We start from the raw sequence: 71,593 nt of genomic DNA, 5'->3' as shown, positions 1-71,593 counted from the left end.
GCAGCTGGCCATCCCTTTAATCTCAAGAGAACAGTCTGCTTCCTGAAGGCCTCATATCAGCTGGAGCCATAAACTTTCCAATTAATGCTAAAATGCAGTCACTGTGATTTGTTATATACACACAGTCTGCCTTATGGCTTTGCTCTTGCGTGTGTGTATATCTTTACAGAGTTAGAATTAGACAATAAATGAATGTTGCTTATTGAGGATAAAGTGGAATTTGTTTTAACAGTTTTATCATGGGAAATGTAGTCTTATGTTCATTGTTTTATAATGACAAGTACCATTTTGGCCCATTTAGTACCAAGAATTGAGAAATGTTTCAGTGTGGGATCTTTACTAAAACATACAGAAATGATTCATGATGAGACGTACCAAAATAGTGTATTATGTACATGCCCTGGGACATACCATCTTGCCTAGGCCGAAGGGAGAGATGACAGAGGCCCGTGACCTGGCCAAGAGCCCACATAGCTTCCTCTAAAGTGGAATCCTCCAGCACCATCCTCAGAGCCTTCTGGTTCTGCTCGTACTTCACCTGCAGATCAACAGTATTATGAGAAACGCCTTCACAGTAGGCAGAATGATTAAAATGAGGGCTCAGAAACACACTTAAACCCACCTCCACTATCTGTGCCCCAGGGCTGATGCCGACAGTATGGGCAGCGCTCCCTTCCGTCACCTGGTGCACAAACACTCCAGTCTTATTGCCTCCTACCACTGCCAGCTGGCTGAGCAGCGCCTCCCCCTGGAGGGAGATGCTGAGAACCCGGCCGTTAACGCGAATTGCTTTCGGACGAGAACGCATCAGGAAGGGAGGGGCTGAGGTCCTTGACAGGCTGGTGAGAGAGTAATGAGGAGAGGAGGAAAGGATAGAATGCTTCATTGAACATAAAGGATCATAGTTTCCTTTTCATACTATACAGTTTACACAGCTATACCCAGTGTGGTCTGTACGTAGTGGGACAATGATACATTTTTAGCAGTTACTTCACATTGGATTTGAAATAAAACAATGCCTATGAGTTAGGGTGCTGAAGCTCAGCTTTAGAGTGAGGATGTTTATATTTGCCATTAGATGTACAGTGTATGTAATGATGATTGATACTTTGATATGAAGCTAAATTGGTGGAGTACTCTTTTTAAATGTGAGAGTCAGAATTTCATCCTCAGTCATTGTTTCTTTTCAAATCCAGTGTGCTGGATTTAGACTCCAAACACAAAAAATGTCACTGCCTCACTTTCCTGTTGCACTATATGAGCTCTTACAGTACATCTCCTCATATCATAATTGATTATTAAATCTAAGGTAGTACATGAGCTAAAGGTGGGTATGTTATTAATCTCTAATATGGCATGTACGGCCTTCAATTCACAGTATATCTCACACATTCAGGTAGACTGCCGCGTGTTCTACTCAAAAATGCTTAGTAATATGAAACTCTATTTATAACAATGTTTGTCCAGTAGACGCCTCACCCATCAGAGCTGGAGCCATCAGAAGAGGAAAGCCCGGGTGTCAGCTGGTCTTCACTCCCCACTGAACAAAAGAGAGGCTGTTTAATGATTTGCCGTCCAGGTTAATGTGCCACTTTTCAGCCCTGGCAAAGGTTCAACATTGAACAATAGCTAATTTAGGTCCTGCCAAAAAACAGCAAACCACACAGAGAGTCACTTAAAAGTATCACTTGTTTTCTATACATACCACAGGGGAGAAACACAAAGTCGTCCAATAGATAATCAGAGTCCGCTGTGTCCAGGCTACAAGAGAAAAAAGTTCCTCTATCAGATTTCTCTCTGTCTGTCTCTTTCTTGCCCATGTAAACATGTACACAAACACACTGATAATGCTGAGTTAAGTTCTTTATACTGACTTCAATACAGAAGTAAATGCAAAGTGTGAGTCAACTATCTGCCATGCTGCAACCCAGAGACTGGTTTGGCAGGTAGGAATAATTATAGCCTTTTGATGATAAAGCTGATTCTTTTGTCAACACTTTGAACAAGGGAATACGAAAGTCTCTTGAGCAGTAATACGAGAATCGAGGAATGTGAGTCAAAAACATATAAAGTCCATTCACAGTGTGCTCTAACTGGGGTTTCTCTTGCTCCTCAACACCCTCTGCTTGCAGCTTCCTCTTGATCACACTTATTTGCTTATCATTTGATCCTAGGTAAGCCCCTCTTACGCCTGTGAATCAATAATCCACCTGAACAAATGCACAGTGACACTGTAGAATGTGGAAAAACACACACACACACACACACACACACACACACACACACACACACACACACACACACACACACACACACACACACACACACACCTGGTGTCTTCACATTGAGCTTCCATCCTTCTGCGGAGAGACTCTGGACTGGGGGGCTCTGCGTTCCGGGATCGGACGCTACTTGCCACAGCATCTTCATACTGTACACATACATACAGATACACACGGTATAGTTCATTATTTCAGTTCATTATTGTACAAAAAATACTGGTGGGTGTTATTTGAAGTGTTTCGATAGAGTGCCAAGACGATACCAGACAGATATATACCTACATACCTAAAGATACCATAATTTACTTTTTTTGAATACAAATACAAACCTCTTAGTATACTACCATTTCATGTTTTTTTAAAGGATAAGGCTGGCCTTATTCTATATGTTTCTTATTGTCAACAAATCTCACAAAGAGACCAAAGTCAACGTGTGTGTCCGTCTCTCAGTAGTTTCCGACTTCCCCATCCTGCCTGTGGTTCCTACTGCAAATGTAAATCTTTAAAAACATATAGTTTAATTAAAAAAAAAAAAGCCTAATTCATTTCCTAAAACAGCTGGGCACTATAGTTTTTATCAAACATTACTCAAACAGGAGTAAATAGTGCATTTGTTGAGGACTATTTTCAGGTGAGCTGGTGAGTGTTTAAAGTAGCAGTAACACAAGCAGCTATAAAAGAGCTTTATAAGAAATAAAACAAAAAAATAAAAGTTATGGTAGTTCAATTATATATAGATCAAGAAATATTTCATGCAAGAATAAGTGAACAAGACTAAGAATCACAACAAGAATTTGATGCCAACCTTGCATTGTTCAGTACCCAGCCCTCATAAAATGATGGTGACTGATCTCACACACACACCTCTGAATTGCAGGAACTCATTGACATGGGATTGACTGCATCCATGCGGCGAAGTCTACGTCTAGTCGGGATTTCTTCAAAGCTGGATCCGGGGCTCTCCCAGTCCGTCTCCCTCTCCTTTGACAAAAACACAGAGCCCTGCATTAACATTATGATTTCTGCGTGTGTTGTTTTGACGCGTGCTTGTGTGAGAAATTACATCACAACTCTGCCGTTGTTCTCTGGCGCTGCGTTTGGCCTGCAGGCTGAAGACTCGCACTTGGAGCTCCACCAGCTGACACCTCAGGGTGTCCTTCTCAGCCAGGATGCGGGCGATCATGGCCTGGGCCTCATCTCTGGACAGGTACGCCTAGAAGCACGGGAACCGTCCATATTTACTTAACACCATACTTGTTTCCCACAGACTGCGCACAAGCACGCCTTGTCTCTTGTCCTTGCTGGCAGACACAATCAGGAATCAGAGTTTATGACTCATGTAAAAATGACAACCAAAATGGCTCAGCTCGTCATGCGCCGCCTATAACTCAAAACGTGGACAGGCACATGTCTCAGCCGGGGATTGTTTGAAGGAAGAAGTATTACATGCCAACAAGCTATGTGGTTTGCAGGATGTGGTCTATGTGGCATCTGTGGCTGGCGGCTTTCTGTCTTTTGACGACACAGGAACAATACATGATAGAAACTTAGCAACATTGCTGAGTCATATGCCTCTCACCGTTTATAATGCATGATGGGAAATCTTGTACATAACAAATGTAATGATGCAATCACACTTTGAAGCTAAACTGCTGCGCATATCTTGTATGGAAATGTGGCAGTGGTGTGTTTGAAGCTACAATCTTGATCTTAATTCTTAATTCCATATATCTTGATTCGTTAATCCAACATGATGAATATAGTAGAACATCGGTTCCCCTTGTTTTAAAATTTAGGAAGTTCTGGAATTTTCTGCCAGACTTTTTAAAAAATCTTTTTTTAATGCCAACAACACAGTCGCGTTCACACAGATCCTGTGTGTCACACATCACACAGCAAGAGTGATCCACTAATTGCAACCTGGAGCTGTCAAGTGTTATCCCAGCCTTGTGTTGTTGGTTACTGCACAGCTCCAGTGGAGCAGCTGGCAGCTACACGACCTGCTTGTGGCCACCTGACAGTTGTTAGGGTGTGGGTGGATTGTTCATTTCATTCTTCTCGGAGGAAAAAAAAAAGCCTCAATCATGTTGAGATGAGTCATTACTGCACGGCATCGACAGGCGACATGTAGCAACGTTTATGCTTACATAAGCGCTGTGTACTTCACTTTAATACTGCTAAATGACAAAAAGAACAGTTTGGTTAAACAGAGAGTTTAACCAATATCCTGTATCAAAAAGACATAAATAACTATACACCCACACACACAACAGGGAATTACAGGCAAAAAGGTTGATGTTTGATACAGTCCACAACAGCACGGCTGACACCTGACTGCCCCACATTTCAACAGGAAAAGCAAACTACACGATGTGATGGAAGATCGGTTCCAAGCAAGCAATAAAAAATAGAATCTAAAACAGAGAATACTGCTTGGAAAACTGAATGACTGTTTACCGTAGACAGGAATGTCTGAGTGATTGCTATCAGTTCCTTACTTGGTCTCTCTCTGCCTGCAGCTCTCTCATCTGGTCCTGGATCACAGCGTTCTTCTGCTGGTGCATGTTACAGTCCAGGGTGAGCTTTTGCACCTGGAGGCTCAGGCCCTGATTCTGATCCAAAAGCTGAACGCAAATACACACGTTACACCAGTGTGGCCTCAAGTGTTTTAGGGATGCATTGCAGAAGCACAGGGTTTGATGAGCAAGTCAATGCGCTGCTAAGCCACACATGGACACTTGTCCTCTGAATTCTCTGAAATAGATAGTGGTTTCTTTGCTTTACTTCTCATGTAATATGGTGTTTTTCTATAATTCACACTTTAAAAGTACTAAACTGCTCAAAAATTAGCTTTAATTAGCATTGTTTCCTCTGGCCAAATGCTTTAGCACGTGGTACTCGGTAGCAGCGGGTTAATCGAAGCGGCAATCATAGATTCCATCATAGATGTTTTGCTGCATTTGCATGCCATTTCCTTATCCATGATAACTGGAAAACAATAAAATAAACACACACACACACACACACACCCCTTGTTTCTCCGTGAGCAGCTTTTCATTCTCCTCTCTGTAACCCCTGAGCTGCTCTGCAAGCTCCACCTGGCTGTCTATGGCCTCAGCCAGATCCTGGGCCAGGATGTCTTGACGAGCCTGGCAGAGACACAACAGTGACAGCAGATGAGATGCAAACATGAGGACACAAGTAGCGATGGACTCTTTCACTGCCGAAAGATCATCATGAAGATTACAGAATGATGAAGTGATTATTCTCACTGGGTCCAGCTTTTCTGCCTTCACCAGCTGGCAGCGCAGGCTCCTGACTTCCTCTTGACTCCTCCTGATTTCCTCAGCAGACGAAGCACACCTGAGCGAGCGCTGCTTCTGGAACTCATTCTCCGTTTGGGCCTTCTGCAGCTCAGTCTGCAGTTGATACACCTGCCACCACACAAGAACAACAATGCAACTATGATTATTTCCACTGTTGATTTTTTTTTAGCGATAAATCTATTAATAAATACAATGTTGTCTATAAAATGTCAAAAAAAAAAAAGCCAAGACGATGGCCTCAACTTGTATGTATTGTCTTGTATGTACAGTCCCACAATCAACCAAAGGTATTCGATTTATCGTATAAAACAGAAAAGCAGAAAATCGTCACATATTTAGAAGCTGGAACTAGCTCATCTCTATCTCATCTCTTTCATGGCACCCATCATTGTGCACTGAGCCACATGATTAAAGGGGTGCTGCAGTGATTTAATGTTGCTCTTCCAAAAAGTGGTGTGTGAGAAAGTAATGGCCAAAATTAGACTTTTTGTCCCTTCATTGGGGCGAGCTCCAAAAACACCTGATCCTACACACTTCCCATAATGCAGCTCAATAGCATCTTTTGTTAGTTGTTGTAAAAATCTTTCAAACTCCACACCCAGAGTTTGTACTGTAACACTAAGCTTTCTGCGAAACAAAGCTCCTCCAGAGGCACACCTCTGTTCACTTCTCTAAGCATACGTAGCATAATCTTCTAAGAAATCAAGCCACAATGCCCAGATTTCAGTTCTTTATTCTTTAACCCTAACCTTTTGAGGACTTTCCCCTGACATCACAGCTTCATGCTTCAGGGAGGAGAAACTCATTCTATGTATTTCTGAGGTGAGAAACAGATTTTAGGATCACTGACCTGCAGGTTGAGATCATGGAGGCGCATGTTCACTGCCGATTTTTCCTCGATGGCTGCAGTGTAGCGCACGTACAAGTCACACTTCTCATCCTTCAGCTTGGTGACTTCGTGTTGCAAAGAACACAGGTGTCTCCGTATGCGCTCATTTTCAGACTGAAGGCATCTGGACTTCTCCTCCTGCCCCACTATCTGCCCAATCTCCAACTCCAGGGAGGCACAGCGTGCAGTCATCCTGCCAGCCTCGCAACGCGCCTCCTGGAGCTCCTTCTGCATCCCCGTTACTGCTCTGACCAGATACTCTGTCAGCTCTGAGTATTTTATCAGTCCTGCAAGGAGGGCAAAGCAAGACAGACATACAGCAAGTGAAAGAAAAGGGACAAATATTCCTTTAAAATGCAGGAAGACTTAAAGCCACTGACCGCTGAATCGTGAAGGCTCAGTGCTGGGTTTGCGTCCTGTGACTTGGGTGTACAGAGTCGGGTAGTGGATCATCAGGCTCTCCAGCAAGGCCACAGCACCATTCCTTCCCTGGGTCCTCAGCAGATCCAGCATATAGCCTGGAAACAGTAGAGGACAATGTGATACTATCCATAACTCCAACCCTAACCTTTGAATGAACAGACTTCGTCTAAAGATATGAAGGTAATTGAATCATTGATCAAACCAGCAGGGGGAAAGAAGTGCATTTTCATTTCCCTTCAGAGAGAAAACTAGCTAACAATAGAAGAAGCAACAAGTCAAGTCGGACTCACTGGTTCTCATGCAGCGGTTGGTGAGGTTGTGACAGGAGAGGATCTCATCCTCGTCCATCTCCGTGAGCACCCTGGCCTGCCTCAGGTACGGGATCAAGATGTATGGCCGCACTCCCAAGGAGATCCGGTGGCGGTTGTCATTAATCAGCTCCCACAGTTCCTCCTCGCCCATCTCTTTCAGGTCTGGACCCTCGGGAACACACTCCCCCGTCATCCCGAGTGTGCGTTTGACAGAGAGATGGTTTCCTGCTGAGACGACGGGCACAGCCGGAGCACACGGAGCCAACACACACACCCTCAGCTACAAAGACACAGACTCAAACCTGGAAGCAGACCGGACAGCACTATAAAAGCTGTCCACACCCCTCTGGGTGTTTGTGTCAAAGCATGTGTGCGTGTGTTTATGTGTGGGCGTGTAGTAAAACCTGTAAGACAAGACGTCCGTGGTGCAGCGCAACACACGCTAGTGCAAACAGAGCTGAAACCCAGGCTCTGCACAATCACTCACACACACTCAAAAGCCATTAGTCAAGTAAGCCACACACACTGTATGTCTCTTCCATTCACACTCTCGGTTGCTTTGTAACGTTTGTTTGCCTCCAACAGCTAATTCAATATCTAATCACATCATAAATCTCTGCCCCATTTTATTTGAGTGAAGCCTAGATTTGTTTGTTGAATGGAGTCGAGCCACAGCCTATGGCGTGAATAAACACAGCCTCTCGCTGACACAGAAACATCAGACCACATGCGAGTTCGCCTTAATAAAATCCTAATCACAGTAAAGCAAACACACATATACCACAGTGCCGACAGGAAGAGCAAAGTCCTCTGTGAAAGAAGGAAATAAGATTGGGGGGCGTAGTTCTACTGGCATACTGTTAGCTGACTTACCACGTTTGTGTGTGAACTTACTGTTTACTGTACTGTAAAGGGTTTGTGCGTACAAATAGAAGCTATCAGGGCAAGCTACTGTAAATGATACACTGGAGGATGTAAAAAGTCTAGTGAACTCACCAGCTATGGGAAATATTTAAAGAAATTATCTGAAAGAATATCTTCTAACTGTAAAAGCTAGAGCTATGTCTGCACATCCAATAAATGATGTGGTTTAAGATCAAAGAAAGTTTTAAGGATTAAGATGTATCCAAAAATGATATGGCACAGCATCAATGCACAAATGACAGATTACAAAGTTCATAAAACTCACAAACAGCACGACTCTACTGCTCAGCACTGCAGTTCATGTTCCACCAAATCTTTTATCAACAACAGAGAGGATGAACAAAATCTGATCCTCTCGCCCCTGCATCTCGACTGCTGTAACCTGACCAGCCTCTGTCAACAGTGCAGGGCTTGCTTATCTCCCTCATATAATTTCATGCAGCGAGGACAACTGAACACTACTAGGGATTTCCCCACAGCACATGTGTGATGATATACAAGGAAAACAGAACAGTAATAAAAAAACAAATCAACTGGTGGAAACAGCAGAACTCCTATCCCGAAATAATGTACATGTTACATTCCCACATATTTAGCTGCAGAACAAGGGTGAAATTAGGAAGTACACAGAAAGGTTAACTCTCTGGGGGAATATGTTACACATACTCTTCTTGATACGAATCATGTTTCATAAACAAAAAAGCCTTGAACAGAATGATCCACTTTGACCTTGGGGGGGGGGGGGGAATGCCAGCTTAGGAATTTCACGCAGTTAAGTCTATAACTGCTCATGAGTCATAATTGTGCAGGTGACTGGGAAAGAACCTTCTAATGATGGTATTAATCCATTAATAAGTGATCCCCCCTCTATTATATGTATAATATGCCATTTCCACATTAACACATATTAAGATGATGAAAAATGGATACTTTCTCTACAGACGAGAACAACTTCAAGGAAGTGCCTGTTATCTATAATAATATATGAAACTATTCATAGGAGACCACTTAAGGTGCGGTGAACCTGGAAGTGCAAGACATTTTATTGCAGCTGCGTCACTGTGCTCCTTAGGTCAGGCTGAAGTCATCTCCCATATCCACTGAGTAAGTATGGGTTCGGTATGTCAGAATTTATATTTAGGTTAGACACTGACTTGATTTACAGTTTGAGTAAGAGGAGTCTGAGTTTTCTGTATGCTGCAGGGCCTGTGCACGCATGCTGCCAGTCCTACTGATGGCCTTTAGGGTGCTTCCGGATGCTGTGGAAAGTCCTAACAGACACAGTACAAGGTGGTGCTCATGGAGAGCGTGCGATTTGAGGAGCCGGTTCGACAGCATTGCACAGGCACAGCTTGGTGGCCACCCCTGCAGGAGAGTCACATTTGTAAGTGTTGAAATCACTTGACAACACTGCCGCGCGCAGCACATGTGCTGCCATCAAGGGTGGCCCGCCGCTGCTTCATCAACACAAATACCCCTGCTGAACACATTCTGAACTATAACCACAGGGGCCCTGCGGTGCAGCATGCGTGCTACAAATGACACAGAGGCCACTTCTGAGACAGTAAGAAATATTCAAGCTCTGAAAAGACATTTCTTAAGTATGTTTTACACAGTGTAAAACATACTTAAGAAATGTCTTTTCAGAGCCGGTTTTTGCTATGGGCAATGTGGGCGACCGCCCAGGGCGCAATCTATGTGAGGGCGCACGAGCGCCCTCAAAAAAACAAAACTAAACTCAAAACAAAACTCGCCAGTTTACTAGACTACTGCTCATTTCCATGTCAAGTTAGTGGAGTGGGCGCTGGGGCGCCCTCATTGTCACGTCAACTTGCTGCTGAGAGTCATACAGGTTGTGTGTGTCCGAAGAGGCAAGGGGGAGGGGGGCGGGGGATCAACTTGCGACTGCAGAGGTTGGCAAGGGGGAGGGGGGCGAGGGATAGACTGATGCCAGGCCACACAACACAAACTGCTTCCAAATAAATTGTATTTCATAATTAACATAGACCCATATGCCTACACGTAATTGATTGGGTTATGTGAAAAATGTAAAAAAAAAAAAAAAAGGGATGGTTCGCCCAGGGCGCAAATCTAGCCAGGACCGCCTCTGTTTAAACTATACTGTGCATGTTGTTGCCTCTCAGGCAAATCTTATTTCCAAAGATTTTATATCTTTCCTTGATGAACTGCACTGTGGGACATCACACAGCACATTAAAAAAATCAGGTGTTTTTAGTATGCATAAATAATCTTTTTAGTTTAGCCACATCTCCAATATGAACGCACTGCAAAACCTGCTTAGAATTAGTGTGTGGTACGGAATTGGGACACACCGAGGGTACTTTATTTGACCATAATGAAACGTATACTGTATGTAAAGGGGAATTCGTTTTATAAAACAGGAGTACATTTTCAGTAGTTGTGTTGACTGATTTGTGCACATAATTGAATCTTAAAGTTAAGAAGCCTGTAAAAGGTAGAACAGAACAAACTAAGAAATTCATGTGATGGATGTCACACCTTGTTTGGCTACTGCGCTCTGTATTAGATAAAGGTGCTGTTTCACACAAATAACCAGCACTGTTTGGATAATTACTCAGCCTACGTGCTTTGAGGATTTTAGCGAGAGTGAAACCTCAGAAACCAAAATTGTCACTGCTGTATTAACGGTTGGGGCAATGTCACTGGTAACCCTTTATGTATGTTACTAACATTTCGTCATTTAAATGGTACAGTACCAGAAACCAATTAGTTTCCATACTGGACTGAAAAAGCCAAACATTGTGAAGGATTTAGTTAACTGTATTAATGTTCCATAAGCCTTTATTTGATTACATAGTTTCACAATCAGCATTTCATTCACAGCATAAAAGAATGCAAACATTAAAATAAATGACCTCTTATTCTTACTTATCCAATCTTTCCCTTAGTTTTACTCCCTTTCTATCCTCTGTGCTCCTTCTCCTGTACTCACTGTCATATCCTCCCCCTCACTCTCAGGACATCTCCGGCTCCAGGGCCTGCGTGCGCGCCACCAGTGCTAGCGACAGCCTGCGGAGCGCCCCCTGGTGCTGGGGGAACTCCTCACACACGCGGTGCAAGATGGTGCTGGCAGCATGCACGCGCTCCATCTGGCTCTGCAGAGCGGCTCCGACGGATTCACTGGAGGACGAGGCTTGGTAACTGCCCCCGCACACCCCCTGCAGCTTCTTGGTCCGGCTCTGCAGAACCACTAAGTGAGCTAGGTTCTGGATGGAGGGAAGGATAAAGAGTGAGTCTGTGTTTTGTGCTTTGGCTTTTACTTCACAAAATTGACCACAGAAGGTAGAAAAACAATGAGCAATTATTTCTGTATTCCACACCTTCATCAACACTCACTGGCAGAGGACTGACAGTGCATATTTCTGTTCTGAATGGAGACTTGATTGACGCATACCAGCTATTATGTATTACTTAGGAAGCTTAAACGAGGAAAAGTGTGTACTTTTATTGGATTTGAAAACAGTGAAGAAAAAACAGCGTAGGTAAAAACCAGTATAGTATACAAATACACACTGGCAACGCAACATTTCAAAGCAGATTTACAGCATGTATTAATGTGTTGTAATGCAGTATGTGCACCTTACCCTGTCTTTGGTGTCCTGGAGATTTACGAAGTCAGGGTCAAGGATGTAGCTGGTGCCACAGAGTTCTATCAGCTGCTGCTTCTGCCGCCTGAGCCTGTCGCTCAGATTCATCTGGCTCTCCTGTAGCTCTCTGATCACCTGCTCACACTCTACCACATGCTGAACACATACACAATGCATGTAGGATAATTGCGCAAACATGCTTCAGGCACACGTGCAGATATGGAAAATCCACGTCACCTACCTTGTGTGCGTCCTGGATCTTGCGCTGCAGGCCCTGAGCGGCACGGTTCAGCTCGCCCTTTGTAGCCTGCTTGTTGGAGCTGTGGACCATGGCCTCCCTGCGTAGGACGATAGTCTCCCTCCTCACAACTGTCGCCTCGCTCTCCCGCAGCAGCCGCTCCTGCTGTTTCATCAGCTGGTTGAGTCGCACCTGTGTGAGCGCACGCACACTCACACGCGCACACACACACACACACACACACACACACACACACACACACACACACACACACACACACACACACACACACAGACACACACAGACACACACACACACATAATGAGTCCACTCATATTAAAACAAGCAAAAAAAGCATACAAATCATTACCAGGCTATGATGCCTTATTGATTTTAACTTTTAAAATGACTTTAGAGGCCCAGTAATTCATTTTTGCTCACCCAAACCACAAACTATGCTATTGGTTTGGATCTTTTTGTAGCTCCAAAAACTGTGTTTGAAAAATAATTGATATATCTGATATGTATGCTTTGATTCTACAGTCAGCCTTACATAATTTAAAATATGTGCTGTAGCTTAGAATAGAATAACTATTATATGGATAATGATAAGCCCAAGAACATTTGTTACGAGGGCCGTGGAGAATGATTCAGCTAAAAGGTGAATAATAATTACGGAAATTTTTGGAGGTGATAACATTGACCTTGATGTGATCTGTCTTTGCTGCAAATTTTCCTCATCACTCCCTGTCATGACCTCAACAACAGGAGACTTGTAATGTAGGTCATTAGTACGTGAGGTAATGATATCTGTAACTTAGCTACTTGACCTGTGTATGCTGTGCTCCTATTGATGGAGCAACTAACTAGCAAAGATAAATACTAAAATGTAAAAAAAATGTGGGAGTGCACAGACTGTACACAGTCTAGTGTTCAGACAGGTGTTCGGGGCACATTTCTGTATTCACAAAGCGCTCTTAAAATTTTACTGCCTCAATGTACATGCATCATGTATGCACACGCAAAGGCAAACAGCTGGATGGCAACTCAATATTGCTGTTTATTGCCTCCAAGTATAATCATGTTGTGTGCAATGTGTTTACCTCCATACGGTGTATCTCTGCCTTCATGGTCTGGATGTCTCCCTGACCCACGTCCTGGTCCACAGCTGAACGAGTCTGTTTTACTAGCTGGGTCTTCTTCTCCCACAGCATAATCTGCCGCCTGTTGGCCACACACACACAAAACGCATGTAAAAACCAGTACCCAGTATGTGAGGTATGAGCTGTTAATATAAAGGGAAAAAATGACAAAACCAGACCGATATAAGCTGAATGATTTCATTCCAATAGATATGTATTAAATATTGGAAAAAGATGTCTTGATATTTTGATATCTCAAATACCCTGGAGGTTACTGTTTTCTAAGCAGAGATCTCAAATCAGCTACTAACCACAATAAAATACCATCATCAATGTTTTGCATAAAGCCAGCAATGATTTATAATGTAGGAATATTTTTTTTGTTTGTTAAATAACACATACAATTCTTCAAGTTGATTGCCATACATGAACTCATACTGAAGAAGCAAAAAGTGAATATGGAACTGACTCAGCCTCCACCAGACTGTTGAGGAGTCTGTCTTTCTCCTCCTGGGTCTTCTCGTGTTTCATCTGCATCTCGATAGACTCCCGCTCTGCCTCCTAAATACATTATATTGCGTTGAATAATCATTTGCTACTAAAACTGCAGAAAAGAACAACATTTAAAAAAGGAACAGTGACGCCTTGCCTTCAGCCGGTGGAGGAAGTCCGTCTCCATCAGTGTGTTCTGTTGCTCGAGCACCAGGCTCAGCTGTCCGTTCTTGCTCAGCAGGGTGTTGAGCTTCAGCAGGTCTCCTTTCAGCATCTTCGCATTCTTCTCCAGCTCCATCTCCTCGCGATGCTCTACTTCAATCTGACCTGGTGAGGTTGGAACTGGTTTAATAGTTGCTGGTGTACGAGTGGGAAGGTTACAGCACGTTTGAATGGGTCCGCTATAATTATTTAGATAGTATTTATGTATTTATTTATTTATGATGTCAGACTGATGTTGTTAAACTCACAAATAGTTACATTCCCAGGCAAGCTGTTTACTAGTTCATGATCACTAGTAGCTTACTTATAGTGACTTGGACCTGTGTATATATTTGTGCATGTGTGTGCTTCTTTATGACTTGAATTACGTACTCTCCAGGCGTATTTTCTTCTGCCTCATGCCAGTGTACTCTGTCTGCAGTTTGAGCATGCCCTTGCTGTTGGCCTCTATCTCCCGGGTCAGTCCTACTAGAGTCCCCTGCCGCTTCATCCAGAGCTGCTGGTCACTCTTAATATTTGCTGCCAGCTCCTCGATCTGAGCCATTAATGCCTCTACCTTGATTTGCAGAGGACTCAGATCCTCATGCTGGGAAATGGAGGCACACAAATCATAAAGGCAGCGTGTGATTTTTGTATCTGATGAGTTTCTAATGTACTTATATTCCACATAAACAACAGACAACTAGCGATTAGTGCTTCCCCAGAATCTCTCACCCCAGTGCTGGCTGCGATTTGACAGATCCTTCTGTTATAGTTGGCGATGGTGGCCTGCTTCTGCCCGATGAGTATAACAAAGGAAGAAATCTTGGCCTGGTTGGCTGTCAGTAACTTGTTGTACTTTGTGATCTCCTCTTCCAGGGCCTCCTGGGTGAGGGCCAGGCTGTCCAGATGTTGGCCAACCTCGCTGCAGTCCAGGCCCACAGCCACTGCCTCGTTCTCCAGCTGCCACAATTGAGAGATCTAAAGGGGAGGAAGAGACGATGTGCAGGACGACAATGTGATATCTTTGTGTATCTTTATCCTCAGCATATTCTACATGTATTGTTTGTGCTGTTTTTGTAGTGTTCTATCTTCAGAACATTATACCTTTTGCATTTTTTACATCCTCTTCACCACTAAATTACGCTGCTTTACATACTGTAATGGTGCGTTAAAGGGGCACTCCTCAGGCCCAGTTTGAAACTGAAGGCCTAAAAACATACTGATCACTTATGTGTATATGGAAGGACTCTATGGAAAGGGTCTTAGGTGGACAGGTCTTTGCTGGCTGCCAGAGTGTTATGAACCTGCACCTTCCGATTGTACGATGGTCGACCTTCTTACTAGGCTTTCCCACAGCCTGAAACATTTGGAATGCTTTTCCTCCCTTTCTAAATCTTCACCTTCTCCTTCTTGAGGGCGGCTATCTTGCTGGTGAGCCGCTGGGAGTACTTGGCAGCCTTGTTGTGGGTGAGGCTCTGCTGCATGTGGGTCACGATCTTGTCCTCCAACTCCAGACGCACAGCACTCTCTTTCTCCAGCTGCCTCCTCTGATCGTTCACTTCAGCCTGGTGGGTGCTGGTCTCCTAGAACAGTGAGGGGAAATAATCGGAGAGTGGAGCAGTTACAGAGGGAAGGAGGGGGAGGAAGACATTGTGACAAGTTAGGTGTAGAGCTGTCAAAACAGAAGCCTTTGTTCTCTAGCTACCTTGGAGAGTCTGGCCAGGGTGCGCTCGGTCTCCCTCAGAGTGCGGAGGCAGGTGCTGTAGTGGGCCTGTAAAGCCTCTTGCTGGGCCTGCTTCTGACCGATCAGCTTTTTGGAGGTGGCACAGTCCATCTGGGACCAGTTCAGCTGCATAGTTAATGTCTCATTTTGCTCCTGCTCTTCAGTGGTGGATTTCTTGTAGCCTTCAATCTCTCTGTCCAGCAAGATCACCTGGTGCTCGACAGTGCTGAGGGAAACCAGGACAGCAGTAAAGAATGAAACATGCTTTCATTTTGATATTTGTTACCTTTCCATTTAAATCTTATTATTGTACAAATATTGTGAGGTATTTTCTACACATGAAATACGTGGACAATTGAATCGCATTTTGTCATAGAGACTGTAATTTTCGTTTTCATTTCCCTTTTTGCCTTTGCCTGAAAAGCAGAGGAATCAGTGTCACTGCAGAGAGACACATTCCCCAAGATGCCGCTTGTGTACATTTGGGAATGCATTAGCTAAATTTGCTTTGAGTGGATCAGTATCATATTAATATCCAGCCTTCTCTTGCCCTCATTCTCACCGCATGGCCTCCTGCATCGCGCTGAAGGCCTCATCTCGTCTCCCCATTCCCACCAGGCTGCTGCTCCACTGCTGCAGCAGCTGTTTACGTGCCAAGACCAGAGACTCCATTTCCATCTCAGCCTGCACACATGACACAAACATGAGAGGATGTGTGTCGGGACTGACGTTGTATAGAGACTTCACCAACCCTCATAGAATATGAGAATATTCATGGCGAATGTGTGATACTGATGGGCTTGAGTCCAGTCCAAGTCAATTCTATACTGTCAGAGTGATCACAGACACTGTGTTGTCTTTGTTGTCTGTGGTCAGTACGTTTTCCAGTATACAGTAGAGTATACATAATATAAAAATTGGTCTCTCTGATATTTTCATTTCATCATTTTCTGAATGTTTTAAAGCTGCACTAATCAATATCTTTACATTAACTATGGATCAAATCATTATGCGTAATGTGAAAGGTGTCACAATTCACAGATAATCATCACCTGACGCTGCAGCTCTACGGAGCATTTTAGCATTGTTCAGCTCACTGTTTAGATTTTTTCGGCCTGCTTTAGAGAAAAAGGTCTAGTAGACTGACTGTGCGTCACCTGCCCAGCATCAAACAGCAAACAAAGCTAGTGACTGGCTGGTGAAAAAAGCAGAGCATTTAGCAGCTAAGGAGCTAGATTTGATGATGTTGTTGATGGAGACCAAAAGGAGAGTGAATATTGGACTTACATTTGTTATGTGGCCAGAAATACAACTCCAAATTGAATGCTAATGTCGCTCTGTATCCACTGGATGTGTAAATAAAATAGTAAAGTTAGTAAAGTTTATCAGTGTTTTCTTTACAGGTAGTAGCCCTGCCCCAAGTGGCTGAAAAATGTATATTCATGTAGCTTTAATCTTTACAAAGTCCTCTCAATAGATTGCAAATGGTTGTAGTATTAATAGTTGCACTTAATTATAGTACTTGCTTTTATCTTACCGGTATATACTGTCTCATCCAATAATAAAGTTACCTCAAAGAGAGCCTCTTTGGCTGCCATTGTCTCCTCTGCTTGAGCATTGGCCTGGGCCTCATACATGGCTATCTGCTGTGTCAGCCGCTCCATGTCCTTTGTTAGGCGCTCCACATACAGATCCTGATGACACAGGAGTATCTTCAATCAACAACCGCGAATGAATCCATGATAATGCCAAATACAGTCAAAACTTGTTTTGTGTTTTGTGATGTTTTTAATGCGCCCGACTTCAGCCTGTCCACCTGCTTCAGTTTCTGCTCTTCAGCCTGGCCCTTCTCAGATCCCGCTTTGTGTCTGGCATTCTTCATGGCTTTGACGTTAGAGCGCAGGTCTTCACTGACTCCTTGTGTGAAGAGGACATGCAGCATCAGGTTGTCTATCTCCGCCTGTAGCTGGGACACTATGGAGAGGATACAGGGGGGTCAACATTAAAAACAAATAACTAATATTAACTAACATATGTAGTTTGGAAACATGCACATGCATATCCAATGGACCGAACTACAGGCCGCTCTTAATACAAAGCCTACTAATCCTAACTCTGAATCTTTTGCATAGGCATTTAAACCTGAAATAAGCCTATTTTAATTTAAGATAGGATTTAGTCAAGCTTTATATGCAATTTGAACTGAGATAAAGCCAAATTATGTTGCACCAAAATATAGACCCACATGTTTCAATCCATATGGCTCCTATAAGGACAATTGGTTTCTGTAGCTGTGTCACTTTTCAGAGATTGAGTTACCACCATAAGCTGAACAAGTGAAGTCACAATAGACTCAAATTCCAAACTGAGGAGAGATTTGCGCCAACTTCTGATGACCCTAATATTCCAAGCTCTTGGGTGTCCATACGTCTTTGCCTGGACATGGCTACACAGACAAATGTGTGTGGCTGACTAATTCAGCTGTGTAAGAGGCTCAAGATTTTGGTTTCTGAATTTTAAATAAGATAATAATCAAAATTGAATTTTATCAATATTTTGCTCATATTTCCAAACATGTTGTCAAACATGAGAATCATCATGGATGATGCATCAGTGATCTTAGATTTGTTAACTAGAGTAACTGGTGCAACACAGTCAGAATGATATCTAACCCTGGATCAGCACCAAGGCAAGACCACCAGATAGCAAGTCAGTCTCACCATTGGCTTTGGCTTCACTGTTCTGGCTGGTAAAACTGGAATACTGGTTCTTCATCGCCTCCAGCTGATCCTGTGCCTGCCGATGTTTGGCTTCAGCCTGTGCCTTGATTTGATGACGGTCCTCCAGCCTGGTCTGGAGTCTGGCCAGCTGCTCCTGAATCCTGAACATCTCAACCCCTCTCTCCAGTATGTGGTTGGCATCTACCTTCTCAATTTCCAGCTTGGGGCAGTGGGTGAGTGAGCACGGGAAAAAAGATAAAAGATCAAAATATTGCGAATGTAATTTCTACACAGGTCAACAGCACAATCTTCTGGACATATCAAGACCCTGTACATGTAAAGTCAGGGACATTTTACCTGTATGTGTATGTGAACTACATGTCTACTACATGTTTGCTTCTACATGTGTATATCTGTGTATGTAAGTACTGATATAGCAAAGATGGGAAAAGAACAGAAAAAAGCTGAAAAACTATTTGTTGTTGACAGAAAAGTAGCCGACCTCTTCCTTCAGTCCCAGGTTGATCCTCTCCAGCTGCTTGCTGAGCTGGATGCTTAGAGCAGCTTGTTGCCTTCTGACCAGTGGCTGCCAACAGACCAAACATGGTATCCATGACATGTCAGTGGGTTAGATATATAGTATAATGTTTATGAACTCACTGTACTACAGATACACTCACTTACTAGACACACAGATAAGACATTGATACTATTATTCTCTTTGAGCAGCAGTAAGACAAAATCTATTCATTTAATATATACTGATTGCATAGATATTGAAGGAGAAACTACAGACATGTTCAGAGGGGAGGACAACGAATTCCTCATCCTCCTCATTCTCCTCGTCCTCCGGCAGTGGCTCCTGATCTTCCATGTCTTCTGATGTGTTGAGGTTTGAGTGGTGAGGTATCAACGGCACCTGAGCAGCATTGTGTTGCACTGAAACAGACAGAAAAAGATATTATTTAATCAATCAACAAATTCAAATGTGAAAACTATTGCAGAGTGATATATATAAGTAGTAAATATGTACTTTTAGTACATAGTATTTTTTATTCTCTTTGTTCATTGGAAATTAGGAACAATAAAGTTTAAGTTAGTAGGGTGCTGTAATCTTACAATACAGTATCTTGTCCTTGGACAATACAGTTTCCTGTACTCAATTTTAATTAATTAAAGGCAGTAATGGACCTTTGAACAAGGGGATCCTAAGCAAACCAGCCTAAATTAGCTGTTTTACCCTACTTACTGTATGTAATTTGCACTAATTTCTGTGCAACACTTGCCAATTTAATTTCCCTCAGGATGACGCTGTGTCACACTGTGGTGCTTTGTGCTAATTTGCAAATCCCAAACAGCAATAGTGTGTGACTGACCTGAATTTGTGGCTGCAGGAGAGTACTCATCCGTACCACTGTGGTCAGGGTGGAGATGGGGGGTCGGGTCATCAGGTTGTGGTCCTACCTGATCCTGTGAGCCACACTGGGACACACACAGAATGCATGTATATAGGTCATTGACACTGATCATGATTTAGACAGTGTGTAGTGTTAGCAGCGGGAGCTGGGAATTGTTGTCCCATAGGACTAACATTGTATGCAACAGTATAAGGCTTGGACTAACTTATATAATGCGCACCCAATAACAAAGACTACAAGTGCAACATCACAGTACCTGGACAAAAGGTGGAATAAATATCCCCCTGTCTCCACAAGGAGTTGATAATGGAGTAAAAAGTGAAAAATTAAACAATAAAGCAAAAGCTCGACTCGTCAGATATCATACCTCTTCAGCAGGTGGGACAGGGGCTCCGCAGTCCTCAGCCGCTTTGTCACTCCCATCCTGCAGCTTGCCTTCCTCCCTTCCCTCCTCACCTCTCTCGACTTCAGCGCTCTGCATTCGACCTGTGATGACGAACAGGTGGTCTGAAGACAGTTAGCATACGTTAGCATAATTTTTAACACGTCACATCAGCGTAAGTTTTCACTTCTCTAGCTAGTTGGAATAACCGTTAGACGTAACAAATGGATAAACATTGCTCTTCTGTTAGCTTATGCTATTTTAGTTTTTCACTTGAACACTGTAGGAAACTAGCTTTCCGTATGTGGTTGGTACAGAAAACCCTCAAAGCCTATCAGGGTTAACGTTAGCTAACGTTGGTTAACGTTAGTTACAGTACGTTAACGTTAGCGGCCAATGGAGCTCAGAGAGGTGAGGAAAACATTAACCCACAGTTACAATAGGGAACACCGGAACTTGGCTATTAAACAAGTAAAAGTAATACAGCGTAACGTATATCCCAATAACATTTTAATATGTTCCTTACATTTTTACAGCACTTCGCTAAAGCTATAATTACTCACCGCCGTAACACTGTCACTGATGAACCTCGTTGCCAGGCAACCGTAAACTTCCGTTGGCGGTGGAGGGGAAGTGCTCATAATTCCAGACCGGATGATGCGGTCAATTCAAGGTAGTTTGTCAAGTACAAGAAATGTGTGGGTGAAATGTGTGTGCGGGAGTTCATTGCCCACTGGTGGGGATATAATAAAATCGTTTCCGAGTAGTTATTGACGTGGCTTTCACGCTTTCCGATCATCAGGGTCATATCCGTCAACTTTATTGCAATTGTATGGTCTAATCTTAACCTTCCCGGTTACATCTAATGCACCATATAATTAATATTGAGTTGTTCATATGTGCTAAACTCCAAATGACGCATTTCAGACCGAGCTGGAAGGCAGGGTTATACATAGCGGCGGAAATACAGTACATTTTTATTGACAGATATACTAGTAACTTACAAATTCACTTTTTATATAGACAACCTATGATGAGTTAATTGAATATGATACATTGTTATAGCTTAAACTACCTGACACTATAGCAATGCATTAGCAATAAAACAAAACAAAACGGCTTTCATTGACAGAGATTTATTTTGCTCTATAAATAAGGCAGATAAACATAATCACTGAATTTGGCCTTAAAATGACGTTTAAAAAAGTCATTAATAATTCACAGATACAAATCATGGCATATCTTCATATATCCTCAAAAATCTTATTTCATTCTGTTTATTCAAAAGACGTAGACAAAAATGCAACCATAGCCCACCTCATATAGTCATTCGAAGACAAATATTTAACGAAAAGTAACCAAGGGAAAGACAATCATACAGAAACAAAATGAATTTCATGTTACAGTGCTTTAGTATCCTAACAGAGCAAAAAAACAAGGTAAGAATCCCTGTAAACAATGTTAATGCAGATATTGTAGCGCACTTGTAAATACTATCTCACAATGCTATATCACTACAGGATGTGGACCTTTGAGCAGAGAGATCTGGCACTATAGGCCTAATCAAAGGACTTTGGTTAAGATATGACACAGTTAAAAAGGTATTTTCAGAAAGAGAACCTGTAGATAAGGCTATACATTCTTGGCAATAGATGCTCTACTACACAGTATGCACCTTCAATTCATCCAATTGTTGTACATACAGTATAGTGGGTAGAGTCTTTTTAAAGCACTGTCACATATCGAAGTTTAAATTCACTTCCAACAATATCGTCATCAACATTAACACCACTAAGTGTCAATGATGTATAGATAAATACACCACCTGGTACTCCATAAACAGACAACGATTGAATGACACATTCAAAAGATGAGATAGTGTTTATCATAGGAAAACAAAAAAGAAAACTTTCACTCTTGTATTTGTGCAATTGTTTGCATACCACAGTCAAAATGTGACTGGGTAAAAACTGCTGTCATACAATAACAATAAGAACCCAAACTATCCGCACATACATTCAATAGATGTGTTAGAGGCCTCATACTTCTCATCAGACACACACTTTTATATACAAGATCATACTAGAGCCTGTGTAGCGTTTCTGTCATTGCACGTATTGTGTTTGTTATTAGTATGGATTTTACATAGTGAACGACACTTTTCCTAGATAGTGTACGTTTGCTCTTGAGCATTGTCTCCATATAGACATGGAGAGGGGCATCACTGACATTAAGAAAAGGGGGTCTTGGCAAATGAAGGGAGGTGTTCGGGGTGTGGTCACAGCACAAATGAATACTGTTAAGTGTTAACACCTGATCAAAAAACGCTGACATAAAGCCACTTAGGATTAGATGAACCTAACATCAAGTATCCAAAACACTTTTCTAACCTGCTTACTCTTTATTCATCATTGACAATGGACATCAACTCTCCATCACACACTAATCATTCACTGTGAAACACCTCTAATGTCAACATACTTATCATATTGTAAATGTCCACTTACTGTAGTTCGATAGTAAAGGGGCTATCATACTCTAGCTCATGATCTAGCCTTAGCAGAAACGTGTCATCTGCAGGCTGTAAGGTATCTGGTGAATGCTGCCACATCAACATGTTCATAGGACATTATATACTTCTATATCCCCATATATTCTCCTTATTAACTTAAACCAGCCCCAATTCTGAGCCAAACTTGACTCTCTTCACATATCAGTCCCTATTCAATAGGTCCGTACGGTTATATAAATCCTTCAAAGACGAATGACCTTTTCCTCTGGCAAGATAAATACTGCTGAACAGAGCAGCAAGCAGCAGTTTGCTTTTAGTGTTTCCTTGGTTGGCTCTACCGTGTTCCTTTAAAATTCACATGGTCTCCTCTACGGTAAATGAGAATCTCACTCACTATGGGAATGTATTTGTATTACAGTAGCATCTGACATATCGACTTTGGCTCCAGTTCCCATTTTGAGACTTTGTAAGCTTCAGGAAATACTGTAAACAATCTTCATGGCTGGCTGGTGCTGTCCCTCTCCGGCGGGGAAGGCTCTGGGTCCACTGTGGGGCCAACTAAGGGTCCGCCGGCTGTGCGTGGGTCCATGGCAGAATGCATGATAGTCAGCCATACGTCGTCCATGTTTGGCATTACAAAGATTTTCTAAAAAAAAATTTAAAAAAGGAGAGAGGATGATGGTTGAAACCTGAGTGGTCGATCAGTTTTTTAGTATTCTTGACACTTTTTTGACACATCTTGGAATTTGAACCACAAGTTGTAAGCGCATGATAGGTAGTGACGATCAATCTAAGATAATATGAATATCATAAAGATGTTGGATGGCTTCGATCTTTGGGATTCTTAATATTATTAGCTTGTGATATTGGTGACTTAGGAATATAATTCATTTTTTGAATGTATGATGGAACTTGCATTCATAACAGCAAAACCTCAGACCAAACGTATAGTGGATCATTTTGAACGTTTGCATTTTCCTTTCTATTTTGTCTTGTGTCTTTACCCTGGAGTACCCTGTTTGTTTATATCTCATATAGTTTGCCAAAAAAGAATTAAAAAACGCACAACGTCTTGGTGTGAACGGGCACCGTCTCTCTGAATTATAGAAACAAAAAAATCAAATCAAATCAAGATGTATCAATGTGTACGTGTTTATCAATACCTGGAATTCCTGGTCCAGTTTTTTCTCGATCCAGTCTGTAACATGAGCCAGGGTGACTTCTCTTTCTCCCAGTTTAGGCCGTGCCTTCAGTTCCAGGTGAGGCGGCGTCCTAAAGCCATACCTGCAGCAGCAAAGGTGAAAATAATTAATGATTTAATGATTTACTTATAAGCACTATTAAGAGTTGACAAATGAACACGTTGTAGCAACAGAGGGGCAGCGATGCATTGAACAAATTATCCAACATAAAACTATGTGTCTTGTAACTAAGTAACTGTTGACACGAGAGAGGAAATTGGCTAATTAAATTAAATTAACTCGTCTGAAAACCATTGCTATCGACAGAGTTGGCTGCGTCTTCCATCTGTGGGAAAGGGCTTTCTCTGAGCAAGATGTGATTATTTCTCACTCTGTCAGACATGGGAATTCACTTTGCACTGCATTCCACGAATTACGTAGTAGAAAAAATAAAACGACACTTCCTTCACGTACCATATCCTGTCAGTGGGTGGAGGGGGTATGTTGACAGCCAACGTTCCTTGGAGTTCCTGCACCTCCACTGTAAGCAGAAGGGGCGTGTTGGACACTTCCTCCATCTTCTTTTTGATGAACTCGGTTTCTGTGGCCTTCTGGAAGTATTTGGATTTGGTGATCTTGTCCACGAAGCGCATGATCTTGCTGGATTTGTGGCCTCCAACCAAACTGTGTTCAATAAAAAGGAGGGTTAGGGTTAAAGTCGCACACTAAATTTAGTGTAGCCATACTTCCATGAAATCTAATGATGTCATTTTTTTATTTCATCTGACAAATTCATGGGTTTTGTTGTCAAGAAGGTGAAGTGATTTAATAATGAATTCCAAGCCATGTCTGCTATGTCTTCTGTCTCAATTAAAATAATTCTCAGTCAGTACTTTATTTTCACTGTGAGGCCTTCTATAGCAGAGTCTGTTTCAATGTTGTTTTTTTTAAATATTCCACAATCTTGTGTTTATGGAAATGGATCAAGTGAGCACAGAGGACATATATGAACTCAGTCTCACCCTTCTGCTCCAGTGGACTCATTTGAGAGCTCTGAGGAGTCTTCCTCGTCTGATGAGCCTGCGCTGGACGACTCTTCATCACTATCAGCCAGGCAGTAAGTCCGTGGTCTGTATCTGGAAGCGCATAAACAAACACAAATGGATTAGTGTGAGTGCACACACACACACACACACACACACACACACACACACACACACACACACACACACACACACACGACTAAACGCATGCACCAACACATGCAGATGGCTTTGCTGTGTTTCATGGTGCTTAGAGCCTGAATTCTATTGAACTTTACAAACAAAAAAATGCACAAATGAGGTATGGAAACAATCAGAGGGAGATAAGAGTGTAAATTCATTAAGTTAGCCTAAAACAAACTTCTGTGAAACTGAATCTAGACTTGTTTCCTTGTGAGGGTCGGCGAAAATGAGCTCACTTCTCATTTGCTGGCAGCCAGTCTGGCCCTGAGAGGTACATACTGTACACACACACACTGTATTCTGTGGATGGTATCAGCATAGCATATCATACGGTTTCTTCATCAATGTCATTATAAAATTCAGTGCTTCAGCTATCAGTTACAGTGTGGGATGTAAACTGCCAGACACACTGATGAAGGCACTGAACCCCCTAAGAAATGAATACTTAATGAGATGAAGCATTGGGTGGTAACATGAAATGAGACAACCCCAAAACTATAGACATGCAAAATGAGAATGAGAGTTGAACAGAAGAGATCATTGTTGATAGTCAAGCACTCACCAAGAGCAGAAATGCATCCGATTAACAGCCGCATAAAAGGTAGAATCCAGGGGGCAGAGAGGGAATAGCAGAGAAAAGAAATGAGAAGATATAAAAGACAGCAAAGACATAGCACACTGAGTGAGAGCCAGACAGAATGTGGAACACACGGATACTTTTTAGTGTCAAGTAGAGGAGGAAAGCGGCATCTAAGAGAGACACCCCTAAAATGTGTGTGTGGTATGAGGTTGACTTGTCTTACCCATCTTTGCCAAATTCCCCTAAACGAACGCTCTCTCCCTCTTTGCCCAGGCGAATGAGGTTCATCTTGGTTTCCAGGGTCATCAGAAAGGAACCACTGTAGGAGAGCTCCAGGTCAAACCACAGGCCTGAGGGACACACACAGTGGTTATTAGAAATGTTGATCTGAGAGAAAATGAAAGAAGTGAAACTGTAAAGTGGAAGATTTGGGGATATGAGCTAAATGTGCTGTCATGTCACTACATCTACACACAAGCACAGCCGTGATACATTAGTGTGTATAAGGTAAAAAGTACTGATCTCTATTATCTCATCTTACATGTCATGGTATTGTCCAACACTATTCACGAGTGATACTTTAAAGGAGCAGAGTTGAATCAAGATGGCTATTAGTTTTTAGGCCAAGGACACAGAGATCACTTCAGGCCCCAGTCCTTCTCCCTGCCTGTTAAATCGCTCTCTCTCTCTCTCTCTCTCTCTCTCTCTCTCTCTATCTTTCTCTCACTCCTTTGTTTCCCCGCTTCTCAGATTCTTCCTCATCTGTCTTACCCTTTCTGTGGCACCACTCTTTCCCCCCTCCAAGCATCACAGAAGTGGGGACCCCAACAGATTTTAATTTCTTGATCCCCTCTGCTTAGACGAGAAAGACTCAGTGAAAGACTGAGAGGAAAGAGAGAAGGAGAGATCACAAGGTCCTTTGAACAAAGGGAGAGAAACAGTTGGAGGGCACGCAATCTTCCCCCCAAGCCCCCGTTTGATATCAGCAGGGGGGACTGGCTGCAAAAACATGGCTCTCACTCTCTCCTTCTACGCCTTGCCCTTTCATACAAAACGGCTCTACAAAACCTGCTGTAATCTGGATTATACAAACTCCTCAAAAGCCTCCATCGAAAGCCTGGCTTGCATGGGGAAAACTATGTGCACTTTTCTTTTTTCCCCCCTCTCTCTTCACAACACAGGATCACGTCTGTACAAAGAGCCACATCTAACCATGACCTTGGTTGTGGTTTCTCGTTACACCACTGGGAGGCAGCAGAGGACGACAGATGATGCAGGAGAGATGAGAGCCATTAAGGGATTCTAAACCAAAACACACTGCACTTTGCTGTAACTAAGACACATGTGCATGGATGCCATGCAAAAGTCCAAAAACATGGTGCCACATTTAGTGCACATACCAGAGTCCCTATAATTAGATCAATATCGATTTCCTGACAACTGCATACATGGCCTGGGTATATGAATGGAAAAAGTAAAAGAGTTCTTCAGGTAGAATCAACAGATGTAGTATGTGAAGGCAAAAAACACGAGGACAAACAGCACTGAGATGGGGTGCCCTCTCCTCATGGACACAAACGTACAAGCATGCAGAGAGCAACTCCTTGTGGAGATATGCACTCATACACTGCTGGAGAGGTTCATCGATCCATTGCACTCAGCATGCTTGTTCCAGGAAGCAGCGGGGTGAGACGAGGCAAAGGCAGAACTTGAGATGCCTAGAGGATACAGCCACTGTGACACCAGTGGAAATTTCAAAAAGGAAAACTAAACTGGCCGTTTCCAATCGAAGTTTTCTAACTACCACTTGAAGGTAAAAGGCTATTGATCATTGAAACACACAGCAGAAAAGGGGAATGGAACATTCACTTTCTCTGCAGCGGTATAAGCTGTAGAAACAGAAACATGCATAGGGCTCAGTAAAGCTCACATGCCTTCATTTATCTTTAGCCAATTGTTTGGAGCATGTACCTTTTTCCTGCTTCCTGCTTCCTTTCACTTCCAAGAAATATGTCTAAAAAGGAAGCACTTTGCTGTTTTAGACTGACAGCTGGTGATCTGGATCTATTCACTTACACAAATCAAAACATTTGCAAGTGCGATTAAAGCTGATGACCTATCCACAACACCAACAAAATGGTGGCCTATGTACACCGATTGTGTTTGCAGAAGCTGTCCAATAAATGCTGTGCCCCTCTCAGTTGGAGATGCAATCAATTCTTGCTCCGATTATAGTGTTATGTGAGCTCCGCGGTGACAAGAAAATGAGACGGTGACTCATAGCACAGGAGAGAGGAAGAGCGACACTGAGACACAAAAGAGGAAGATGGTATGAAAGGGAACGCGAGAGGAAGAGAAAACTAGGAAGAGAGCTGGAGACTGTACTTGTGAAGCAGATGAACAGACAGATCTGTCAGGAGGAATGAGAAAAGCAATGTGGTGCAAAGGGATGGAAAGCTCAATGCCGATGCATGTCTGAATGATCACAGAAGGAGTCCTCTAAAAAGTGACGTGCAAAGCTCCTTCTGAGCAAAACCTGAACACAGTTAGCTGGAAACATCAGCTAACATAATTGCACAGTCGCTGCAGGTATGTCTATGGTCCCTCACAAAGCTAAGCCTCGATAACACCTGCTAAAGCGCTTAGGGCCTGACTGCACTGTACTAAACTAAGAGCTCACTGACCAATCAAATTCTATTACACTTCTGTAAACAAAGTCTTCCATTATGAAGTGTTTTCCAGGATCTATGGTACATAACTCCTTTTGGTGAAGGAGATTTCCTCATATTAGCCCCCATATGAGCCCCACATGCAACTGTAAACAACGATACCCTATTGAACTCTGAGCAGCGTTACTGTTGGCCAGATAGTCTGGCAGCAGCTGTAGAGGAGGGGAAAGGTTAGTACTTTATTTAAGAAGCTGAGAGCCCACAAATAACAAGCATGTCTCTCTAACCTCGACGGTACCACCACCTGACAAGCGGAGTGTACACCCACTCCGCTTGTTACACTCAAGCGCGATGCACAGTAAACCTCATTTCACCCGCGCTTACTGAATGAAGCAGCTATTGTTGTTATTGGCTATGGTTTCACTAAAGCACATGTTCTTTGCTTTGCCACTGCTGTAATCAACTTTATTTTTTTGTGCGTATTCATACTTCATGGATTTCCATTTGTAGTATTTTAAAAATGTATGGACAGCTAAGTAATATCAAGTCTTACCACAAGCAGTGAATCAGAACAAGACGATGACGCGAGCGTTATATTATCATCAGCATTCTGATTGGTTTGTTAGTGCTGTCTGGCGGTTAACGCTGTACGCCAGAGCTGCTGTGTTTTTTGGAGGGAGAGCATGTCAGAGTCATAAGGACACAGCGTCAGCACTGTGATCTTATTAGTCACAGCAAGACGAGGAGCAGTGGCCAGTCATGAGACAAAACGTCACTTCTGTCCACATGTGTATACATGCAGTGGATTGCGAAAGTGTTCACCCCATTTGACATTTTGCACTACTTGATTTTGAAAATGAAATGATTTGGATTTTTGGAATGATTGTGACAAAGCTCTAACTTTTGTTATGGTTCTGGTATGGTTCTTAAATGAATAAATTTGAGTGCTATGAGTAAGTGAAACCAAACTTGTTGGTTTGGATTGGAGACCAAGAACATCGTATATGTTCATTCATTGTTACCCATTTGCACAGCAGTTTGTGATGGACATTGTGAAATGTGGCAGGATTCTTGCTTTAAAGAAGCTTTGTCTTCTTTACTCCAAATATATTGTAAGTTCCAATCAAGCTGTCGCCACTTCCTCCTGTGTGTGTTTGTATGACACAGCTAGGGTTCAAATTCATGTGTGTGCAAGGGTGTGACAAATCAAAGAACATAGAGCTCCATGTACCACACAGATAGCGTTACTGGCCAGACATGCCGGTGTGTGTTTGTGTACGTTCATGTTTCTCTCTTGCCTCTGTAGTCAATGGAGGGTTTGGATGCCCCAAGGACTCGAGGAGTGGCCGAGCCCATGTCCAGTTCTGTTAGGGTCAACTCATTCATGAAGTAAGGCAACTGAAAAAGACAAAAGCATACAACTGAGCTGAGCACACTGTACACAAATAATTAATTTGCAGATTATGATATAACCAAATTGGAGAAAAAAAAACTGTAGTTCATAACTGTATATCATTCATATAGAATGCCAAAAACTTGAACAATTTATACATGAACCACGAAATAAACACAGGCACATACACGGATGACATGGATGACACACTGCCCTCCACTACACCTTACAATCAACTGTCTCTACCTGCCAGTCCCTTGTGGACTGAACTGTGTTCAGTCTTTTTCCACCATTGTACGGAGACTACAATATTACCTGCAGGTACTGCCACATTATGGACAATCACACGGATCAATACACATTTGTCTAGGGTACAGGATCAGTGACTCTGCTCCTAAACCCAGTGTGGAGCTGCTGGGGCAAAACTGCACAGAGATACAAACTGACTTCTCTGTGTGTGCCTGGACACATGTTGTTTACTTCATTTCTACTGTCTACTTTTTCTCTTGTCCGCCTGTTGAAACTTCAACCCCTTTTTGAATGTAAGGTTGATGGGGGCCTTGCTCCACTCACCCGTATCTTGCTGAGCTTCATCTGAATCTTCTTGGAGACCAGTTCACCCCAGTAGGGCTCGGTCAGGAAGTCCCAGAAGACCCGGCCAAGAGTTGCATTCACCCAGGCAACATTATCCTCCTCCTTCTCCTCCTTCTCCTCCTCCCCCCCACTGGGCTGCACCTGAGCTGAAGAGGTGCTCTGAAGCTAAAGACACAACAGGCAAGTTAACAGAAACTTTGGGAGAAAAGAATATGAATCTCTTATCTCTGAACAGGATTCAAAACATTTACAATACAACTTAATGAACCCCTCTAAATCTTTACAAGGAAAAGCCTCAATATCAGTAACACAGTAAGGTTAAAGTGCACATGAGATGACACGTTTGTCACATTAGAAAGGAAATGTGTTAATAGTGGAACTGGAAGATGAGCATGCACTACCTTCTTATCAGCCCCAGGGCTGCTCTGAGGACTCTGGAGGGAAGGGCTGGCAGCTGTGGGGCTGAGTGCCTCCTGTTTTGGCAGTATGGAGGCCATGTATACGCTGTAGTCCAAAAGCGGCTTGGTTTTGGCACTGCCTGCTGTTGTTGAGGAGGCCGAGGAGTCCTTTGACCTGGGCTGAGATGCCAGCGCCTCATCCAGACTGCTGCGGCTGCTGCTGCGACTGTGTGAGCTCAGAGCTGCGGGGGAAACATGTGAAGGTGTTTTTTCTGTTTCTAAACTACTAAAACTTTGGATTGGAAGTGTCATTTGTCCAGCTGTACAATGTTTGAATATGTCCTGATAAAGAAAATCCCATCATACAATTTAAGCCTTGAAAAAGAAATGCGAAAGGAGACAATTTTTTTGCTCACCACTCTTACTCCCTGCAACACTTGAAGCTTTCTTCAAGCCCGCCTTGAGCTTGGAAGCCGATAGAAACCGCTGGAACCACTCCTCCTTCTCCCTCCCAGTCCGTCCAAACAGATAGAGGGTCAGGTCTCTACTGGATGAAGATGAACACCCTCGCTCCTGAGCTCCTCCTGTCCCCTCTCCTCTGTCCCGTGCGTTGCCGCTCTCACTGGCCTCCCACCTGTCACCCTCGGCCTTTGACATGAAGTCATCCTGTTTGCCAAGTTCGATGCAGATGGGGTATTTTTTGTTCCATATACGCTTCCTGGCCAGGCTGTGAGGCACTAGAGATACCTGGGGAGGATTATGGAAGACAGACCTAAGTCGCTTGGTTTCAACACATTTCCACCAAATTCCATGCCTTTTTAAAGACTATTTGAAGACATAGAGGACAATTTCCATGTTGTAGTATTAATCATCCATGTTAAAATGCTATATTGTTTAATGAATTCTACTGAACTAGCCTTGGACTAGACTTCTATAGACGTAAACATCTGTACATTCACTTGTGCTATCCTTTACAAGATTTACTAGTTCAACAGATAACTACAGATGACCTTTAACCAAGTTACAGGAAGATTAAGGAAACAATTTTCAAATAACTTAATTTCTTAAATTATACCAACAACATACTTTGCTATTGGTGAGGTCATAGATCTTCTGACTGATGTAGGTGACATCAGGTTTTGGTTCATTGTGTGTGGCACGGCGGGACACGTTGTGGTTGGGTTTAGACAGACGAATGATGGAGCCCTCCAACCGGACGTACACAGAGTGCGTCAGTGTGGCATGGTATGTCTCCGGGTCATAGTTCGATATCTCATTCATCCAGCTCTGGAGGGAAGACATAACCATTTTTACATAACGTAGATTACATTTCCAAAACAATCATACTAGAAAACAGTTTCAATTTCAAATACAAAGTACTTTTGACAATGTGTGACTTCTAAAAATACATATATATTTCATATTTGGATACATTTCTTATATGTCTTATATGTTGTGATTAAAGAAGCAAATGGAACATTATCTGTTGATGGTGCCATAAATCATGTACCAGTCCTATTCTTCAAAGTATAGCTTGTATCCCTAATTGAATACCACAGCATGTGATGTTCAGTAGAGTTCTAGGTTAAACATGCAGAGAGTAAGACGGCTTTTCCTGATGTGTATTTACCACTTTTCTGATATATATTTAATCTAAGCACGATAGCCATCTTAATCATACCATGTGTCTTTTAAGTAGCTGGGAATATGATAAAAGCATATAGAAATGCAGAAAATGGTATTCAAATCCAATCTCCCAGACCCCCCTCTTTATTGCGCCCCCCACCTCACACACACACTTTTCAAACCAATGTTACGCCCTCGAGGTGAGTACTACAAATTTAGCAACCGTTACCAATATATGTGAACAACATTAAATCATATCTGCTCTCCAGATTTTCCTGGGAGTCCCATTTTTCAATGCCCCCTTTCCCCCCCGTCCTCCTGACTCCACATTTCGGCAACAAAATGACTCCATAAATTCACTAGAATGCAGGAAAATAGTCTCTGAAATTAATAATTTTATGGGGGAAGATTTACTCTCTGATTTAGGCTATGATGTTTGGAGGTTATCAGAAGTATGCTGATCAACCATACTTATTCATCATTGACCATGATTACTGACTTGGCTTTCCATCTGTACATGCTTTAAAATTGTGAATTTGGCTGCTGAACTTTTTAAAATAAAATCCTGAGGGTTGAGGAGTGATGACCCCGACCCCTGCGGTGGGTAATGTCACAGAAGGCCTACTCATAAAATGCACTGACTTCACTGATACTGAATCTCACTCCAAACTAAATTGAAGAGCTGGTAGCCCTGCAACTACGAACATAACCATCCAAAACTGTGCCTGGAAAATGAGGACACTGTAAATATCTGCTCACTGTGTGCTGTCACCCATGTAACAAGTTTCTACACCGATTGAAAAGGTTACCCGTCTCTAAGAACTTCACACTGATAAGAAAGAGTCTTGTAACCCCTGTCTTTTCAAGAGGAGACAATAACAGTTTGTTGTGATTTGCTTTTGAAGTTACTCTGGCTAAATTCAGCCCAGGATCCACATCTAGTGTATTTGCCGCTTTGTCATTTCAATGCGGAAACTGTCAGAGAAATATGCATCTTAAATTGCATGTTTGCCTTTATTTAGAGCACTCCATAGATACAGCTACACACAGTGCCACGATTAAAATCATAATTCTGTGGTATGCTGCTTTAATGTACAAATTTGGCATGGGACATGGCGCAGAGTTAAGCACTGGTAATTAGATTTTACTCATTTAATTGCAGAAAGGTGTGATGATGAGTGTAAATATTTGCCTGTCTACATGTGTTAACCCTGTGATAGACTGGTGACCTGTCCAGGATGTAGCAGGGTAAAAAAAACAACATAAACTTGACTGAGGGTATTTTCTAATAATATAGTACTGTATATTATTAAATTGGTAAGGACTTTAGGGGAGGCTTTCTTTCTTTCTATCTTTCTTTTTTAATGCACCTAACTTCTATCCAAACAAGTCCATGTCCTTCCCGTGCATATAACACTATACTTGTGTTATATACAGTATCTTAGGCTTATGTGATTGGCCAGCTATGTGGAGATTAGAAAGTAAGCAGGACTTGAACTTCTCTCTCCAGCCTTGTTTTTTTTCTCCAAACAACTACTTTTCACACCATAATGCCTTCCAGCAGACACGTCTCACCCCTCAATATATGAAAAATATGACTTTTTCAGCCCCCCCTTAGAGAACACTTTTGCCTTTCGATGTAACACGTTGTACAAACCAGCTTTTTTCTAGAATAACCAGATAAAACTGATCAAGTGCTTCAAAACACTATTAGTGTTCATAAAATGTGTCATAATGTAATCTCTTATGCAATACTGTTAAACATTTAAAACATGTTTCTGTTTCAGTGCTGAACTGTCATATCAACACTTCAGAATTCCAAAGCAATCAACCAGCAAGATTCTTTAAGGCGTTAAAGGCCTTTGCAGCATGACACAATGCATTCAAGGAAGTTTGAAATATTCACTGACCTTATAGATTTCTGGTTCCTTAATGTCCAACTTGGTCAGATTCCACCGCTTCCCATGGTGTCGGGAATGTCTAAAACTACTGCCAGAAGGTTTTGGTCCAGTCAGCCACACAACACCAATGGCTAAAAGGAATCCCAGCCCAGTCCCAAGCAGCATTCCTCCTACATAACTGGGCAGAGGTAATACAAAATACCCGTAGACCAGTATAGTGAGGATGATGAGAGTATAGAGTGGAACACTTGGTGCTGGCTCGATACTTTCGGATTCATCTTCACTGCATGGTTCAGTACTACCACTTAGTGGCACTTTAGTTTGACTGCCAGTTCCAGTATCATCAGTTCTATCACCACCATCACCTTCTGTGTCTGTACAAGTCTCAAAGTCCTCACTGTACAGGATGCAATAGTCCTCATTCTCTTGTTTAGCAAGGGCAGACATAGAGCATTTGTCCAACGAAATGGAAAGTAAAGCTGATTTGTTTGGGCTCTTAGTGTCAACAGAGGTGGGGACAAATGTTGACTCCGCTGGACCAGAAGCCGTGCTGTTGGGACTCTCAGCCTCCCAGTCACCTCCTTCTTCCTCCTTGATGCAGTAATTGTTGTTTTTCTCCAGGTGGCCATTGACAGCTGTGATGTTGGAGAGTTCTGTGGCACTGGCAGAGAGGACCTTGGGCCGGTAAATGCTGCTGCTAACTAAGCTGCCGCTCTTTTCATCAATCATCTTACTCAGCAGTTGGAGCGGTTCCGAGATGACCTCTGAGAGACGCCGCTTGGTGTCTTCAATTTTTGCCTCGACTTCTGAGACTTTGAAGAAGCTGCGGGTGTCTGGTGAGGTTAGTGGAGAGGAAGGGGCGGTTTTAGAATCACCAGCTGAGGACATGGTTGCAGACGGCATCCGGGACTGTGTGAACTGCTTGAAGAGTTGCAGGTTTAGGCGGGATTCTGGAAGGCGGTAGGGTGTGGAGGAGGAGGATGAGTCCTGGGATGTATCTGAAGATAAAGATTTGACAAGAGTCTTCATCAGGTGCCTGTGCCTTACTGTAGAAGCAGCTACAGAAGGGATCCCGTCGCGAGACTCCATGTCAGAGGAGAGAGACTTCATCAAGCTGAGGAAGGGTTTGTCAGTGGAGGGAAAGCTCAAAGATTTAGTAGGAGAGGAATTAGAAGTTGAGCCTTTCTGCTCAGTAAAACGCGATGACGAAGGTCGTGTGGGAGAAGTGTGACGTCTAGAAAGTGGAGAAAGTCTGGATGATTCAGGAATGACAGCAACCTTGGTTGCAGAGTCCAATGGCACCCCTTCGAACATCTCCTCACTTGCCTCTAAGGCTGTCACAATATTTGAGTCATCCTGAGCAGCTGAGGCAGTGGAGACACTTGTCCAGTACAGCTCTTCCTCCTCCTCCTCTTCCTCCTTCCCAAGAGCTGAGAAGTGGATGGTGACGGTCTCCTTTGATGGCGATCGCTGGACATGGAGCTTGGGGGACACAGAGGGGGGCTGTTTTTCTGTGGAGTGAGCACTCTCTGCATGGCTAGGATGCCGGCTAGTCATTGCAGTACTGCCACTGAGTCGCAGTCTGCAAAGCAGGAAAAGAGATGACACTAAATTAGGGAAGGAATGGTTAGTCATTAATCGATTCGTCGTTTGACAGACTATTTTGATAATTGAATAACTGCTTCAATCATTTTTCTCTAACAGAAGTGCCAAAGATTCTCTGGTTCCATCATGTCAAATGTGAGGATTTGCTGCTGTTCTTCATCACATGATCGTAAATTGAATATCTGGGAACAACAATGACTGCAGTCTCCTACAACTCAAAGCTTTATGATCTACGACATGATGTGAAAAACCAGGATGAGTTGAAAATACTACAAATGCCTTTATAGTACATTTTCCTAATGCAAGGAAAAAAACCACTGTACACATAGAAAATAGGAAGTTTCACTGTTTTAGCAAGAAGGTAGTAAGCAATCATGTACTAAAAAATTAGGAAGGCAAAAATGGGGCTTTTCATTTCATGTTTAACAGGCTTATTATCAGGCAACTAACCAGCGTGTGCTTGTGTGATGCTGTTGAAAGCTCTTAAAAGCTAGTAGGTACACCTTGGAACCAAGACTCTTTTGTTACGCGCACAAAAAAATCTAGTGTCATCTCTTCATATCACTTTGTCAGGTGATCAGTCACCCCTTGGATTGTTTCATATATTCACAAATGAGAAGATGATGTATCATATTCATAAAAGACAACCTTTGATGCCAATACATTACTGTGTCACTAACCATCTACCTAGGACGGCAAACAACAGTACATGTTAATTATGCTATTTCCAGACAAAAACGTGTATTTGCATGTGTGCCTGTGGGACAAATGCAGCGTTGTATCTCTCAAGCAGTTTGATTGCTTCAGACTTCAGTTCAGTAGCAATCAGGCATTTTAAATCACCACAAACACAAACACACACATCTAGTGATTAAAACCCCCAATCCCACTCACCACCTGCTGACACTTTCGCAAATACCTAACACAAACTGCTCTAATATTCAGCAAAATCAAGGAGCCCAATGAGGAGAAATGGAAAACAAAAATAGCGAGGCTAAAACAAGAATCTAGATTTACTAGGCTTATTAATGCTGCAGCTGCCTTTTGACAACAAACCTCAGACTTTACGGAGGTATTGAGAATAATGACAATATTGCACTTTGTGGGTGACATAAAATTAGTTGCGAGCTATAGCTTTTGCATATTACATTGGGAACAGTCAAACCAGACTTGTCTTGTCATTACGAGTCCTATTTTAAACCTTTGCCAAGAAACATTCTACAATTGCCACAACGCTTCCACAGTCTTGACAGGTGTTCATCACTTTATCATACTGCGTTGCAAGGATTAAAAACTGTATTACAACACAGCCTTCAAGGGCAGATGTCCAGAGGCAACAGACATCAGCCAAAGTCTAGATAACAAACTGAGGTTGGAATCATGTAACATTGCACAATGATGCAAATTGTTGGGTGTCACAACAAGATGCCTGAAGTACACTAGGTGATCAACTGACAGCAATACCAGGTATATTCATATGGGACAAAGAAAATGATCTGACTTTATAAAAGGGTATGTTCATAAAGTAGCCAGGCACATAGGCTGATGGACAGATATATAGATTCAATGTAGAACATTCACATAGCTTTAACATTTTAACTTAAGAAAAGCTCAACCAATTAATTCAAGGGGATTTTACGCACCAATGTCTTTTTACAGGGAGTACTACTACATATGTGAAAAATAAGTTGTATAAAGCCTTTTGTGGCTCCAGAGGGAGCTGCTAGAAAACAGACTGCTGAACTGTTGGTGGCAGAGTTGCTATGTGGGTAATGTAGATGCCAGGTTTTGACAAGGAAGAAAAATGCGTGAAACAAAAAAGACTATATCTCTGGTTCTGCTGTGTTGATTTAGATTTTTGTTTAACAGTCCATTGTGAGTCCTACATTGTCATAGGAGTGCAAGACTAAAACCTATTCCTTTAAGCATTAACGTTTTGGGTTTATTCTACAAGCTTATGATGATTAGATGAGTTCAACCCAAGTAAAGCAACTTTACCAAAGTTGATACTGTAAATAAAAAGACAAGCCTCGGGTTAGATACACAAGAAATGAGGTGCTCCATTTGTAGTCTGGTATTGTCTATGCAAATAATTTGTGTGATCATGGATCAGCGTTCAAACTTCCAGACATCTATAGCTATGAATTCATTTTGCTACTAAGCTGCCTAGAGTAATGCAGAACAAATGTGCTTATGATGGAAAGGAATTCACTCTTAAGCTGTATTTGAAATACTGTACTTCCCCATTTCTCATTCAACAATTGGTATGTTGCATTTTGCGAAAGCCAAAAGACATCTTTGACGTAAAGAACACACACAATTAATGTTTGGTGTATTTAATGTTTGGAACTTCATAGCTGTATACAGATTACATTTTCTGTACTGCTGGGAGAATTATACCAGGACATGTCTGGCAACACAATGTGGTCAAACTGTTGCCTCTATTCGCATCTATGTGACGTCCTCTGGTCGTGAAAACAGAATTATGATAATGTCTTGTTGACATTTGGCAATGGCATCCTTGTGCCTTGTCCGGACAACAGAGGTGGCACGAGGTCATGCTGGCTCACTCATATACAGACCCAACTTGGCCACTCATTGTCACATGGGTCACGAGTGAGCTTGTTACCCAGCCAGGCAGTCTGCCAGCCACCTCTGTCCCTAGCTAGCCAGCCTTCAGTTAGCAACAACACAATGAAGCCATTCTAGTGGATCGCCATTGGATTTAATTTTAACATACAAGACTCAAAGGACCAAGCAGTATTTGCTAACAGCACATTAGGATTAATGCTAAAGCGGGGTAAAGTATGTGCTTGTGCGTTGTCAATAAGCTGATTCCATCGCCAAATGAATACTAAGAAATCAGAACACAAACAGAACAAAAGACTGGGCATGTATATCTGCATGTTTATGCATTTGGCTGTCCATCCAACTGTGTATATGTAGACACTGACAATGAAGTCCCTGTTTGTCTTGCGTCCCCAGTGTCTGTCCCTGAGCCAATGAACGGACTAAGCGGACAGTGCAGAGTGAAATCTTGCCATTGATGCTGATGAAGCTAATTACAGAAGCAAGCCAGCCTCATTAACCCTCATGTTTTGCACTCATTAGGGACATGTTCACAGCTCACTTCTTCTGTACCAAGCAGCAAACACTGTTAATGAGAAGAGACTCACAGAGCTATTACACATACTGAGGATATCCATGCACATGAACGCAGTAGCTATACATGGCTTTGTGTGTTTAGCTGTTGAATTTATTGTTCAAATGAACTGGAGAAGGGCTAACTGGTGAGGTGAGAAGATAGCAGATTAAATTAAATGGCAGAGTAATAGCAAATGTGGTGTCAATGTCATGCAGTGTCAAAACATAAGGTGCAAGATCCAAGTGCAATTTTCATGCTATCCATGTAGAAAAAAAGGCAGGGTTTTCTATAAAATACACCCTCCCTGTATCATCTGTTTACACATAATATACATGTGTGAACAGCTCAGATGTTTGCATTTCAAACCTTCACAACTTTGCATATCCTGTATGCATTCTTAAAAAGGAAAGGTGCCTTGAGACACACCAAAATGCATTGTGTGTATCCTTGAGGTCTAACAAAATTGTCGAATGCATTTCCTTCCTCATAAAACATTTGCAAAGCTGATTTTTTAAAAGCATTTTAAATCCAGCATTGTTTACTTCCATGTTTACAAATTTCCCATTACTAATAAAGGGTAGGAAACGAAAATAATATGAATATAGCATCCTTATTAGTGAAAGTGTTCATACAAGCGTAGACTATAGATTGTCCTGCTTGCCTTCCCGACTGTGATGCTGCCTCTCATGAGTTGCTTTGAGAGCAGACTGACTTGTACTCTCATTATCAGGATCGTTTTCAGAGAACATGACCCCTGACCTATGTTGTCCAGTCAACAAAACATCTCGGAATGTACACTGAAGCCTATTACTTATTAGTCTAAGACTGCAGAGTCAACTGTCTTGTTATTTTTACAAGGACCAGAATAACACCGTGATTACACAAACACGAAGCACAGTATTGGAAAATCAATTTGTTGTAAATGACAATCTGTGATTAAAAATGAATGGATTGCCACGCCAATTATTATTATTTTTTTTTTTTTTTTTAAAGGCTGGCATTTATGCTTTTGCATTCTCATTTTACTTAGAGGTGTAACGTTGCTATTCCTCCTAACATATGGCCCAAAAGAAATACTTTAGAGAAATTCAATTTAATGGGCAAAGTTTCAAACAAGTAGAACATCCACAATAATCATCATCATGTATGATAAACTTGGTCCTAGTCTCATATTTTGTCAAGTGGTCCATCACAGAGAAGGCTCAGGCATCATTCAATATAGCTACCTAACATGCTTTCATTTTAAGAGTAATTTGAGGAAAATGTTAGTGTGCTATTTGTGATTTAATGTCGACTAATCCTTTAAAAAAGGTAAATGTATCACAGTTCAACAATGCTGGGAGAAAGTCTTTGTGGTGGACGTCTTTTGACAGTGCCACAGTTAACAATGTTTAGCCACTAGACACACTACTTTTCTTGACTAGATGACCTCTTGCTCCTGTACTATTCTCTCCACCAATGACTGCTGAGTTCAAGTTCACAAGTTCACAACCACTCTCTTGGGATTTCACAATATCATAATGGGAAATGTAGGAAGTTCCTAACAAAGCAGAAATAGCTCAATGTAGTCACATGAGGAAAAGTGGGTCCACCTAAAACAGGAATTTACAGCATAGATAAATGGAAACTTTTGGCTGATGTTATCATTGGAAGTGCATACAAGAGATGATCCTTCTTTCAACATTTAATATTTTCCTGGAATGAATGTTGCCAAGGTGTCATGTCTGAGAAACTTTGGGTTGCTTAAATCACCACAGTTCTATGGGTAGCATGACTCAGTGTCTCACAGTGGGGCCACCTCCTGCATGACCTAATCAGAAGCTCCAAATCACACTTTGTCAACCAGTCGGGGACAAGAATGTAACTGTCAGGAGAGAAAGAAACCCTCCCTCATACCATGCCATGTGTCATTCAGACACATTGAGAGATTAGCAAAGAGAGTCAGAGAACCATGGTTATGGTAGGTAATTTGCTTTGTGTCTAACGATGGGAAATACTGAGTCCTGGACCCAGTGTCACACAGGAGAATCCTAAGCAACAGAAGTCCACCTAACCGCTGACTGAGCAAAAAGAGGGCCTATAACATTGAACCTACATAGAACCTGGCTAGGACCAACCTCTGCGGTGCAATTATCTTGATTGGCGGGTGGACTTTTGGATCAGTTATAAACACTTTTTGACGTGGTCGCATGACACGTATGATCTACTTTGTTTCAAGTACGCCCTAGCCTTTAGAGCTGTTGGCCAAGGCGACAATTATTTTGCAAAACACGCACAAAATCTGAACGGTGATTCAATCCTGAATTGGCTGTTTAATAATCCAGTGGGAAAGAAGCTGCTTCATGACAAGCTTCCTCATATGATGTTTTGCCCAAGACACAAACAATCACTTTTCCTAAACCCATTAATTGAGCCTAACTAAATCCACTACCGAATGACAAACTACCCAAGAGCCTTGGACCAGTAAGGAAGCAAATATCAGTCAACAACTCTTTGCAGCTCACTCACAGGAGTGAGCCTGAATCATAATAAACACAACTGTTTGGGAAATTGCTGCTATGGGTTAGACATGGCACCTGGGGAACACCATTAGCCTTCACAGTCTACAACAATAGACAATGATCATGCATATTGTGTCGGTTTCTCAGAAGCTAAAAAGTGTGTCTACATAGAGACTAGACAGTAAGCTTCTTTTTTTTTTATCTGATTCCTGGTTTCATACAAGCATGAATTTAGATGTCAAACTCCCCACATTGGTGTCCCCATCAACTAAATGCATAAGGCCCTAAAAATTCAGCAGATTTGACTGCTTCCTGTTTCCGGTGTTTGCAGCTCAGTAACCACACTGAAAGGGATTTTTGCAAGTCATTCTGCTCGTTGCTTTCTGCCAATACAACACCACATGCCATCCCTCTTAGAGCATCTCAAATGTCATACACCACTGTTCAGTGGCATTAAGAGGGTGCTTGATAAGAGACATGGGTTAAACTACAAGACAAAAAGACCTTAAAAGACACAAGCAAAGATGTCTCACACTTTCCCCCATGGAAGACATAATGAAATCCCAGACCACTATACCTTACCCCGGTTGCCTAGGGAGGGATTAGAAGAAGTCCCACTTTAAATCCTGCTGTTTATTTGCAGTAGTAATGGCTTTCCCTGTGCTTACACCGTCAGTTTAGCTAATGACTTGCAAAGTGTCTCACAGCCCAGTGCTCACATTAATGCTAGTGCCAACATTGCAGCCACAGTAGCTAACAGTTAACGGCCCCGAAGGCAATGATAATTTACACATATCCAATAGCTGCACAAGGATTATATGCTCCATTGTTAGGGGGTTTTATTAAAAAAGTAAATGTTGAGGTGGAAGGAAGCTTAACATGACTAAAGATATTTCTGTATAAAGGCTCTTTGTGCCCGTTTGAGCTTTCTCTCATTATGTGAACACTTCACATTAAGTGCTTTAACTGGTTGATAAATACAAACGAGGGCAATAATCTTCATCAGTTATGGATGCAAGTCTGGCATGTGCCTTCACGTTCCTCATTCTTTGTGTGAGAGTTTTAGTATGTGAGTATGGGTATTTTTGAGTGACTGAGTGACTACGAGTCTGGTAAACTGGTAAATGCATTTCACAGAGTCCTTTCAGATTCCTGGTTCTGGAAACAAATAAACAATAGCAGCCCAACAGAACCGAAACTGTTCTCAAGAATGCTGACGAACTGGTGAGACAGGTGGGGATTGAAATGTTAGGCGGTGAGATCATTATGGGTATTAAATGTCTCTCAGCCTTCCTCTGCGAACTAGAGCACACTTTGCCATTGAAAGATAACCAACTTAGCGTACTGACAAAGTATATTGTATCACAGTTATGCTGAGCAGCCACAGTTAAAACACAATCTTTGTGCTGCTGTTGCTTCTTTGAATATAAATCTTACAATTGCAAATGTGTGAATGAGTCTCATTAAAGCTAATAAACCGTTGCACAGTGTTTAATTTCAAAAAGATCACATCCATATACACAAAATAACTCGCCTTTCCTAAATTCTTGAGAAGTGCCTTATTAGAAAGGTTTCTGTACCATAGTAGTTCTATGTTAGAGCAAATCCGCTTTTTCTTGCTGGAACAATGGATAAGGAAACAAACAGTGGCAATGACAGACAATAAAATCTCTCCAGAAAGCCACATATGAATAGGAAATGTTTGAAAGTAACAGTTGCTGTCCAAAATATATGCCTGTCGTTTACAAATGTGAACATAAGTGTGAATTCAGAACACAGCTTTGAAATGGTTTTCAGAAGAACTGGTTCCAGATGTTTTCTTATATATCATTTTCATGCATACACTGTTCCTGCAATTATGAGAAATAGAGATAGAGCAGCTTTAAACAGACCTACTAAACTATAACCCCACCCCTGTTTGGCTATAATGTCTGTCCTACGTCTTTATATCCCACTTTCTCCACATTTAAAGTCAATAGGTTGGGACAGATACAATTACATTTATTATAAAAATTGGCCCAATTAGTCAACTAATTTTTGGAGCTCTATAAATAAGATTCACATTCACATAATATATATATGCTATAAATATAAAATTCAAGTAACTTGTTCAATGCAGGTTTTTTCATCTTGTTGCTAATATTCAAACGTTCTGATGACAAAGCCGTTATGACAGATCCGCAAGAGTTAACACTTGTTCTCAAATGGCCATCGGGATAGTTGGATTGCTCAATTTTGGCCAGCAATGGCTCAGCGGTTGTGGATAACAGTGAGAAAACACTGGCTCGTGGAGAGCATGTGACAGAGCGTCCACCAAGGCTAGGAAGTAAAAAAAAGGATCCTGTATTAAAAAACAGAGAGGGAGACAGAGAGGGAAAGAGACTGTAAGAGCAGGCTATTATAGCACAGTGGTCCTGGTTTTACACAACCCAAACTACCAGGGCCATACCCTACTAATAGCTTTTAATTACAAAGAACACAGAGAAGCCTTGTGTTTCTGAAAGCAGTTAATACTCTGTAAGGTTCAGCCTATTTCAAACCATGTCGGTTCACTGACCCAGATGTTGTTCATGTTAAATAATGCACTCCTCACTTAACTGCTTAACCTCGTCAACATGCCTTCATTATTCTTGAATGAACTCCTAGGCTGCAGCGGTGACAAAACTGTGACAGAGATTGGCCTCTCTGCTCCAGTTACAGATAGCGACTCAGTCAGCCTTGACGTTGGCTCCCACACATCTCCTCTTTTAAGTTTTATGATTCTTTTTAACTGCAGTTTAACAAGTTTTCAAGGCAGACATTGTGTCGTTCTTTTGAATTTAGTTTTTAGTTCATATTCTTTTAATTAGAAACTTCTTCCATTGCTATTTAACTATGAGTCTCCCTTTAATTCCTATCCAATAACCTTGTAGCAGCTAGTCACATGCTCAGTTCTTAAAAACAAGACACTGGTTATAGGAACAAGGGAGAGTGAGGACGTTTTTATTGAGTGCAAAAGGTCAGCCATGTAATCATGTTTTGCAGACAGGCTATCAGGACAAACCAGGGCTCGTTTCATACGGCCTTGGTCTAGTGCGTGGTTAAGTTGTGGTTTCTATTTCTGGGAAAACTAATGAAGAAATGATGGGGTAAAACAGTCAGCTGCTACACTGTATCTTGTCCGCACTTCACAGTGAAACTAAGCCTTCTAACCAACACAAGAACATGGGAATGGTGTAGTAAGCCAAGCCACAGTCTGCATCCAGGTCTTTGAGGCAGCCATCTGGCCAGCTAGCCATATCTGGTCGAACCCAGGATGGTCATAAGAGGACCAACTTCCTTCTTTGTCTCTGCAAAGACTCCTCTGTTTCCCCAAACAGTTTGCAATACATGCCAAAAGTCAACATACTACATACATTCATTTCCACAAATACAGAATGAAAAATGACAATGACAATGACAATGACATAAACCTCCACACTGCGATTGTCTCAAAGCAGAATGAACCTATTCTCTGTAGAATTAGGGCTGTGGATGATGAAATTCACCACTCCCGTAACTGGCTGCCTTATCTGTCTAGAATAACTCAATTTCCGTGCCACCCAATACAGTTCCACAACAGCAGAATATGAGGCACACCTGACACATCAAACACTGATGAGATTAACAGATGCACATTGTATCATAACTTTTAATGATACTGAATACAATATCTGATGTAATCAAAAAACCTAAAATGTTGTTTAAAATAATTTATTCCTCTTAACATCATAATTTCTCAAATGTATCTCTCAAAATATTCAGGATTCTCATTTCGCAGTGCACCGCTGGCCAAAAACAAGTCAAACAGAAACTTAACTAAGAGTGTGGAATGCAGTAATCCTACATTTATTGTTATCAGAGTTGGACAAAGTGAAAAGACTTGGATAAAGCATTTCCCAGCCAAACTGTAATGACAAAAGACTACATTGTTATCAAATGTGAGAGCAGCTGATGGGAGACTGAAATGGTTGTTATGTCATTGTATTCCAGGCTAATCTGTAGATCACGGTGAATGACTGCTTCAAATTATAAAGGAGTGGCTTTAATCGTATAAAAAAAAAAGACAGCTGCACCATTCCTCGGGGCTCAAATTAAAGCAGGAAATGAATTCACTGATGCTCAGACATCTCTATTTTTTCCCCAGCATTTTTGCAGAGTGCTGTGAGTGAATGCACTGTAGATTTGTGAATAATGTCTCAGTTTCAAGTGAGAAACTCTGAAGTCATATTTATAGACAGGCTATATTTATACTCTTCCCACCTCCCACCTCGCCTCTGTCTCTTTCCTCTGGTAACAAGTGATTATTATGACGGTAGCAGAGATGAATGGTACCGTCAGCGCGCAATGGAGACAGCACCTGAAACAGGCCTGTGAACGTTACTGGCTGGTTGGCAGGCTGACATATTCTGCTGATGTCTCAGTAATGGTCATTATTTCAGTGGCTGGACAGGTGAGGGAGCAGCACCCGTCTGTAACAACAGTGATGTTTGCTGGCACCTGCACGAATGAGGAGGAAGCTCAGGAGAAGTAACGCTTACCTACATAACAAAACACTTACAAATATGTGCAACTTTGAATGTCAGATCTTACTTTCCCTTATTACAGACAAGGAAAACTGATAATGCCAACACAATATATACACACCTATCTTGGCTTTGTATATGTTGAACTGTCCTATGCACTACTAGTATATTACTGACAGACATTACAATTGTCTATAGAGATCTACAAAGAGCTCTTTAGAAATCAACAAAGACACACCCCTATGTGGAATTCTGGAAATATCGCATGTCCAACAAAGCCCTGGACATTGCTCCAATCAAAACTAAGTTGCCTCCACAAGCACACACTCATGTGACAATAGGCTAGGCTTATTGCCTTTGCATTGCTTTCAAGATTTCTAACTGTGTCAAGCTGAGCCAGTGTTTATGGACATTCGCCCGTCTAACCTTTCCACCACTTCAATAAAAAAATTAAAAAAAGAGGGATGAATTCTCTTAATCAAACAACTTTGTATAGATGTTTACTCGGAAACTTGTCTAAGGGAGCGTGACATGACGGTTGAATAAGAAGTGAGCAAGTAACCCTGAAGCAAGGCACCAACCATCCCTCATTAATTCAATCATAAGGCTGCGTTGCTAGAAGAGGAGGCTGGGTTTGTATTCATTTGAATCAAAATAAGCCTCTAGTCAGGAGCCTGAAAACTGTTTAAGAGCCAAAAGCTAAATGAGGTTAGCATATGACAGAAGGCAAACTGGACTACACTTGCTAAAAAGTTTGTTGTCTTGTAGGTCTGGACTACAGGTAAAACAGATCAGTGGAAAAAATATTGTACAATTCTTAAATCAAGTAGACAAATGTGGTAAACTGAAATTATACTCTATTGAACTGTATGGTAATGGGCCATTGTGTGTCAATTTCAGCAAAGGTGTGAACATACTGTAAGTACAAGGTAGTCTCATTGCTGATATGGAATTAACAGGACAGTTAGATCAATTTTATGACTGTGCCTTGACCAAAACATTGACATTTCCGTTTTATAAAAATAGGTTAGACCTGCTGAGAACTTGGAAGGCCACAAAGTGAGTCAAAGCTATGAACAGGTGTACAGTCAACAGGGGTGTAGGCCAATTCCTACGCAGAGTATGATAAGCAGCACATGTTCCTACTCTGTGTGAAAGATGAATATGACACACTCCGTTTGAGGGAAATAACACTGCTGAAAGGTCACCGCACCTGCTGCTCAAACCCGAAACCTCCTTTTCCCTTTCTCTAACAGACTGACACCTTCCTCTCTCACTCACCCTTTCTAACATGACAGCTACACACACACACACACACACACACACACACACACACACACACACACACACACACACAGTGTATTGGTGCCGTGTCTCATCTGTGACAGATGCCAGGTGTCAGGATATCATTGGCATTATGTTATCTTTTTATTATCAACAAATATCAACATTACATAAATAAAGCAATGAATTTATCACCACCATCAAGTGGTGTGTGTGTAGCCAAAGATGCAGCTTATGCTTCCCTTGCCATAGAAATATATGTTTGTGCAAAACCAATTATAAAAATAAATCCATAAAGTAGCTGCATTTGGATGTATATTTTAGGGAAATCTAGTCACTTCCTCTCAATTCATCATGGTTGCATTTCTTCTGCTGAATTTTTTGAGACATACTGATTACAGTGTGATCCACTCTTCTTCTTAAAAAAAAACAAAACTTAAGTCCAAAGTAGCTAATGGTAAGTATTACAAAAAAAAAAAAACCTAGCAAACCAGTGTAAACATGGAAGGATGTCTCAGAGCATGTAATGCCCCACTTTGAGCGACTATTATTATTATTATTATTGTTGTTATTTGGCGTTGATCATAAAGAATATGTAACAAAATGAAATAGTATGGCTTTTAAGTGTTTGTAAGCACATGCTATAACAGGATTTGGGTACACAACCATTTTTTATTTGTAAGCTAGTAGTTCTTGGGTTTGGTCAATGTCATTACATTACATTACATACATATATATATATATATATATATACATATATACATATATATGCAGCATAAGTTGTGAGTGTAAACACCAACTTAGAAATTAGACTATAAATTCGTTGGACTTTTATGTCAGCCTTAATATCTCTATTCATTGCAGACCTAAATGCCCAAAACAACAGAGCGAATGCTGTGGTATCTAATAAAGTCTCGTCTCTTTGATATTCACAGCATCACGACCTTAATCACTGTGAATAAGGCTTTTAGAATAGTAACTTACAAAAACTGATGAAAAACCTTCAGTAGTAGTAGGACAGTAGTCTATTCACATTATACAAGATCTAGTCTCATGTCAAATCACCATTTACTGTGAATTATTGACTCAACAACACTGCAACTCTTTTCGGAACCAAGCAAGACTTTAAAATTTACCATCAGTCTAAGTAAAGAAATTCAGGAAGACTCTTCACTAAGATTTACAAAATGTACTACTACTACTGTTGTAGTGCAAGGGTCAGGTCCATAATAGTGTAGCAATATACCAGAGACCTGAAAATGATCATGTGATAAGTTATTATAGAGGAGAGAGGCAAAGGGGATTTTAGAAACCCATTAGCACCAAAAAGTATGGTCTGGTGTGTATAGAACAGGGCCATGGTCTTGAGGTACAGGGGTGCAGATCCCTTCGGCAGATTTTGTGATCAATAAATCATCATTACATGACTTTGGCCCGAAGATATAAAAACCTATTTATAGGTTGAAAACAATCAGTCCAGTATACGCACTCTGGGAGGCAGGAGTTGTAGCCTTGTCCCCTGTAACACTAATGTGATGTTAAAAGATTCCCTTAGGAGACAATGAACCCCAACTAGCGCACGTCTTTGATGTTTTTCTATATAAGAGCGACAGCTACATGTCAGAAAAACTGAGAGAGGAAAAACTAGAGTGAGACCACTATCAGTAATAAACTGGTTAAATGGGAGGAGGTCATTATGCATAGAAACCTTGCATAGCAAGTTACTTAACATTTTAAACATACCTTGAGGTCAATGTGTGCAAAGAAACCTGTAGAACACCTTGCTGCTGTTGACTTTAATCATCCATACTTCGGAGCCTTTATTATAGGCTGTAGTATAAATGTAGGCCCACACTTTAGAGGGAGCCCTTGGCCTACATTTTTAACTGTTTGAATACAAAACAAGTCTCTCCTCTTACTCAAGGCCTTGAGGTCTGTGGTGTTTCAGAAGGCTGGTGGACAGTCAGTCATCTAGGAGGCCAGGTTTGTTGAGAGCTAATCAGCCTAACACATTTTCAAATTATGCACCAGCATCGCTGCAGGTGATTGACAAAGATGACAAACCTGCTCTTTGCAGTTATGAGTCCCATGTGATAAGACAAACACAATATTGTTTAATGTCTCTCTGTGTTCCTTTTGGTTAGGAATATCACTTAATATGGACTTGATGTTTGATATTACCCTAAAGTTACCATTGATCCCTGAAAGCATTTGTGTACACTGATTTTTGTGTATTTCTACTCCGGTCTTCATTCTCCTGAGCTATGTTAGTTCTTCCTCTCTCCCTTCTGTCTCTGTCTATTTAGACTTTGCCCTCACTAAGGTCATTTGAAGCTCAGGAAACAGAAATCAATAATGAGTTCAAATTTACTGGCAAAGTGCTTACCTTGTATCCTCAGTGCCATTCAATCCAGCATGGGGCTTGCATCTGCCTATTGCAGAGTCAAGTTTCACATGTCCGTGGTGCTCAGGGGGCTTCTGAGGAACACATTACCAGCAAAAGAAATGCACAATCATTACAGATGTAAAAACAAAAACAAAGACTGACAATACAAAAGGGAGTGTACTGTCTTCTTGGTGAGAAAGTAGTTACATTGGTAGTCAATTCAATTACATTCAATAGGCTTTATTGGCATGAATGTTTCAAAACTTTGTTGCCAAAGCATCAAAATACAATTATTTGGACAGTACACAATAACAGTAATATGAACATTAACACAACATCAAGATTGATGGACAGATACAGTCTTTGTGTACAATGTTTGTGGACTGTGACCTAACCATATGGCAAACAATAAAAAGCGTTTCCAGTGGCAGTTAACATATGGGCGTCATTGGAAGGAGTTATCGGCTAATTAGCATGCTAACGTGGTCTGAATAGAGACTTGTCGAGCTTTAATAGCAAACCTAACAACAACTAGTGAAACCAGCCTGTCTTGTGATGCAGGTAAGATAACAAGCTAACAACTACGTTAACTGACAGACTTGCTCTGCCTTCATCGGCTTAAATATGACTTCATGTTAAACTAACGTGTTACAGAAGGAGTAATGGAAAAGACAAAATATTGCTTCATACAAAGTGAATCACGAATGTTGTTTTAAAGTCCCTGCTGGCCGAGGTCTTTTCACCAAACTGGCAGAACGTGTCAAAAAAAACCCAGTCAAGTCAAAGATAGCTTACCGTGTCCGAGGGACTTCATTTTTGTCAGGAAACTCCGAACAAAATTGAACTTCCAAAACGAGTCCAGACGCCTTTCTCTAACGCACGGCAACGTTTGTGTTATCAGTTCCACGTACCAAGTTGTATCGACGGCTCGTTTTCTCGCTCAGCCTGTTGACAACTGACTAACTGACTGGACTCAGTTCCTTAGAGGGGAAAAAAAAACGTAGCAGTCTATCAAGGCCAGAGCAATCGAGGCCGAGCAGCGGAATAACTGGATTGCTGTCTGGTCCGGGGCTGACGATCGATTTTTCGACATCGAGCTTCTTTACAGGCCTGGAGCAGATGAGGCAGATGTGAGAAGGTAAACAGTGTAAAATGTAAATAAGTTCATTACAATAGTGCCCAGTGTTTTCTAGATAATATTACCAAATCTACAGGACCTCATAATTAAGTTATGAGCCCATGTTAAGTAAGTAGCTTGACCTAAAAAATAACCATCTAACAAAAACTAGAAGATGTTTTTTTTAATCAAGTTATCTTGTTACGTGTGTATGGCAAATGGCATACATATGGCAATGTAATGCGTAACTTGTCCGTGAATAGAAACCACAGTTATTTAGTCTTATTGAATTATTTAATTATTAAGCTTATGATTTATCTGATTAAAGTCTTCACAATGACATTGTTGAGACCAATGCATTTCTGCTATAGGAAAACACGGAATATATTCTCCACATAAAGTGCAGTCCTGTGTTTTAAATATGCGTACGTGCTAATTGAGTGTTGCCACCTAGTGTTAATGAATTGCAACATCATGAATTGAAGCTGACGTAAGCTTGATGTGTAGGCTAAGTGTGTGATTTGAAAGAAAACGTTTTCAGGGTTTTTCAGTGAAAAGACAGATACATTTTTTATTATTAGTTTGCACCTTTCGGTGTCAGTTTTCTTCATTTATGTAGGTCCTATATTCTAAATGATATGTTCACATTCAACAGGTTATATGCTAAGCTTTGTCAGTGATGACTGCTGTTCAGCTCCCACTACCGTAAATACACCACATTATTATGTCCATAAAGGATGCTGTGTGCTTATGAGTCAGTGAACCTGTCACATAACCCAGGTTTAGTGGTTGTACAGTATGTGTGTCATAATGAACTGCACCATAAATGTCACATAACTCTTTCAAAAGTCAGTAAAACCCTATTTGTAGAATTCACCAGAACGCAATCATGGTGATCAGTTTCATTCAATTTTTTGGCTTATAGTTTAATATTTTGATATGTTGTATAGGTCTTGTCCAAGTTAGCCATTCATAGGTCTGTTGAGAGAATTTGATTACACAGCAATAATTTTTAAAAAATCCATTCAGTTTGACTTTTATACACTTGCCAAAGACATGATATTCTCCTAAACCTTTCAGCACTGTACATGATGAACTTCACATGCAATACATTTAATGTGTTGTTTCATGCGTGACTCCTGTCACACAACAGTTTAATGGAGAAGGCAAGGTCCACCGTGTAAGCTAACAGTGTGATACTGGCAACCACTGTTTCCATGATAACCAGTTCTACACTTTTGTCAGGGATTTTTTGTTCGAGGTCTCTCAGCTGCAGTATCTTGGTAAAACAAATCACTGTGGCCACCATGTAGAGCAACACCCCAATCAGACTGAAGCCAGCCAAAAATCTGTCAAAAGGCAGGAGACATCGCCCAGCAAAGTCGCCTAATATTACCACCAGCGTGACAAGAGACATGAGGACACAGACACCGTATGACACGCCGGAGACCCACACCCGCCAAGTATGTGCTCCACTAGGCAGTCCACAGACCACCTCCACAACCAGGGGTATCATCTGACAGCCTCCCCAGAGTTGGAGTGTCTTGAGGAGACCAGGCATGCTACCCATGTAGCCTCTTTGCTCATGGGCTTGGGTACGAAGAACGTAGGACTCCGAGGTGTAGGCCAGGAAGGTGAGGCAGGAGGCCACAGCAGCCGCCACAGGGCGTGGTGAGGCCCTATGATGATCCATGATGATCCAAGGGAAAACCACAGAGGCACTGAAACACATCAGTGAGCCTAAGAATGCCACTGTCATAGTCAGGTTCTTCCAGGATATTGGGATGAGGCTGTGAAACTGGATGACGCTGAAAATATGGATAAGGAGTGTAAGTGTGAAGAAGAAGCACCAGGTAAACATGCAGAAGATCCTGAATGTGGTGAGGTATTGGAGGTCAGGTGGATTTTTGTCGGAAGGTTCCAGGGAGGCCACAAGGCTGAAGGTGGTACAGCCGGATAAGACTTCAAATGTCCGCAACAAAAAAAGGGAACTGGTGAAGTCTCTGGCCTCCAATACAATCACAGGCATTGTCACAATGTTGAATCTGAATGATCCAGTATCCAGGAGACAAGGTACCCTTAGGTGTGTCAGATAATACCTCAGTCTCAGTTCCTGGAGATTTATTTAAAAGGTCTTGTAATTCAAAAGCTTTGTCAACCAGTTTTTATCGAAATATCCACCTAATGTTGAGTGATGAAGAATAGTCCAGTACAGTCCACGGAAACAGTCACCTCAAACAAGTCTTCTCTTGTACCGTCAAAGTTTCATGAAATAACACATGCCTTCTCTCTGTTCTGTTCACCAGGGCCTCATCCTGTTTACAGACAGAGTAAAATGTCAAAACAGTATCTGTTGGAATATATTTTATAGCACTGTCGCTGTCAAAACAGGCCTCGCCTACTTCCTTTTTGAGGTTGCAGCAGTGCTTTCAGTGTCACTGGAAGTAGGTGCAAATGACCACAATAAAAAGCATATGCAAACACAGCTATCTTCCTCCCACTCTTGATTCTCATGAAACGCTGTTCCTTTTTTTCGGAGGTAATAAACTACCGTGGGTACAGGTCCTTCTGACTGACAGAAATCACTGTGCCACCCCCTGCCTGCCACTTGTTGACCACTTTGACCTCACTGTTAAAATATGGTCACATGCAGTTCTCTGAGCAGCTGTTTGCGTGGTGTTTGAAGCTGTCTGCGCAGCATTTGTGTTAGGACAAGATGTGTGCGGTAGATCATTTGAGCGAAGTGTTGCTCAGAGGGCCTGGTTGTGGGTGTGGATCTGCTCTATCCTCAGGGGAGAAGAAGCTGATATTGTGACGAGCATCTTGTCTCCTTTTTCATTTGACAACACTTGGAAATGTGTTTGAGTTGCTTGCATGAAATGGAGTGTTTGGATATCTGTGTGGGTGCCAGCAGCAAGCTGTAAATCTTTTATTGTCTGAATGTATATGCATGCATGAGAATGCCTTTGTCTTGTTTACATACGGGCGTGCATGCTACTACACTGTAGAATAAATATGTGTGTATGTTTGTGTGCATGCATGCTTCCATAGGGCAGATGCCAGTATGCTTGTGTGTGTGTGTGTGTATGTATTTACACAAGCACAAAGAGTCCTCTGAAGATCCCAACCAATCACTTTGCCTCTGTGTATCGGCACACCTGCTCTCTCTGTTATAAATAGACAGTGGATACATCAATTCCCTCGTGTCACACAGCTCAAGTTCAAAAACATCTGCTTTGACAGAAGGGAGAAGACACACTCCACAAAGACAGACAAACAGTGGTAACCTGCTGCGACTGAATCATGGCTGTAATGTGTGTATTTGGGGTTTGTATTCATTTGCCAACCGTTTAATAAAAGTTAAGCTGTAACCAATGATTTCACCATGATTAAGGCTCAGTTGTGCAGTTTATTTCAATTGTCTCATATTTAAATATTAAATCGTTTTTTATTTAGATACTCTACAGTGCCATAAATAAGAATCCACCAAACGTAAGGCCACATTGTGGCAACAGTTTCCATCTGAGCTTTAGAACTTTGTGAAATTGTTCTTCGTCATTGCCAGACAGCAACCCCCGCTCCCAAGTGCTTAATTATTTTTCCAAGAAGATTTCAACAGCATTAGATATTAATAATGATTTGGTAATTCTTGCAGAAAGAAACACAGAAGGTTTCTGATGTATATTATACGCTGTTGTGAATATCTCACATTTCTCGTCATTTCTGCATAGAACTAGTGCCCCTCTGTGGTAACACTATGAGTTGCAACTTTTCAGAGGTCCCAAAATATTTGAGTAAATATGAAAGGCTGCCTGTAGTACTGGATGAGCAGCAGCAGAGGGTGAACATCCTCATGTTATGAACACAGATGCAGGGAACCCTGTCTGTACTAACTATAAGTACCTCTTTACTTGCAGAATGCAATGTACTGAGCTTCCAATGCTGACAAAAATCTTCATCATATTGCAGACAAATACACATACTTAGTGTGCTTATCACCATGTGTTCTAGTTTGTGTAATATGTATACATTATACATATCATTGCTGCCAGTTGACAATTGCGCCCTCATAAACTGTAAACGGCTGTTATAATGAAAATGAAAATAATTTGCTGAAATGAAATTAGATGTTTGTTAAATTCATCTCTGATTGCAGTACTCAGTGAAGTACTCAGGGTGACATGTACACATAGCTATTTTAACTGGCAGTAGAACTGTTGTGTGTGTTAAAAGAGTTACAAGTGCTTAGGGTTTTTGATTAACACATTTACTTCCTGCACTTTGAATACCTAGTTATTCTCTGCATTATATTGTGTAACTTATGTTAACAACAACAATAATAATAAGAATAATAATAAGAATAAGAATAATGTAACTGTATTCATATACCACAAAAAATGTTACAAACAGATGTATAATGCAATAAAATACAAAAAATAAGAAGCAATTTTAGAGCTGAAATAAAAAGAAAAACAAAAGCATGCAGTTGCAATAATGGAACTAAGACAGGAAATAAAAAGGCCTTTGCCTTTGGTGAGGGGACCAATCTTAACACCTCTCAGCTTTGCAGTCATTTATTTTCTAAGGCTGCCCTTGTATCATTTATAAACCTCTCATTGCTGTGTGTTGCTTAAGGGAGCCTGATTTGAAAAGAGTCATTAAAAGGTTTGTCTATAAAAAAGGTACTTTGAGTGGAATTTTTAACATGCCACTGAAAGCAAGCTGCACAAATAAAGCTTTTGGTCTTAATGAATAAAACCAAAAGCTTTATGCTTAACCACCAAAGATAAATAAGATAATAAAAATAAAAGATCTACTGGAAAGATTGAGCTTCCTCATTCTAGTCAAAGAGATCAACCACATGAGACAAAGTGTGAAGCACGTCAGATGAAAAAAAAAAGAGCCAACGTGTGACATATATATACGTTCATGTAGCAAAAGGAGGAGTTGCGTCTTTTAATTCTGCCAGAGTGCTATGATTAATCCAACCTGAAGCAAATTTACACGTGACAATCGATGCAAAACAACATTCTGTGATCATTTCACACACCAGTCCAAAAAATACTTTCAGAGATGGTTTTATTTTGTTTTAAGGTGGGATGCATCTGCAATCTTGCGGCACTGACAGAGAGCACAGTTCCATCATGTCACACAGGAAGTCTCTCGACTCGCAATTGTGATTTTTACTCTAAATGCTACGAGCACTATAATTCAGTGTGGCATTTGTCCAACCACCATGTATTTACAGAGCAAAACATTCACCCCACTTAGAGTTTTTGATGTTTAATTGTTTTACACTCACTCACAAGGGATAGTAGATAGGATCAACAGAAGTTGCCAAAATAAAATAGAAATCTCATCAAAAAAGTACAAACAGAAATTGCGAGACATGCATACATATTCATCACACAATGCCACATTTATATCATTACTGGTCTAACAAGTCTGTTAGGGGTCACATATTAACTGTGTGTAATCAAGGTGTAACAAATACCTGTACTATATCCTGAACATGATTTCCTAACAGCAGATATGTTGTGTACATAAACCTTCAAAGACAATGGCATGGTTCTGTACAGCAACTTAATTACTAACTTATGTAAATACTTACACGGCCTATTCGATGTATTGCACAACTTTTCTTCTGACTTCAAGCAAAAGCTCTATATACAATAAATCTACTGCAAAATGAAGATTATCAGAAGCCTGACAAAACATTTTCAGTTTAGGTTTGAATATACATACAATTATAACCGATCTCAGGTCATCAGGCATCTAGGGAAGATTATTTCATCTCATGTTGAGCCTTAGCCACCCCTCGAAATTTAGGTTTGACATAAAATTTTAGGCTTAAGATTTAGATTTGTCACTCCATAAAATGTCCATAAAATCACCTCAACAATCCATGCATCATATAGTAAGCACAACAATACTATTTTACACAAATAATTGTGAAAATTTTCTACTTTCCTTCTCTAGTTGTATGCTTAATTCATTTTTATATTCACTTCCTGTAACACCTTAAGATGTTTCCACGAAACACCAGCTAACCCATTTGACCATACAAGTTTCATCTTATTACTGATCGCAGATGGTTAAATATAGAACATGTTAAAATAACAAACTCCACCTCCATATGAATGCTATAATAGGTCAGATATTGCAAGCTACTGTCCAGAGCTTGCTGTCCACAATCACGGTAAGACCCCTGAGTTATCTATCTAAAACTAATAGTTTGAGTTGAGTAATCTTTCACATAAAATTCTGCCTATTCATTAGTTAGCTCAGTGCCATCCAATTTAAATTGACATCTTATATTCAAAGTTTGCATTGTTTAACTGATTCTGTGTCCATGCCATTTTATCATCTCTTCTCATTGTTTAACCCTTCCGTACAGATGGCAAGGCTGTGGCATCTCGTGCTCCTGTGCTGGGCATGGAGTCCTCGATGTCTTTCATCCAGTGTGAGCTTCAGTGGTACACCGGAGGAGTGTGAAAAGGCTCACTTTGTCCCTGGTTACAATCTGGGTGGAGAAGGCTTCGACATTGTCACGATGGAGCGGAAAGGTGCCTATGTCATCGACACTGAAACATGGAAGCGTGACAATGGCACTTGCAGGTTATACAGAAACAGCTACATGAATAAGGAAATGCAGAAGGTCCCAGTTGCCGTGGTGGACTGGAGAACCCTCCCCAAGTGCAGTTTAAAGGTCTCCAGTGTACTCTATGATTCTGTTGAAACTCTTGTCAATGATTCCACATCATCTGTGACCAATGATTGGAAAATTGGCCTTGAAATACCTGTAGACCCTACTGTCACTGTTGGGGTTGGCTTTGGAGGTACCCACTCCAAAGAATCTACCTTTTCCATGAAAAAGTCCAAACAAGACCACTACACCTTCTTTCGCCATTCTATCTACTGTAGCTTCTACCGGTGAGTATGCGGACAGATATTTGTCTTCACATCATTAACTCTGAATTAATTAGGTCAGTTCATTGTGAAATGCTTTGTTTTACAGTCTTCTGGAAGTGACTGTGAATAAAATGGGACTGTGATAGACTGTAACTAATTTACACACTTCCTTTGCTTCACAGCTACAGACTGGCAACAAATCCTCCCTTGAGTCATGAGTTTGAATCAGCCGTGAACTCCCTTCCTTCTTATTCACATAAAACAGAACAATCATATCGCAATCTGATCGACACATATGGTACACATTATATCATCCAAGTGTCTCTGGGAGGGGAGGTAAAGGCCATCACTTCTGTCAAGACCTGCAAGGCAACCATGAATGGACTGTCGGCGACAGAAGTCAGTGACTGTTTGTCAGTCGAGGCTTCGGTTAGCTTTGCAAGTAGTGCCAGCATTAAGGCCATGTACAAGCACTGTCAGGAGAAGAAGAAGAAGTTAGACTCTAGCCAAAGTTTCAGTGGCACATTTAATGAGCGTTACACAGAGGTCGTTGGCGGAAACATTGACGGCACTGATGTCCTCTTTGAAGGCCAATCAAACCCCTCTGTCTATAACAGCTGGCTTAACTCACTGAAAAACACACCTGATGTGGTCCGATACAACATAAAGCCCCTGCACACCGTACTGCCGAGTGGTCATCCTGCCAGGGTCGGACTGAAGCAAGAGGTGGAGACGTACATCAAAAAAAATGCAGTGTTGAAGAAATGCTCAGAAACCTGCAAGATTGGCCACAGATCCAGCAAAAGGGATCCCTGTGCTTGTGTTTGCAACAGTAATCAGAATATAATGTCAAACTGTTGTCCTGCTGGGAAAGGTCTGGCAACATTAATGGTCTTCAGGCTCTATGCAGAGGATCTGTATGGTGATAAGTGGTCTAAGACAGATGGTTCTGTTGAGGTGACATACGGGGATCAGAATAAGCGCACTAACATCATAAGTAACAATGACAATCCTAAATGGCTGGAGACATTTGAATTTGGACCCATAACCATCAACATGAGAGACAAACTCAAATTCAGTGTTTATGATGAGGATACCTACTGGAACAGTGATCTGCTCGGTGAGTGTTCATTTGATTTGCGTAAAGGGGTGGTGAGAGACTCTTGCATGTTAAATCATGGTACCTTCTTCTTCTCCTACAAAGTAGAGTGCGCAGAAAGTCTTAGTGGTAACCAATGTCAAGAGTACACACCCTCTCCCATAAGTCCCTCTCTGGCCAAGGTCTTCCACACCAGAAATGGGGTCCTTCTCGGAGAGATGGGGAAGAAGTAATAAATCAGTCAGTCAGTTCAGGTTGAGTTCAGCTGTGAGATGGGACGATTAGAGAATAAGGATTTGATTTTATGATGATCTTGCATGTAGCTAATTGCTTGTTTCTTGTTCTTCTTTCTTGTTAGTTACAAAATCTGTCAATAAAGCATCAACAAAGACAATGCAGGTGTCTGTCTGATTTTATATATTAAAATAAAGCTGTGTAATCTTGTGATTCACGTGTAACATTTAAATGTATATTTATAAATGCAACTGTCCAAACTTGTGAAGAGAGTGTGCTTAAGTTTGTCAAATCTATCAACCAATTCAATTAATTTTGTTAAATTATAACTTTTATCCTGTATACCTCCAGATGAGGTGAATTTTATTTTACTTTTTGAATTTTGAATTTTTTATTTACTTTCTTTAAAAGTTTTTTTCATCCCAGGAAACATTTTTCAACATACTACTTTGCAGCTACAATTTGAAATGTCTTCCCCGCTGTAGGCTGAGGTGTAGAGGGGGAGGGATTCATGCATACACAGACGTAGGTGTGCTCACTGATAGCTCTTGTATAAAACATTTTACCTTACAGCTGCTGTGAAAAAAAACATTTTGATCACTAAACAAGTTTACTCCTCATCCTAGTCAGCAGTGTATTGCACAGAAAACATGAATTCTAACCAACACATTATCATGGAGACGTTGTTCTATAAGAAAGGAAATGCATGTGACAACCTCAGGAGTCATAAAATGTGCTTGAGTGGGAGGAATGGAAACCCAGAATAAAGGAAGAGAAACGCATTTGAATAAAAGAGGGTGGGTGAAGAGTAAGGGTGACAAGAAAAACAAGACAGAATAAAGAGTAAATCATTGTTTGTGGGCCTTGCCACGCCACCGTCCTACAAAGACATTTAGCTGTGCCTCCCAATGATAAATGTAAAGTTAAAGCCTACGAAATGTCCCACTCCCCCAAAACTACTAAAATCACGTGTTTATATCAAATAACTTATCAAACCATCACTGTATCATTGTGTCCCATAGCTAATTGCCTGAAGAGCTGACAGTAACCTCTGAACAAGACAACACTAGGCCTCACATGTCGGGTTTGGAGGAGGGGTAATTTATGTATATGTGTGTGTATGTGTGTGCCATTGTGCGTGCGCACTGCGTGTTGTCCTTGGGTTGACATGCATAAAAACTGTATGAACTGTAAAAGCATGTGAACTCTAAACATGACATATTGCACACATATATACGTATATACGGCAAACATACACACACACACACACACACACACACATAAACGTGTGCGCTTAAAATAGCAAACAACCTGTGTCATGAAATACATACGTGTATGTGTCATGTCATCACTGGAATGTGGTTGTGGTAGGCAGTGTTGGGCAAGATACATGGAAAATGTGATCATTTGCCCATTGCTAATTATCCATTCTTTTTCTAGAAACTCTACAGTAGGAGTAATTAGTTACATTACTTGTTATATTTCTTTTCTTTTCTCTAAGTTCAGTCACATGTGGATGATGTTATTGGCAAAACTCTGCCATTAATCTAGTTTATTGCATTAGTCTTAATAAAAGTTGTATTTTGATGGACATTTCAGTCTCTGGTGGATCTCTCATAGAGCAGAGATTTCCCAACCTCCCGGGATGCAGACCAGTACCAGGCCACAGAACATTTGCTACCAGTGCACAGGGATATGGTTTGGTGATTGATCACAGTTGGTGACGGTGAGTAGGTTCATTCTTGTGTTTTGAGACATGAGCATGAACAAAATCGGATTTAAATTAAATTTGTACTTAATTTGCATCAAATGGTAGCGCTTTATTTTAGGTTTTGTTGATCAGTGAAGAAAAAATTAGTCACATTCACAATGATTCAATTGAGTAAAACAGGGGCAAAAAAGGCACCAGTGGTAAGTCTAGACTTTTTTGACTGGGGTGGCACACGCTCGTTGGGATAGCATTAATTTACCATTTCTCATATCTACTTTAATCACTAACATTACAATATCCTACAGTTTCTTACATACCTTTTTTAAAATGTTTTTACCAATCACAAGCAGCTGGACAATCACACAACAGAGTGACACCACTTTGCAACAGCTAGTTGACTGTGCAACAGGTTTTTATAACCACAGACAGCCACAGTATCATACATCTGCCCAATCTTTGATAGAGCAGCACTCTGAGGTTATAAATAAAGTGTTGGTGAAGTTGTGTGAAGTGTGAACTATGCTCCTGTGCTTCTCCTAAACTTCTAAACACATAGTTAAAATATCGGTTGGCATTAACGCAGACATTATTGAATTGTTTGTTCCTATCAATTCTAATAATGCACATCCCATAATTATTGATTGATTGTGACAAACTCACGATTCAGCTGCAACTTCTCAATAGGCATAAAAACAGGTCATCCATTCATCCATTTTTTCGTATCTATTTCTCTTGATCATGGTCAAAGGAGGCTAGAGCCTATCCCAGCATGCATTGGTTGAGTCACCAGTCCATCACAGGGCTAACACTTACAGTAAAACACATTCATATTTACAAGTAAAAAAACGTTTCAGTTTGCCTAACTAGTCTTTGGACTTGGAATGGGGCAGTCCAATGGGGCTGGATAGTTTAGGCCTGCAAAACCATGATACAGTCATTTAGCAAAACCAGGAGGCTCACAAGACAGTCCTACAGTTCTACCTGTAAAAAAAACATGTTTTCTTTTGACACTACATTTGCACCTCAAAAAGGAAGTTGTGCAAAATAAACACGATTCAGCCTGACAGACAGCAGCTGCTGCCTGACTACAATGTGAGCGCCCCGTTTTTTAAAAAGACTTTTGAAGGTAGGGAGGGTGTGGGTGTGCATTTCTTATTTGAACTGTATCCATGATTAGTGATGGCTCTTTCATTACCAATTTAAACTCATTGAAAATCGTTCTATCACTGACCAAGTATAATTTCATATAACCTGCTCTTTAAACATAGTTTCTTGGGGTGTATGCATTTTCACCATTCCACCAACTTTAAAGTTAGAAATTAAGGGACTGATGCTGCTCAACAGTGAATTGTAGTATTTCTCCTTGTGGTGAGTTAAAAGCGTGCATGATACGCAGGGGAATGACATGGGATCTAAAACCCAAAAGAAGAGAAACTAATTTGATTCAAAAACATGGGAAGAGACAAAGGGGTGACACACAAGGTAAAAAGGTTTAAAAAATAATTCAAGTGAAAGTAAATTATGTATGTGTGCCTTGTTCCTTATGCCAGCACCACGAATAAAATCATCTGTATGTATCTAATAACTTGTACATTTTTGTCTGTATATGAATCATTAAGCCTCAATGTATAGTGCCACAGTAATCAGTACCGGTAACCTCAGTGCTGCTCACTGAACAAGACAACACTGAGTTTCAAACACCAGGGTTGCAAGAGGACCAAAGTATTAGTGTATTTGTGTATGTGTGTGTTTTGTGCGTGTGTGTATACTGTCAGATTGGGCATCAAAGCTTTGTCACTGTACTAGCAGCATGCATCAACCTTGCACACACTAGGTTAACTTTGGGTCAACATGCATAAAAAACACTGTTACAAACACAAGCTATATTTTTCTGTGTTTAAATCAGAAACAGAAATAGAACTCTGGACATTGAGATTTAACAAGTATTTCAAAACCCTGGTGATTTGCAGGGGACAAGAAAATAAGACAGATGTGGAGCCCCTGGTTTCCCCCTCTTGAGCTGAGGCTGGCTGGGATAGTGAAAGCAAGAGACAGAAATCATCAAGGCAGTGTTTCAGTTGTGTCAATATCTAACGAGTTGAGACAGAGTCCAGTTATGTTGTTCTTATGTGTCTCTTTATGTTCTTTATGGAGTCTTGTGTTTGAAATTTTGTTCCACTTTTGGAAGTTTGGGTCGGTTTTCCTCCGTCTGAAAATCAAGATCAGAAATTACATTTCTATAGTCAAGACAATGACACCATCTCCTGGAGAAACTGGGACCCCATAGATTAAGACTGATCGAGTGTGTGTGTGTGTGAGCTGCATGTTGTGTATGTACACATATACATATCGCAGTCTGATCGACTTGTACATATGGTACACATTACATTACACACGTTTCTGTCTATAACAGCTGGCTTAACTCACTGAAAAACACACCGGATGTGGTCCGATACAACATAAAGCCCCTGCACACCGTACTGCCAAACAAAAGACAGATAAACTCTCTCTTGACTAATAGAGAAAGGAGAAATAGAGAACGGTGCTACACAAGCTAAAAAGGTCACAACGAGGGAAAGAAAGAAGAGCAAATCATTTGTGTGGGTTTGGTCTTTGTGACTCGCATCAAAGGTCCGCTGGCTGGTGTGAGGGGTGGTGAGCAGACCTGTGTCTGAGGACCACAGATCCTGGGACCGGGTATAGGGGTGAAGGTGTGACAGGTACTGGGGGGCAAGGGTATGGAGGGATTTGCCTCTTCCTCTTTAACATCAACCTTTTTGAGGTCGCAGCAGTGCTTTCAGTGTCACTGGAAGTAGGTGCAAATGACCACAATAAAAAGCATATGCAAACACAGCTATCTTCCTCCCACTCTTGATTCTCATGAAACGCTGTTCCTTTTTTTCGGAGGTAATAAACTACCGTGGGTACAGGTCCTTCTGACTGACAGACATCACTGTGCCACCCCCTGCCTGCCACTTGTTGACCGCTTTGACCTCACTGTTAAAATATGGTCACATGCAGTTCTCTGAGCAGCTGTTTGCGTGGTGTTTGAAGCTGTCTGCGCAGCATTTGTGTTAGGACAAGATGTGTGCGGTAGATCATTTGAGTGAAGTGTTGCTCAGAGGGTCTGGTTGTGGGTGTGGATCTGCTCTATCCTCAGGGGAGAAGAAGCTGATATTGTGAGGGAGCATCTTGTCTCCTTTTTCATTTGACAACACTTGGAAATGTGTTTGAGTTGCTTGCATGAAATGGAGTGTTTGGATATCTGTGTGGGTGCCAGCAGCAAGCTGTAAATCTTTTATTGTCTGAATGTATATGCATGCATGAGAATGCCTTTGTCTTGTTTACATACGGGCGTGCATGCTACTACACTGTAAAAAGATTTCCTATGTAGAATAAATATGTGTGTATGTTTGTGTGCATGCATGCTTCCATAGGGCAGATGCCAGTATGCTTGTGTGTGTGTGTGTGTGTGTGTGTGTATGTATTTACACAAGCACAAAGAGTCCTCTGAAGATCCCAACCAATCACTTTGCCTCTGTGTATCGGCACACCTGCTCTCTCTGTTATAAATAGACAGTGGATACATCAATTCCCTCGTGTCACACAGCTCAAGTTCAAAAACATCTGCTTTGACAGAAGGGAGAAGACACACTCCATATTGTGTGTATTAGGGGTTTGTATTCAACTACTTAATAAAAGTTAAAATCTTACCTGATCAGTTCATGGTTAAGGCTCAGTTGTGCAGTCAACAGAGTTTTCAGTCATCTCATATTGAAATATAATGGTTTGCCTAATAGAAACTAAGGATAATGCAATTTCTTTGGAAATATTTTAATTTCTAGTTTTGATCCTATTTCTTTCACCATAATAGTAATAATGATTGAGTCATTCTTGTATTAAAGACATAAGTCTGAAGGTCTACTTTTTAGCACAAGCTGTTATGAATACCTCACCTTTCTAGTAATTTCTGCATGGAACTAGTGCCCCTCTGTGGTAACACTATGAATTGCAATTTTTCAGAGGTCCTAGAATGTTTGAGTGGAGAAGGAGGGCTGCCTGTAGTACTGGATGAGTAGCAGTACAGGATGAACATCTACATACATCTACATCTAGCAAACCTATCAAGTCACTGTAATGAATATACATGCTCCGACACACATCTAGACATACATACATGTATATACATAACATACACCTTCACACAGCTCACCCACAACCTACATTAACAATACAAAAGGTAACATATACTCATACATACATACATATATTTCTATATATAGAGAGGGAGATCATTTAAAATCGGGGGGGACAAGAATGTGTAATATGGTGGACAGATTTTCTTTCACCACTTTCCAGAAATTAGCTACACCAGGGCATTTCCAAATCGTATGACAAAAGGTACCAGCTGCACCAATATGGCAGTCATGTACGTCCTGTGAATGAAATTTAAATTAATTTGTTGAGGGTTTCTGGACGACTGCTTTACCGCATCCCAAACACCAAACCTGGGATAAGATCAGGGATATCTTCCCGCCATAACGAGTCTACTGGCAATGGGAAATATGTTTTCTCCAGAATATAGCCACATAAATTCAAGACAATTCCTCTTGTTCCCAGAGTCTTGCACAATATTTTGAACGATGTGTGCTCTTCAAGTGGAGCCTGCCAAGAAACCACATAGGTCTTCATGGCTGTCCTCAACTGTAGGCACTACAAATAAAAAGTGGAGGCAGGGCCGGCTCTGGGCATAGGCGAACTAGGCGGTCGCCTAGGGCGCCACCTGCCGGAGGGGGCGCCGCTCGGCTGTTGTTATTAATGTTATAATGTTTGCCGGGTTAGGGTGCCACTTTGCCGTCGAGTGGAGGGTATATTAAACTGGATAGAGAACTCTCCAAAAGAGCATAGTCCCCAACTATGTTACCAAAAGAATGTATCCCCGTGTTGTACCACTGCTGACATTGACCAAACTTAATTTGGTGCTTGCCAATCAACAACCCGTCATTATTAAAGATAGGAGAATATGGGTTCCAGAGGAATTTAGTAATTATTACTCTGTTCCAGAAACGAGACGGAGGTGGCAAAGGCAAAATTGAACTCACAAAGTTGATTCGGGGAAGCACCTTAATTTTAATGACAGACATATGAGATCTAAGAGAGTTTGGCAGTGTTGACTATTTTGCAAGATCACGAGTGATCTTAGGTGAGGTGTTCTCAAAGTTGATTTTGACAATGGTCTGCAATGATGCACAAATCTCAATGCCCAGATATTTGAACTGTTTTGCCACTGGTATGTCCGAGGGCCGTGTTACCGTATAAACTTCATTGTCTCATTATTATTAGTGTGTTGCCTCAAAGAGCCTGATAAGAAAATGTGGATGTACAGATGACAAACTTTGCTTGTTGCGACGAACTTGTTGAACAATTTTTAAAATCATCCTTCATCAATTCATAGATCAGTCACTTCACTTGCAGCACTGACAGAGCAGAGTTCCATTATACGACAAAGGAAAAGTCTCTGGAGATGATTATCACTGATTTTAATTTGCAATTGCAATTTCTACTGTACGTCTATGTGCTATAAGCACTATCATCAAGTGTGACAGTTGTTAAACCACTGAGTATTTACTGTGAAGTACTTTCTCTTGTTAAAGGACTTTCTCATGTTTTATTGTTATACATTGAATCTCAGTGGATGGAATGAGTTTTTTTGAATGCGCAAAACACACTCTTTAATGTAATGGCAAAAATATCTCCCGACAAAAAAAATCTAAATAAGTGCACAAAAGTCGCATAATCATTTATATGACAAGTGATCTGGAGCCAGCCCAACAGCTGCTTCGTCAGTTTCCTACTTTTCCTGCTAGCAAAACCCACACCACAACAACTGATGATGAAGGTTTAAACGAAGTGATGTTAGCATTTAGCTGCTTAAGCTGAATGGGTGTGGGAATGATGAGGTCACTGGTTTGGGCTGGTTGGTGGGGCAAAAAGAGAAGGGGCATTCCAAACAAACCTGCAGCAAGATTATTGAAAGGAGGGGAATGATACAAAAAAAGAGAATATCAAGGCCCTGAATATGCCTCAGAGTTTACTATGTTCTGGGTCTGAATCATGGTGGCAGCAGCCTAAGCAAGGTAGCTCATCATTGAAATGTAAAGAAAGCCATAAATCTGTCCAGAGAGGGCTTCAAAACCGAGTCTGTGTGAATGGGGCACTAATGAGGGACACCACTAAGACCTGCGGCAACTTTGAAGTAGCTATGGAGAAGGAGTCTGATCAGACCAAAATGTAGCTTTCCTGGAGGGCTTGTGAGGGTAGAGTATCACATAAATACAGCAAAATACAAAGATATTCTGGAGGAAAACCTTTCAGACTGCACAATAACTGAAGGATTTATTTTTCAGCAAGACAACAACCCCAAACATGAATGTTCTGTCAGTTGAGTTCACTTGCTCTCATCAGCCTTTTGGAACTTTGACTACTGCACATTGGCACTCTGCAACCTGTGAACATCTACAGATAAACATACTGTATTAACATTAATCGTTTTCTACCAACAGATGGTCAGCTGTGCAACAAGTTAGAAGAGCCACAGTATCACATTTCTATCTAACCGTCAACAGAACAGCGCCCTGTGATCACAAACATGGCGTTGGTGAACTTGTGAGGGTGAGGCGAGTGTGGCCAGTGTGAACCCTCACTTTTATATGCTCATTTGTCTTGTCACTTCCAAACAAACAGTGAGAAGATGTGTTATATAGCTTTAATTGTGAGAAACTCGCTATTAAGCTGCAGCTTCTCAATACATCAGTTTTCTTGGATGGATGAGGGGAACACACCGTGGAAAGGTCACTGGACTATCACAAGGTTAACACACAATTATTCAAATTTTAATGGTTAAAATTGGTATAAAAAAAAAGAAAAGAGGCAGCCATATCCTGACTTTTAGTTCTTAGTATGGGGTCAAGCTTCAAAAGCACTGGATCCTATATTTCCCCCATAATGCAGCTTGATAGCATCTATTGCATCCCCCAGTTTGCAACACTGGCTTTGTGTCAACTAGACTACGAGTCTATCTTAGCTTAGCATGCCAACATTTGCTTACTAGCACCAGACACAAAGTGCAGCTGAGGCTGACCTCATGTAGAGGAAAAGCCGCTAGGATTCATCCTCTATGGACCATGAATATCTGTAGTTGTTGAGATTTTACAGTCTGGACCAAAGTGGTGAACTGACCCACTGACTAATGGACCGATGTTGTCATCCATAGGGCCATGCCCCTAGCATGGCTAAAAATCAAAAAAAAACTTAATATAGTGAAACTGAAATATACAGTTTTCATAGTGAAACACAAATATACAGTTTCTAAATTATATACAATGATTGAAAGAAGGAATACTGCTTCAGCTAGACTTAATCTGAAATAGAAAAAAGTCTGGTTGCTTTCATTTACATTGCTACAGACAGAATAAAATGAAGTCAATCTTATGTTTTACTGGACTATACTTTTACAATAATGCTCCACATGTTTTAACCTGCCCCATTTAGCTACATTCTTATTACATTCCTAGGCATACAATATTAATATGTCTATGTTTAATCTTATTTTTCATCTTAATATGGTGTGAAGTAAGTGAAAATGCGTGAATGCAGTTGGTTAAATATAAACTTGTTAGAATCTAATGGATTAGATTGGCAGTAAAGACTCCACCTCCAGGACATTAATGCTACAATATAAGTCAGACTTTGAAAGCCATTGACCAGAGCTTGCTGTCAACAGTCAAGGTAAGGCAAGACACCTGAGTACTTTCTTCTCTGTTACCTGCAGTTTGCATTGAGTATTTTTTTCATCGACTTCATAGTTCAAAACCAATGCAAATTTATACTGAAACTGTTCATTTAAAGTTTGCATTGTTGAACGTTTTTTATGTCCATGCCTCTTACTGTCGTTACTCCTTATTGTTGCTTTTTATTTCTTCCGTGACAATGGCACTTGCAGGTTATACAGAAACAGCTATCTGAATAAGGAAATGCAGAAGGTCCCAGTTGCCGTGGTGGACTGGAGAACCCTCCCCAAGTGCAGTTTAACGGTCTCTAGTAAAGTTTATGACTCTGTCGAATCTCTTGTCAATATCTCCAGCTCAGCTGTGACAAATGATTGGAAAATTGGCCTTGATTTGTCTGTCGACCCCACCGTCATTTTTGAAGGTACCCACTCCAAAGAAACTACCTTTTCCATGCAGAAGTCGAAACAAGACCGCTACACCTTCTTTCGCCATTCTGTCCACTGTGACTATTACCTGTGAGTATATGGACAGATGTTTGTCTTCTTGTCATTAACTCTAACTTATCTATTCAGTTCACTGAGAAATGGCTAACTTTCATTTTAAAGTGTATAAACATAGACCTCAACACTGTAGGTAATCAATAAAAAAAGAGTGTGCTGGTAAGTACAGCAAATGAAGAGAAGACAGCAATTTTACTTTAATTGAATTTTGAATGGAATGACAATGGACCGTAACTTATGTATACGATCCCTGTGTTTTACAGCTACAGACTGACAACAAAACCTCCCTTGAGTCATGAATTTGAATCAGCTGTGAAGTCCCTTCCTTCCTATTCAAGTAACACCGTACCATCATATCGCAATCTGATCGACACATACGGTACGCATTACATCACACAAGTGTCTCTGGGAGGGAAGATAAAGGCCATCACTTCTATCAAGACCTGCAAGGCAACCATGAATGGCCTGTCGGTAACAGAAGTCTATGACTGTTTGTCAGTCGAGGCCTCTACTCGCTTTGCACATCCGGACTATAATAGTATTAAGTCAATGATACAACACTGTGAGGCAAAGAAGAAGAAGCTCTCTATCCCAAGGTTCAGCAGCATGTTTAGTGAGCGTCACACAGAGGTCGCTGGCGGAAACATTGACAGCACTGATGTCCTCTTTGAAGGCCAGTCAAACCCCTCTGTCTATAACAGCTGGCTTAACTCACTGAAAAACACACCTGATGTGGTCCGATACAACATAAAGCCCCTGCACACCGTACTGCCAAGTGGTCATCCTGCCAGGGCCGGACTGAAGCAAGAGGTGGAGACGTACATCAAAAAAAATGCAGTGTCGAAGAAATGCTCAGAAACCTGCAAGATTGGGCTCAGATCCAGCAAAAGGGATCCTTGTGCTTGTGTTTGGTCTGGCAACATTAAAGGTCTTCAGGCTCTATGCAGAGGGTCTGTATGGTGATAAGTGGTCTAAGACAGATGGTTCTGTCGAGGTGACATATGGGGATCAGAATAAGCGCACTAACATCATAAGTAACAATGACAATCCTACATGGTCGGACACATTTCAGTTTAGAGTCATAACCATCAAAATGAGAGACAAACTCACATTCAGTGTTTATGATGAGGATACCTACTGGAACAGTGATCTGCTTGGCGAGTGTTCATTTGTTTTGCGTACTGGGTCAGTGAATGAAAGCTGCATGTTAAATCATGGTACCCTCTCCTTTTCATACTATGTAGAGTGCGCACCAAGTCTTAGTGGTAACCAATGTCAAGAGTACACACCAAAGAGAGTCCCTCTCTGGCCAAGGTCTTCCACACCAGAAATGGGGCCCTTGTTGGAGAAACTGGTGAGCAGTGGTCAGTCAGTCAGTCAGGTTGAGGTCAGCTGTTCATTTAAGATGGATTGATTTTTAGGAGGTTTGATTTTGCAATGAATATCTTGAAGTAGTTGCTATTATCTGTGTAGCTTTTAAATCTTCTCTTTTTCTTTGACTTCTGTGTGCAAACATGATTTGATATCTTTGTAATTACCCAGATTTATTCACAATATTTTGTGAGGAAGATTGATAATCCAGTTTTTATGCTTCTTTTTCTGTAACATGTAATGTGTGTTTTAAAATCTGCCAGTAAAGCATCAACAAAGACAACACTGGTCTCTGTGTGATTTTATATTTTAAAATATCACTTGTACTTTTATATGTGAGTCTTGAATATACTGATAATGGCACAAGTATGCACACAAACCTAGTGCTGCTGAGTGAAGACCATGTTCACTGAACTTTTAGCCTATTATTTCCAATGATCTGCCCTTTAATCATAACATGTAGAATACAGTTAAGAATGAAGTGGCTGAAACTACACAGTAGGTGTACATGCCTACCAACCAAAACATTTAGCAGTGAGTTTAGCTGATATCAAAAATTAGAATAAGACATTGATTCTCTTGCTCTTACTGCAGCTTGGTTATATGAACTACGCTACATAGACTTTGGATCTATTACCAAAATCTGACATGATGTGATAATGATCATAGTTGCCGCAAGGACACTGGAAAATTTGGTTAATTTAAAACATAATGATTAGCCCCAGGTGTTTTGGTGACCTGAAGCAATTCAGGAGGAATAATTCTGGGAAATACACTTATTTGCTTTCTTGTTGAGAATCAGATGAGAAGATTGATACCACTCTCATGTTTGTACTATGACTATCTGTCTAAAGGTAACAAAATCCACCTACCAGCACTTCTAAAGCTCACTAGTTAACATGTATCTTGTTAGTTAAAATTTGTACAAAAACTGAAGTGTAAAAATGACACTTCTGAAGAGGAAAGAAATATGCCTTCATCCATGGGTACATAAAAAGTCCAATTCCAGGCACTCAAGTGGATGGTTAAAAAAAAGCCATTAATGAATATGGCACTTACATAATTCACGATGTCACCACTGCTTATCTTTACGACTGTAAGTGGTTGCAGTTTAATATTTGTGATACAGTGACACACTCCAAGGTGTCCTGATGTAAAAATGAATGGACACCGCAGATGAAATTCAGAGTCCAGTATAGAGAGATACTGTA

At 41.2% G+C, this 71,593-nt stretch overlaps 5 protein-coding genes and 1 pseudogene across 6 annotated transcripts in view; 2 read left to right on the top strand and 4 right to left on the bottom strand.

The window, feature by feature from the left end:
• card14 (caspase recruitment domain family, member 14) overlaps positions 1-7,496 on the bottom strand; it is a 13,567-nt gene extending 6,071 nt beyond the window's left edge. The window contains exons 1-13 of one of the 2 annotated variants that reach the window (XM_070917196.1): positions 7,211-7,496; positions 6,878-7,015; positions 6,459-6,784; positions 5,555-5,716; positions 5,312-5,431; positions 4,781-4,906; positions 3,346-3,495; positions 3,147-3,263; positions 2,331-2,431; positions 1,706-1,761; positions 1,480-1,540; positions 623-839; positions 412-538 (exon numbers count right to left, since the gene is read on the bottom strand). In XM_070917196.1, the coding sequence (XP_070773297.1) occupies positions 412-538; positions 623-839; positions 1,480-1,540; positions 1,706-1,761; positions 2,331-2,431; positions 3,147-3,263; positions 3,346-3,495; positions 4,781-4,906; positions 5,312-5,431; positions 5,555-5,716; positions 6,459-6,784; positions 6,878-7,015; positions 7,211-7,424 (1,915 nt within the window). In that variant the 5' untranslated portion in view covers positions 7,425-7,496. The remainder of the gene's footprint in view (positions 1-411; positions 539-622; positions 840-1,479; positions 1,541-1,705; positions 1,762-2,330; positions 2,432-3,146; positions 3,264-3,345; positions 3,496-4,780; positions 4,907-5,311; positions 5,432-5,554; positions 5,717-6,458; positions 6,785-6,877; positions 7,016-7,210) is intronic. The other variant, XM_070917203.1, reaches the window with a different exon arrangement.
• A 3,530-nt stretch (positions 7,497-11,026) lies between these two features.
• On the bottom strand, positions 11,027-20,202 carry ccdc40 (coiled-coil domain 40 molecular ruler complex subunit). Its single transcript, XM_070925125.1, has 18 exons — positions 20,089-20,202; positions 19,680-19,785; positions 19,100-19,242; positions 18,806-18,889; positions 18,304-18,523; positions 17,400-17,557; positions 17,155-17,277; positions 16,146-16,267; positions 15,566-15,809; positions 15,261-15,443; positions 14,593-14,838; positions 14,251-14,464; positions 13,814-13,983; positions 13,634-13,725; positions 13,126-13,246; positions 12,026-12,214; positions 11,782-11,940; positions 11,027-11,403 (listed from the first exon to the last, which is right to left on the bottom strand). Exons 1-18 carry the CDS (start codon positions 20,200-20,202, stop codon positions 11,152-11,154), a joined length of 2,940 nt encoding a protein of 979 aa, XP_070781226.1. The 3' UTR covers positions 11,027-11,151.
• Positions 20,203-21,256: 1,054 nt separating this feature from the next.
• On the bottom strand, positions 21,257-50,566 carry LOC139292887 (testis-expressed protein 2-like). Its single transcript, XM_070915289.1, has 13 exons — positions 50,444-50,566; positions 49,649-49,740; positions 34,193-35,765; positions 31,743-31,943; positions 31,073-31,403; positions 30,660-30,898; positions 30,238-30,423; positions 29,570-29,669; positions 25,826-25,952; positions 24,819-24,932; positions 24,271-24,480; positions 23,779-23,899; positions 21,257-23,261 (listed from the first exon to the last, which is right to left on the bottom strand). Exons 3-13 carry the CDS (start codon positions 35,738-35,740, stop codon positions 23,112-23,114), a joined length of 3,327 nt encoding a protein of 1,108 aa, XP_070771390.1. The 5' UTR covers positions 35,741-35,765; positions 49,649-49,740; positions 50,444-50,566; the 3' UTR covers positions 21,257-23,111.
• A 748-nt stretch (positions 50,567-51,314) lies between these two features.
• Positions 51,315-52,794, bottom strand: LOC139301698 (myeloid-associated differentiation marker-like). The gene has a single exon (XM_070925148.1). It carries the CDS (start codon positions 52,792-52,794, stop codon positions 51,892-51,894), a length of 903 nt encoding a protein of 300 aa, XP_070781249.1. The 3' UTR covers positions 51,315-51,891.
• A 4,368-nt stretch (positions 52,795-57,162) lies between these two features.
• On the top strand, positions 57,163-59,161 carry LOC139301117 (perforin-1-like). The gene is made up of 2 exons (XM_070924423.1): positions 57,163-57,698; positions 57,860-59,161. The coding sequence occupies exons 1-2, from the start codon at positions 57,163-57,165 to the stop codon at positions 59,007-59,009; spliced, it is 1,686 nt and encodes a 561-aa protein (XP_070780524.1). The 3' UTR covers positions 59,010-59,161.
• A 6,250-nt stretch (positions 59,162-65,411) lies between these two features.
• On the top strand, positions 65,412-70,397 carry LOC139303221 (perforin-1-like; annotated as a pseudogene).
• The last annotated feature ends 1,196 nt before the right edge of the window (positions 70,398-71,593 follow it).

Source organism: Enoplosus armatus, chromosome 2, assembly GCF_043641665.1.
Source record: "Enoplosus armatus isolate fEnoArm2 chromosome 2, fEnoArm2.hap1, whole genome shotgun sequence".
NCBI classification, from domain to species: domain Eukaryota; kingdom Metazoa; phylum Chordata; class Actinopteri; order Centrarchiformes; family Enoplosidae; genus Enoplosus; species Enoplosus armatus.
This window is presented reverse-complemented; position numbering and strand designations above follow the sequence as displayed.

What these genes read in the sequence shown, in the direction of transcription:
- LOC139301117 (XM_070924423.1), top strand. Translation starts at nt 57,163, where the DNA reads ATGGCAAGGCTGTGGCATCTCGTGCTCCTGTGCTGGGCATGGAGTCCT. An exon ending in ATCTACTGTAGCTTCTACCG is followed by an intron (nt 57,699 to 57,859) that starts GTGAGTATGCGG and finishes TTTGCTTCACAG; the next exon opens with CTACAGACTGGCAACAAATC.
- ccdc40 (XM_070925125.1), bottom strand. Translation starts at nt 20,202, where the DNA reads ATGCAGAGCGCTGAAGTCGAGAGAGGTGAGGAGGGAAGGGAGGAAGGC. An exon ending in ACTTCCTCCACCGGCTGAAG is followed by an intron (nt 13,726 to 13,813) that starts GCAAGGCGTCAC and finishes TAATGTATTTAG; the next exon opens with GAGGCAGAGCGGGAGTCTAT. An exon ending in AGATCCAGGACGCACACAAG is followed by an intron (nt 11,941 to 12,025) that starts GTAGGTGACGTG and finishes GTATGTGTTCAG; the next exon opens with CATGTGGTAGAGTGTGAGCA.
- LOC139301698 (XM_070925148.1), bottom strand. Translation starts at nt 52,794, where the DNA reads ATGCCTGTGATTGTATTGGAGGCCAGAGACTTCACCAGTTCCCTTTTT.
- LOC139292887 (XM_070915289.1), bottom strand. Translation starts at nt 35,740, where the DNA reads ATGACTAGCCGGCATCCTAGCCATGCAGAGAGTGCTCACTCCACAGAA. An exon ending in AGGAACCAGAAATCTATAAG is followed by an intron (nt 31,944 to 34,192) that starts GTCAGTGAATAT and finishes TCTTCCCTCCAG; the next exon opens with AGCTGGATGAATGAGATATC. An exon ending in GAGTCCACTGGAGCAGAAGG is followed by an intron (nt 24,481 to 24,818) that starts GTGAGACTGAGT and finishes TATTGAACACAG; the next exon opens with TTTGGTTGGAGGCCACAAAT.